General features: G+C 42.6%; 2 protein-coding genes and 3 long non-coding RNA genes across 6 annotated transcripts in view; 3 read left to right on the top strand and 2 right to left on the bottom strand.

Annotated features, from left to right (window-relative positions):
* Positions 1–649, top strand: part of LOC143121475 (uncharacterized) — an 824-nt gene extending 175 nt beyond the window's left edge. The window contains exons 1-3 of the long non-coding RNA XR_012986494.1: positions 1–315; positions 404–451; positions 545–649. The exon at positions 1–315 is cut by the window's left edge and continues 175 nt beyond it. This is a non-coding gene — a long non-coding RNA (uncharacterized LOC143121475). The remainder of the gene's footprint in view (positions 316–403; positions 452–544) is intronic.
* Positions 650–24,479: 23,830 nt separating this feature from the next.
* On the top strand, positions 24,480–26,720 carry LOC143121474 (uncharacterized). Its single transcript, XR_012986493.1, has 3 exons — positions 24,480–24,682; positions 26,082–26,235; positions 26,594–26,720. It is a non-coding gene; the product is annotated as an uncharacterized LOC143121474 (long non-coding RNA).
* Positions 26,721–27,538: 818 nt separating this feature from the next.
* On the top strand, positions 27,539–30,622 carry LOC143121473 (uncharacterized). Of its 2 annotated transcripts, XR_012986492.1 has the most exons (4): positions 27,539–29,618; positions 29,741–29,805; positions 30,050–30,093; positions 30,457–30,622. It is a non-coding gene; the product is annotated as an uncharacterized LOC143121473 (long non-coding RNA). The 2 variants fall into 2 exon arrangements; XR_012986491.1 differs by lacking the exon at positions 30,457–30,622 and having other exon boundaries at positions 30,050–30,358.
* A 3,450-nt stretch (positions 30,623–34,072) lies between these two features.
* On the bottom strand, positions 34,073–38,071 carry LOC143121472 (uncharacterized). Its single transcript, XM_076281840.1, has 7 exons — positions 37,964–38,071; positions 37,647–37,736; positions 37,133–37,309; positions 36,869–37,021; positions 36,410–36,620; positions 35,630–35,665; positions 34,073–35,236 (listed from the first exon to the last, which is right to left on the bottom strand). Exons 1-6 carry the CDS (start codon positions 38,064–38,066, stop codon positions 35,662–35,664), a joined length of 738 nt encoding a protein of 245 aa, XP_076137955.1. The 5' UTR covers positions 38,067–38,071; the 3' UTR covers positions 34,073–35,236; positions 35,630–35,661.
* A 7,652-nt stretch (positions 38,072–45,723) lies between these two features.
* Positions 45,724–53,403, bottom strand: LOC143122195 (uncharacterized). The gene is made up of 12 exons (XM_076283054.1): positions 51,448–53,403; positions 50,420–50,793; positions 50,127–50,244; positions 48,613–48,678; positions 48,124–48,328; positions 47,505–47,674; positions 47,311–47,358; positions 46,976–47,208; positions 46,754–46,895; positions 46,108–46,225; positions 45,911–46,002; positions 45,724–45,767 (listed from the first exon to the last, which is right to left on the bottom strand). The coding sequence occupies exons 2-12, from the start codon at positions 50,510–50,512 to the stop codon at positions 45,724–45,726; spliced, it is 1,329 nt and encodes a 442-aa protein (XP_076139169.1). The 5' UTR covers positions 50,513–50,793; positions 51,448–53,403.
* Between the last annotated feature and the right edge of the window lie 18,486 nt (positions 53,404–71,889).

Genomic DNA, 71,889 nt, shown 5'->3' with positions numbered 1-71,889 from the left:
ACAGGTCTAGCTCCTAACCGCTTCTAACCAGTCATATCCACATTGTATTCTAGAATATTCTTTTTAACCCCCTCCTCTATTTTTGTAAAATGTTTTACAGACCTGGACGAGGAAATGAGATCAGACGTTGAAGTGATTTCATGTAAGTCCGCAATGTGTGAGACTCGCTCCGCTACTCGCTCTCACACGCAAACTATAAGCATAGGCCTATCTTTTTCTACGATCTGTTTTCAGCACGCAACTCATAATTTCTATTATTTCCCATAGCTGACGAAGATGAGAATGCAAATGCTCCCTCGGATCGTCTGCGTGAAGGTAAGTCTGAATTAAGATAGAGTAAACAGCTTAATTACCCTTACATTATTAAAATAACTGAACTATGTTTATGTCATCTATTTTCTAGAACTAAGTTCAATCAAATTGTCAGTGATTGAAGCCAAGGATTTACAAAGTAAGTAAGCTACTCTATAAAGCTATTCAATTCATGAATAAGGATGCAATGTTAATTGTTTAATGTTACAAATATGTTTTATGTTTTTATTAGGATTTATCGAGCCTGACATTTTCGAGGGATTCCAAATAACACCTTCACAAGACTTTCATCTAACACCCTCGCAAGACCGGGATAACCTCTCTCCCCCATCTAGATGTAAGTACAGCCACCCCTCTGCTCACTTACTCAGCTGTAGCCGTAGTGGTAATTACCTCCACTGTACGCATGAACCGGTGGCGTTTACGATAGCTTGTCAGACCGGTATGGAGAAGCTCGCTGGTTCAAATCTCGCTCGGGGTGTGTTAAAGCAAGCGATCTAAACTCTTGTACAACTCAATTGATTTTGTATATAGGGTTGTTATATAGGAGATGTAGCCTAAGTAATGTGTGTGTGTGTTGTATGTTTTTTGTTCCGTCAGCTCCATCTCCCTCACTCAGCACGGCTAGCGGAAACAGAGGATCTCCTATCACCGCCATAGATTCAGCACAAGCACTTTCACGTGGGCAAAGGGAGGAGAGGGGAGGGGCAGAACAGGCGGGAAGCGAACCACGCCGGCCCTTACCAACTGCGATTGTAAACCCTCAAAGGGGAGAAGCGTCGGGTCAAAACATTAGTCCTCGAGCTACTTCACAAGTTTCACGTAAGTTTGTTTTTTCAGACACTTTAATGTTTAATTAAATGTTAAATGATTTTATAGGATTTTATAGCTTTAGGTTAATTGTGAACGTTTTGTTTCTATATATCTGTAACCTATGTGTATAACATATGTAGGTAATGCTTCTGGTGTTTTGTATATCTGTTTCAGCAGATGCAGGGCCCTCTTCCTGGACATCAAGCAGCGGTTCCCTGGAACATCTTGAACAAATGAGAAACGGATCACGTCCACCACCAAACACTCCTGTTCCAGCAGAGGTCGCTAACGAATCTGGGGTAGGAGCGGCTACATTTTCTTTAGGGCATACAGCTGGTGGTGAAGCTCACGGTACAGACGGTGATAGAATTGCAGGAGATAGGAGAACTGTAGGAGATAATTGGGCGCTCCATCAACAACCCATTCAGGATGCTGTGATGTATTATCTTCACAAACTCTCTGATCGAATGGTTTTTGAATTTAATTCAAAGTTTACCTTTTTATGGAATGAATTACAATTCTCTATTCATGATCCTCGCTTGTTTGCGCATCTAAATGCTCAGATGAATGAATTATCACTGGAACATGTTTCCAATCTAGAGAGACACGTAGAGGAATTAAGATTGATGTCTTTGAATGAACTATTAGCCCAATTTTGTCAGCAGGACCAGCGTTACCATTAGCCTGCTTCTTTAATCTTACAGGCTACTCTGCAGGCTACTCTGGCTTAGTGTTTTCATCTCTGGCTGCTTTTGACCAACTGTGTTTTTATACTGGCTTGTGGCTCTGATAGATTGATAGCTGTTTTTAAAGTGTGTGGTGTTTTATATTATACTCTGCCTATAGGGGTTAGTGTTTTCATGTCAGACTGCTTCTGACTAAAGTGTGTTTTTATACTGGCTTGTGGCTCTGATAGCTGTTTTATATTACTCTGTAGGCCTGTGTTTTCATGTCAGACTGCTTCTGACCAACTGTGTTTTTATACTAGCTTGTGGCTCTGATAGCTGTTTTATATTACTCTGTAGGGTTGTTTTTTTATGTCAGAGTGCTTCTGACCAACTGTGTTTTTATACTAGCTTGTGGCTCTGATAGCTGTTTTTTAAAGAGTGTGCTGGGGGTATATAAAATGGATAGCTCTAACGAATCTATTGAAGAAGAAAACAATGCCTTGATTGATTTTGATCACCTCCCCATGGAATACAGAGAGATAATACAACAAATTCAATCTTTAACAGCCCCTAATAATGATAATGTTATTGTCTCTCCATCGGCTAATGCCGATGTGATTGAAGCTATCGATATGTCTGATCAATATTCCAATTTAATTAATCAATTAAGAATGTTGTCGGATCCTTCTAATGTTTTAACAAACGATAATGAAGATACGATCCCATTTGAAAATAATGTATTTAATGTTGAAGACTCGCTAGAGGGCAGTACTGTCTCTGTTCAACCAGGAGGAGGTAATTCCATTATTGATCCACAAGAGGGTGCTAGCAGCTCTCTCTATATCCAATCGGGAAGAGGTAATGGTGAGGAGTCTGAGCTTTCTATTCATCATCGCCCCAGGTATAACAATATACAGTTCAGTCAAACCGTTAACTTTGAGCATTTGCAAAACGCTATTCCTGATTTCTACGATTTCTATATCAACGTCATTCAAACTGTGGATTCTCTAATTAGCAGAATATTACCCTACCACCAAGAAGGAAGTCTCATTCAAATTCAAATTGAAAATGAACGTTTAACTACACCCGTTTCAGTTATTTTACCCAGAGACTCTCGAGACTTGTCTGAATTCTATAATATTTTGGATCGTCTGGTGCAATCCAATAGTGTATTGATCGCCGGTGAAGGTATAAACATTGTTATCAATTTAATTCGACCGCTTCAGGGCGGTCATCGAAGGAAGTTAAATTCCTTACTCTTAAATGAAATTGTTAAGAAAAAGGGCAAACATCTTTTTAAACCCGCTAATACTCAATCTAATAATCTTTGCTTTAGTCTATCCATTTGCCACCTGTTACATCCCACTGAAACTGAATTGTATGTGTTAGAACAAGCCCGCTTGCTACATACCGGTATAGGATTGCCTCTTGGTAAATCTGTCTCTCTGCATGACATCCCATTGTTTGAGGATCATTTAAGATTTAACATTGTCATATTCTACTATGATGAAGGAACTTTGTCTCGCTACCGCTCCCATAATAATCTTAAATATGAAAAGAACATATATGTCTTTTTACATCAGAATCATTTCTTTGGCATTAAAAACATCAAAGGCTTCCTCGGATGTAGGTACTTCTGTGACTTCTGCTTAACAGAATACTCAGACCCGGCTCATCATTACTGTCCTAAGCACTGCTCCATCTGTCAACACGCTCACTGTATGGAAAATCAATTAAAATTCTGCAGCGGTTGTAATAGGACCTGTCGCTCTAATGATTGTTACGAACGTCATTTGGAAGCCACCTGGCATCAGACTGCTAAAAAGTACATTAGCAAGTGTGATCTGTTTAAAAAGTGTCCGGATTGCCACTTGGTATACAGCGTGGGGCTTACCAAACGAAAAAGGCACTCCTGTCCTGAGGCAAAGTGTCTCATTTGCGGAGAGGAGTTATCCGTCGAGATAGGTGATATTTCTACAGACGTGTCAACAAGACGTAGAATGAATGAAGCAGAATTAAAAAGTCACGAATGCTACATTCAACCGTTAGCTCCGCCGTTGGAATATTCTGATAAATACATATTTTATGATTTTGAGTGCAGTCAGAAAATGAATGACAACCATATGAGGACTCATACCCCCTTCTATCTCAGCTCAGTTAATGTTAAAGACGAGTGGTTCAGAGCTGAAGGACCCGATTGTGTAGCCAAGTTTTTCAATCATTACAGACGAAACAAATTTAGAAATTACACCTTTATTGCTCATAATGCAAAGGGCTACGACCATTACATTTTGTTGAATTATTTAATTTCTCAGTGTATTACTCCAGAAGTCATTCTGACCGGTGGCAAGGTATTATATATTTTTGACAAACACTTTAGCCAACGTTATATATGCTCGTTAGCATTTTTGACTATGAAGTTGTCGGCCCTTCCTAAGGCTTTATGTTTTGACGATGGCGAGACAATTAAATTGGCAAAGGGATATTTCCCACACAAGTTCAGCTGTCTAACTAAATTAAACTATGTGGGAAAGTATCCGCCTGTTGAAGATTATGGTTGTAATGAAATGAGTGTGTCTGACAGAGATAAGTTTTTGCATTGGTACGATGGTGTGAAAGATGGCGTATTTGATTTTAAACAACAAATTAGACTCTACTGTGACCAGGATTGTCGGATTTTACGTGAAGGCTGCTTGCGTTTTAGAGAGGAAATTATCACAGAGACCGGTATCGACCCATTCACTTGTATATCTCTACCTGGGCTTTGTATGACTGTGTTTCGCACCAACCACTTAGGAAAAAAACACTTTGAGTATCGTGACCCCTCGTAAGTATAGAGATAATTTTAAAGCTTATTCTCACGTGTCTATTCAATGGCTAGAATACGTCTCCCACTCTGAAGGCATTTTCATAAAGCACGCTCTGAATCACGGGGAAAAAAAGATCGGGTCTTACTTTATAGACGGATATGCAGACGTCAATGGTGTAAAGACATGTTTTGAGTTCATGGGGTGCACATTTCATGGTTGCTTGCAATGCACCAGACCCCAAGACATTTGCCCCTGGTCGAATGAGACTTTTGACTCATTATACCATAAAACTTTAACCCGAATTCAACAATTAGAAAGCGTGTATGATTGCCGTGTACATGTAATGTGGGAACATGAATGGAATGAGTTAAAGCGTTCTAACCCCCGAGTGAAAACATTCATGTCTTCCTTTGAACTTCCCCCCTCCTTTTCATTTCGGCAAGCCCTTTATGGGGGCCGTACATCCGCGATATGTTTAAGATACAGCGCTCGAGCCGACGAACGAATTAATTATGTGGATGTGAACTATCTCTACCCGTCAGTTATGTCCTCTAAAAGCTTTCCTACCGGTCACCCCGTCGTAATATATAGCGACTTTGAGGATCCTAAATCTTATTTTGGGCTCATACATGCTAAGGTGTTCCCTCCTAGAACATTGTATTTCCCTGTCTTACCTTACAAAACGCTCTCTGGAAAATTGCTCTTTACTCTCCGTAGAACCTGTAGCGAGATAAACAATCAAACTGAGTCTTGTAACCACTCTCATGAAGAGAGAGCGCTCGTCGGAGTCTGGGTCACTGAGGAGTTTAATAAAGCCTTGGAGTTAGGTTATAAAGTGGCAAAGATTTATCAGGTCTGGCATTACCCCAAACAAAGCTCAGATCTTTTTAAAGATTACATTCAAACTTTTTTAAAGGGAAAACAAGAGGCGTCGGGTTTTCCCTCCTGGGTGACGGACGAAACCTCTAAACAAAAATATTTGAGGGAATATTCTGAAATTGAAGGGGTATCTTTAGATTCTGACAAAATCTCTTCTAACCCCGCCAAGAGGCAGGTGTCAAAATCTTGTTTGAACACTCTGTACGGAAAGTTATGTCAGAAAAATAATTATACCAAAAGCGTTATAGTCAGTAAAGCGGAGGAGTTGTTTAATTTAGCATTCAACAAAACATATGACATTAAAGAGTTCCACTTTTTGAACGACGATGTAGCTTTGATTCAATGGAAATACTCTGAAGCTTTTACCGCACGCCCTGATAAAACAAACGCCGTAGTGGCCAGTTTCATTACAGCCTATGGCAGATTGGTTTTATTTGATTACTTGCACGCCTTACAACATAAAGTTTTTTATCACGACACTGACTTGTTACTTTATTTACAGCAAAACGGCGATCAAAGTTTACCGCTGAGTGCTTATTTGGGCGGATTAAGTAATGAATTATCTGATGACGAATACATTTGTGAATGGGTGGCGGCGGGTCCAAAAAGTTACGCTTTCCAAACTAATCGAGGAAAAGTTATTATGAAAGTTAAAGGCCTTACACAGTCATTTTTTAACTATGAGAAGGTGAATTTTGATTCTTTCAAAAAGTTGACGGAAGATTATCTGAAAAACCCTGGCGCCTCCTCATTCATTCAAACCTCTAGAGATAGTATAGTCAGAGATAAAAGCACGTTTTCATTACATACTAAACTAGTTGAAAAGAGGTTTTCGTTGGTGTATGACAAGCGCAGATTGTTGCCTGACGGCATGAGCTTACCATTCAGTTACTGATTTCTTTTTTTCTGTTCAAGACACATCTAAGGATGGAGTTTGAAGAGAACTCAGACATAAAATACGATCCCCGTCTCCAACTTCCTTTTAGCGCTATTTTATCAGGACCCAGCGGTTGTGGAAAGACTTATTTTGTTAAACAAATCTTGGAGAATTGCGAACATGTATTAAGTCAAAGACCGGACAATATTGTTTGGGTGTATTCATCCTGGCAGCCTTTATATGACGATTTGAAAAGGCGAATCAAGATTAGATTTATCAAGGGCATTCCGGCTTCTCTCGACGACGAGAGTATTTTTCCTCCAGGTTCACAAAATTTGCTTATTCTCGACGACGTGTTATCCACAGCCTCAGAACATCCGGAAGTAGTAAAAATCTTTACCGAATGGACTCATCATAGACAACTTTCAATATTTTATCTCACTCAAAATGTATTTCACCGGGGTAAAAATAGCCGCACCATTAGCCTCAATACTCATTACATGATTCTGTTCAAAAACCCGCGCGATAAGTTGCAAATTAGAATTCTAGCGGGGCAGATGTTTCCCTCGCATAGGGAGTTTTTTTTGCAAAGCTTTGAAGACGCTACTCGCGTGCCTCACGGGTATTTATTGGTGGATCTCCGTCCGACGTGCCCAGAAGAACTGAGACTGAGAAGTGGGATACTACCGGGAGAGTTTCCGGCTGTTTACGTGGCTAAAACATAAAACTACCCGTTTAAAACCATGTCTGTGAGAGTTAAAAGACAACTACCTTTTTTCAGAGCTCTACTGCTAGCCAAAGCTCCTCAGAGAAAACGTCTCTTGAAACAGTGTTCATTCGACGCTCTGAAGGCTCTATGCGAAGTAGCTCTGAATGCTTTAAAGGGTAACATCCCTCTCAGCAAACAACAATTTAAGAAACTTAAGAAACAAAGCAAATTCATTAAAGTTTTGGCTGCTAAAACCGTCGCTTTAAAAAAGAAGAAGAATCTTGTGATACAAAAGGGAAGAGGATTTTTACTGCCGCTGTTGGGGGCAGCTATTCCTCTTTTAACCAGTTTGATAACGGGAAAATAAAAAATATGAAAGGCGGCGAGAAATTGTTTTTAATTTCGGCTGATGAAATGAAGAGGCTGCGTCAGGGCAATGCCTCCGACGAGTCACGTATCAGAGTAAATGCTATTGATGATTTGGATGATAAAATGAGAGAGATTTTAAATCGTACCGATCTCCACCCTCGTCACAAAATAACACTTTACAACCAGTTATTACTGCGGTACCTCAATCTCATCAAACAAGGTTCCGAGGAGATGCAGGAAATCAAACTGACCCTACCGGAAGAACCAGCATCTCTTCCTCCCATCACCGCCCGCGAACAAGCGTCTGACTCGGTTGAAGATGATAGAATCATGACCGAGGTGTTAGAACATATCCCCGAACGTCAAAGTAAAAAGGCTAAGACCGTTTTAAAAAAATTGCAAGATTCGCAGACCTCGGCTCTCTGGACTGAAACGGGTGAATTTGTCTCGCAAGGAGTAACTGTCAGAGGTTCTCATATGGTAGATTTGATTAAAAACCTGTTGGCTCCTCAAAAAATTACTTTTCGAAATCGTCCTCCCGGCTGGGAGCAATTTCTTAGAGAGGTAGCGAGCCGTAACATCCCCCTCTCAATAGTCACAAACAACGATGCTAGACAAAAGATACAAAACATCAGACAACATCCTAGTTCTACTCCCGCTCCTCTTACAGGTTACAGGAGAAGCAGAAAACTAGATTTTACCTCGGAAAGTAACGCCTCCTCACCCATCTTGCCTCCCAAAAAGGTTTTACTCAAACAACAAGAGGATTTGGGCTCTCCTCCTCCTTTAGAATTTGACTATGACTTAAGGAATGAACCTCCTCCTTGGGACAGAACTCTGGACGGTATAGATTATTTCAGCACCCCTAGCACCTCTTCAACTCTGGGGAAAAAAAGATCTTGGTTGGCAGCTAATTTTACTACCCCTAGCACCTCTTCAACTCAGGGAAAAAAAAGAACTTGGCTGGTATCTTAAGTGCGGCGTTAACTCGTATTCTTTTTTGCTGTTGTTTTTTCATTACAGCTAATGTGTGTTTTTTATTTTGTTTTTATATTGTGTTTTATTATTCTGTTTTTCATTATTCTGTTTGATGAAATACTGTTTTGTAACTTGTAATGCCACTACAATGTGTAATAAAAGAAACATTTCATTTCAAAATGTCATTATTCACTTTGATGAAATACTGTTTTGTAAGTTGTAATGCAACTACATTGTGTAATAAAAAAGAAACATTTTGACACTTTGAATCATGAATAAAGTTTATTGATTTTGATTGATAACTTTTCTCCGTGTACATTTTTTTATGTATTGACATCATAACCATCTTTAAATATGAGTAAAGAACAGGCATTCTGAACACAATAGTTGGAGGAACACACTTTTAGACAGTTTTGATATTTCTGCACAAACTTTTTCACCATCAAATCATTTTTGTCAATTTTTGTTCCATGGATAACCCTCTGGACCGTTGGCAAAGGTAAAAGGCGCAATGTTGACCGCAGACTGATGAGGTTTCATCTTGTAACTGAATGGTATTGTAACTGATTTCTGTAGCCTGCGTCCTTAAAAATTGCAGTATATCGTCTGGATAGTGTTGATAGAAGGGGGGGAATCCGAAGGGGTCAAAAAACTCTGCCCGTTGTTCATTTTCTAAAAACAACGCTAGCCAGTGTTCACCTTTTTTTGTCATGCGGGTGAGTATTGACTATAAAGCCCACAGGTCTACGATGTGTTTGGGAAACGGGAAGCTGATCGCAAGACCACACGCCCCCAAAGGCCTCCCTCACCAAAGGTACGAGCAAAGATTGAAGTTGTATCGTGTTCATTTTTTCACAGAGATTAGTTGACTCTATGGTTTAATAATCCAACAGTACTTGTCTTCTGGAATTAATTTCTAAAATCGAATCGAAAGTGGCATAGACTAGGAGAGTGTAGGTGGTGGGTAGAGCTTGTCTGAATCTCATTTCCAATCTCAGACTTCCGTTGTTGTTAGGCGATAGGACTCCATCGTTCTCATCATCGCTTGATAGATTAAGGCAAAATAAAGAATATCCATTTGAAAATTCCTCTCGCCCGATGGGTAAACTCAAATCTTTCAAATGACGTCCTCCAGCTAGGTAGAGGTTATACATCTCCCTAACACAAGCTCCCCTTTCAAAGTGTGGCTGGAATGCTTTACTCGGTATTTGCCGACCATCCAACGACACTGCCATATATTCACAATTTGCATGTTCAAAATTAAATGGGTTAGCACTCAGATGTCCTGTATACGATTGGTGATTTATTAGACTTATGATTAAACATTTTGGCAAGTTGCCTAGAAAAAGATTTTCTTGATTGCACACTCGACTTCCTTGAGGTATGGTGAAGGACTTGATCACAGTTCTCGTTAGCGGGTAGATGGCGTTACTTCTTTGCAGAGCGGTAGAGTGCCCCAGGCGCACAGCCGGTGAAACTCCTACCTTTTTAACGAAAAGGGAAGCTCCCAGAATATTAATTTTAAGGTTTGTATCGTCTGCAGCCATCAGACAAAATTCGTTTTTGGCTCTAATGAGTTTAATTCGCAAATCTACACCGTTTAACATCAGCCTCTCGCAAAAGAACAGGTCCGAATGTATCGGCCCCAGCAATTCAAACTCTCTAGAACGTGCTGAAACGGCGGATCTTTTCCGAAGACCTAGGTTTTCTGTCGCTGCTCCAATAGACTGCATTTTTCCCGGGGTGTCGAGATAAAACAACCCGGCTGTAAACTGCGAAGCTAAAGAGGTCGGAGAATAGTTAACGAGACAATCGATGATGGCTCTGTAAGGGTGAGTAGCACTGGACTGACTGATTAGTCTATCTCCCAGGGTCACATCGCATTGGGAAAATAAGGTATTGAGCGGATAATTGATTAGCCCCACTTCATCGGCAGCCGCTAAGGCTGTTCCATCCTCCTTAGTGATAGTCAATCTTAGAAATAGCAGCGTGTTGTTAAGGTCCAAGTACCTCTCCCCATCTCCAGGGATGAAAAATTCCAAAGGCCCCGTCTCAGAGATGGCCGCCAGGGGTGATATTTCTACATAACTGCTATCTTCCACAGACAATTGAGTGTAAGGAACCGCGAATAAATCGAGTTCGGGTTTAGTACATTCCGATGATAAGTGATGTAGCAGAGCCATATTTTTCTCCTTGTTGAGTATTATTATTAATGTTTTTAAAATATATCAGACAGAGTATTTTTTCTCCCTCTTCTACGGGAGCTGCGACCTCTAGCCTTACTTTTTCGAACTGATCCCCTACGTCTCTTTACAACTCTCTTTTTAACTCTGGTAATGCGTCGCAGACCGGGAGGTCTCCTTCTATATCCTTTTGCGAGTGTCATTAATCCGTTTCCAGTTTGCTCTTCGTAACTCGGAGCGGTCATTCTTTTTATAGCCGAGGTAGCCACTTCAGAAGCGATATTCTTTGCAGCTTCTTTTAAATGAGGTCTGGCAATGTTGAAACCTTTTTTAGCCAAAGGGGTTACAAATCTTAGCATTCGTCTTAGTATGGATCCTATGCCCCGGCCATACAGGACTGAGGAACCGCTGAAGCCCGGGAGATTACCCCCTGCCTGGGAATGGTAATAGCTGACCAGACGATTGGGATCCTGGTGGAGTTGTGTAGTTCTCATCTTAGCTTATCTAGTTAGGTTATTTAGTCCCAGGGTATGATGTCTTCAGAGAGAAAGATAAGGTTTGCTGGGTCTAAAGTGCAGCTTCACAATGACCTTACCGTAGGAAAAGTTGACGTATTTATTCTGATCCGATTTAATCTCAATTCTAATGTTTTCTATATGAGACTGACTGAGCGGTATGTATTGAGGACGGTCGTATTGAATGTTAATAATATCGTTCTGCTTTCCTTTTATCTCTACGGTTCTGAGAAGAGGAACATAGGCATCACCAACTCTGTGATATTGTACAATGTCGGAATAAATATACAATTGATGCATCCCCGCTTTTATGTCCGCCGGGTATTCCCCCTCGTTGTCCCCTATATTAATTATTGTGGTTTTCATTCCTAGAATGTACTGCAGGGGTGGTAAGACGTGAAGGTAGAGCTCATCATTCCCCTGAAAATGGATTTTGTTCTTTATCGGGCAGTAGCTGAGAGTAATGTTTAATGACTGTTTTTTAAACGTCGAGTTAATTTCGTCCAATAGAGTATGGATGTCATCATAATACCCCGGTGTAATGTGAATCTTCTTGGCCACATGATCCACCTCAGGTAGACCTTCCTTTGGTTTAAAAATATAATACACCTCAAAGCTGCTTTCCCAACTTTCAATTAACCTCCAAGTTCTCGGATAAGAGATCTCGCATAAAGCCACCTCCCAACGCTCTGCTGCTAAGTCTATCGGTTGAGAGAGTTGCACCGTGTAGTTTGAACTTGTGTTCTCGGTGTAAGTGGATTGACTGCTGTTGGACGGCAAAGTGACAAAAAAACTCCCGTTCTCCATGTTATTTTTTGTGTCCTTTCAAGCGAATGTCTTGCAGTTGACGAGCGGGAATCCAGCTATTAAATTTATCAGGCCAGCCCTTCCATTTAACCAGAACTAATCTTTTCCCTTTTTGAGTCTTAGACTGTAGAACCTTTTCCACGTAGTATGTTTTCTCCTCAAACACTTTGACCTTCTGTAACTCTGCTTCATAGAAACTACCTTTAATATCTTCACCTAACATATCCTTCACTTTATACGTGGGAGGGTAGCGGGGGAGGAGTTGATCGACCGTAAATATCTCATCCGAAAAGCTTTGCGCATATCCTTTGTCAAAAACACCGCGGACTTTAGATAGTCGAACGCTGTCACCTTTTTGAAAATTAAATTTTACCCTCTTCTTCTTTTTACTAGACCCGCTACTTCCATACAGGTTATAAAATACCTCTAGAGCATTTTCTGCATTGACTTCTACGGGTTTCATGCGAATACTCTTATGATGGGTGTGATTGTAGCTGCGGAGCAAATCCTGCAGCACATCGACATAACGTCGAGTGTTTTGCGCTGTAAAATATCGCCACATACGTGTTTTCAAAGTTCTGTTAACCCTCTATACCCAGTAACGGCCGTCGACGGCCGTTCTGTATTCTCCTGTAACGGCCGCGGCCGGCCGCAATTCTTAAAGAGACACCTGCTACAGTATAACCTTCATACATGAAATAATACGGCGTTAGTGGGTACATAAACACCAGACTTTTATTTTGACACACTTAAATGGCTAGGTCGCTATTGACATTTCTCCTGTATTTTTGAGTTTAGCCTGTTGACTGACCGGCTGAGGACTTACGGTGCCTCTGGAGTTATGGCTTCTAACAAGCGTTCGCGTCTTTTCTCATTAGATGCATCCACCATGTTTTGATGTAAGTGACGATCATATTGATGTAAGAAAATGACAAAATAAAAACATGAAAGTGTAATATATTTAACGTTAGCATCCTCCCGTTTGTCATGACTGACTAGCTGCCTCTCTGGCATAAAAAAAATCGTATGGCTGTCACTGTGAAAGTTTGAGTTTGAGTTTAGCTAGCACCAGCAAAATATAGGCATAATTCAGTGATGGGTCATGGCCTAATTAACAATAAAGTTTATGATAAACCCATGCCAGGTTTATTTGCAGTTATATCTTAACACATAACATTAACATTACCCCTTTCTGGCATGTACAGTAAAGCTAACATTATCAAATCCCACTTACAGATAGTTATTGCAAACTAGGCTACTATTATGTATGTCTCTCTCAATGAGTTTTTATGTTGACTAATAACCAAAGCGGGAACCACCGTTGTGTTTTCTGCTTATGGATGTTAGGAAAATGTATTTGTATACAAGTAGGCCAATGTCTCGTCATCTTTGTGATTACAAAAAAGCCTGCTAATTTGCTACCTTCACTGATGTAACGTTAGTCTGAGACTCGTAATGTTAACGTTAGCACAGGATAGGTTGAAGGTTAGTGAACGAGTGCAACAGGTTCATTATCATCAACTGATCAAGTTTAGATAAATTATATAACATGATGTGCATGTAAAACAAAACGTAAATCCATGTCAGGTTTAACAGTCCCTGTTCTTGGTGACATGCTTATCAAATGAGTCACGATTTCATGCGCTATGCTTCTGGCCTACGTTAGTTCATATCCTCATCATTTTTTAGCTGTAGCCTAAGGCTTACTGTCCAGCTAAATCCCAAATAAGTGCAAGATATGCCAGTCTATTTCAATGAAATCAGTACTCATATAGTATCTTGTTTCCCAGCTTCTAATACATAAATATGTGAACCATATTTATAACTTTTTGTTAGTGAAAGACTTTGAGACTGTAAGTGAGTAGGCCTATGGCCGTCTATGGGAAACATGAATATATAATTCTTAATGGATCATATATCATTTGAAAGAGCCATTTCTAATCTTTAAACTGAAAGAAACTTACAATTGACACTTTTCATTAGATTTTTAGTTATTCTTGGTTATTTGAAATGTTTCTCAAATTGCCCTTTTCTCTTAGAATTCCCAGGAATCTGGGGCATTGTTATAGAATTCCACTGGGGTATAGAGGGTTAAATCTCTCTACGACCGAGGCTTTCAAATCTGAAGCGGTGGAGAAGTGGGTGATTCCATGTTTCTCAGTCAGCTGTGCAAAATGTTTATTGAAGAATTCTCCCCCGTCATCCGTCTGTAATTTCTCCGGTATTCCCGACTCTTTCAAAACCGAATCGAAAGCTTTAGCCACCTCAAGCCCTGTTTTAGTTTTTAAAACTCGAGCGTAAGCCTTTTTGGAAAACACATCAATGATCCTCAGCATGAATTTTACACCGTCATTATCATCTTTCAACATCTGCATATCACATAAATCGGCTTGAAATTGATACAAGGGCCGAGGGACAAATACTCTGTTTCTGAGGTAGTGAATACGTGCTGGTTTATGTAAGGTATAGGCATCCTGTTTTGCTAGCCAATCCTCAGCTTTTTCTTTATCTAATTTTTGACCCAATTTTTCTTCTACAACCTTCACTAATCGATCCTTCCCACCTAGAGAACCTGGATCCGCAGGGGTATAATACGTTTCGCTCATCACTCTTTCCCAACGGGGTAAAGGAGTTTTTTTCTTCCTTTTAACCATCTCGAAGACCGAGTAAAAATGAGGCGTACAAAAACAAAAGTTTGGTTTTATAATGCAGACATGCTTTATTATGGATACATGAATAAAATGATTATGCTTCACACTTTAAACAAATGAGTAATATAAATGTGTAGATCATTACTAAAGGTACAAAAAAGACCTCAATCGTACAAACATCAACGGAGTAAATTTGATGGATATGTACTCTTGTATGGGATTCAGCAAGTTATCCACATTCACAGATTCACCTTGATTGAATTGATAAACAATTACATCCAACAAAACTTTATAAATGCAAAGTATGCGTCCGATATTCATGGAGTCAAAAACATCCATTATCGCTTCCAAACTCCTCGACAACTCTAAACCTCTCTTGTTTTTCAAGTATTCCATTCTGTTTAACAATTCCAGATTTTTTCCTCTTTGCTCAATCTGACTAAACATTCTTTTCATCAGAGACACACTCTCACGATCATGATGCAAATAATCTATAGGGTGGTACACCGTAACATTATTGATTTTATCAGCTAACACAGTCTTAAACATAGAAGATATACGCTGCATAGCCAAAAGTGGGCAGAAATGATCCTCACAGTTTGAAGAGTTTAGAAAAGTCCCCATGATGAAGAATACTCAGAGCCAAAGTGGTGACGGCTTGGTGAATCAGTAGAAGAATATTTGTAAGGAAACTTTGTCGGACCTGTATTCTCTTTCTCCTCTTCTTGGTTCAGAGTGTCAGTATCAACATCAAGCGTGTTAGAACTAGCAAGGGTAGTAATGGCAGCAGCAGCAGCAGCCGGGGTAGAAGAGTCAATGGTGGGAGCAGTAACGTCGGCAACAGCAGGAGTAGCAGCGTCAGTAGACTCACTTGTATGAAGCTTGGGATGTTTCAGTTGAAACAAACAGGGGTTTTGAAAGTACAATTTACAGTCTGAAATGATGGTAATAATAGGATTATTCACATTGTCAAAAAAACCGACTCTTTCCAAATGCTCATTAAAAGTTTGCTCAATGTCAGCCTCCTCTTTAAAGTCATAGAGAAAAGCTTCGACGATTCCTTGAAGTCGATCTCGGTTAATGTTCATTCCATGGTTTTTCAGCAGTCTCTCCAATGTAGGGAAGAAGGTCCAAAAGTCTGTCAACAATTCTTGGTGGTAATTAAAGAAAAAGTTTTTAGGAGCGGGAAACAAGCACGGATGTCTTAACTGAGACGGATTATGAGCTTCGCATCCTTCACATCGAGTCTCAATATAACTTCTAATCAGTTTGTTCAATACAATTGAGAGTATGGCTTTCACAGTGTCCAGCAAACTTTCGTTAAACAGTTGATCCAACACCCCTTGAGTTAACAGCGGGGACTCGACTCCCTCAATACCGCTGGAAGAACCATAGTTGGCTGTCTGAGGAAAAGAGTCGGCAGCCTGCATTTTATTTCTTCAGAGCAGAGTAGAGTAGATGGAGGAGGAGTTACAAACAGAGTGATTTAACAGACCGGGGGGATCCTTCCATTTATATGGTTTAAGCAAACTAGAACTCCGCCTCCTTTCTCTCCAACTCCTCCTCGGAATGAAATATGCATCTTCTCACTTTGATCACCGAACGATGCATTTTGCTTTTTCTAAAGAGATGTTGAATCCTTCCGCTATGTTTTGTAACCAGTTGACACCAAAGCATCAGAGGGATGTAGAGTTCATTTTCTTTTGCCGTTGCCACATCCTCACCCACTTGACGAGAGAGTGTAATGAAAGACAAAGGGGGTTCATTCTTCAGGCAGCAAAAGAACCGTATGTGCACTTTGTCAAAATCGGTAGGCACCGTGCACCACATTGCAGAAATACTCTCATTCCCAGGCATTTTACTTTTGATGCAGTTACTGACGAGCTCTTGACACATTTTCCAATCGTAAGATCTCAAAGTCATGACGTTGTCGGGAGGAACGCCCGCCGTCAGTTCGGTCTCAGTATACAGACCCAGTTGCCCCAAATGAAAATAAAAGTCGTACCCTAAAATTAGATTACACCATCTCTCTTTTCCTCCTAACTCATTGGGGTGAGGCTCTTGACATCCGGCGGCAAATACGGGTGTTGATCTTTTTCTCCTAGGAGCCCACAGCAAACGCTCGTCAGGTTCAGAAACAGCATTTTGAGGAGTGACCATTCCTCCAGACGTTCCGGCAAACGCTTCTTCTTCTTCTTGTACTTCTTCCTGATCTTCGACAATAACGAGACTCTCTTCATCGCTGTCACTCATTATCTTAAAGTTTTTTTTCTCAGACATTATTGTTCTTTTTTCTTTAGGTAGAGATTCTGCTTGGTCTTTCTCTGTTCTTTTCTTGAGCCTACTTTCTATACTCTACAACTGTTCCTTTTATCCCCACCGTAACTAGCACTCCTCCTATTTCTTTTTTTACAAACCCCCTAAAACTTGGTGGTCCAGGATGTTCATGTTGTCCTATGAGTCCCTAGGGGATGCTCACACCTGATGGGGTGCAGGGGATGTTCACACGAGGGGTGGGTGGTCGAAAGTAACCTCACACCACATGAAATGGGTGAGTATGACCTCTCTCATGAACTTTAGGGTCAGTTAGGTCTACCCCCTACGGTTAGTAAAAACTTTCTTTGCTTTTAATGTCTTACAGATGACTCCCAGGGGATGCTCACACCTGGTGGGGTGCGGGGTTGTTCACATAGGGTGGGTGGGCGAAAGTAACCTCACACCCCTGGGTTGGGTGAGTATGACCTCTCTCATGAACTTTAGGGTCAGTTAGGTCTACCCCCTACGCTTAGTAAAAACTTTCTTTGCTTTTAATGTCTTACAGATGAGTCCCAGGGGATGCTCACACCTGGTGGGGTGCGGGTTGTTCACATAGGGTGGGTGGGCGAAAGTAACCTCACACCCCTGGGTTGGGGTGAGTATGACCTCTCTCATGAACTTTAGGGTTAGTTAGGTCTACCCCTACAGGTAGTAAAAAACTTTCTTTGATTTTAATGTCTTACAGATGAGTCTGCATGGGGGGTGCAGAGGGAGGGTGGGCCGGGGGGCTCAGGGAGGGTGGCTGGATGACCGAAAGTAACCCGGGGATGGGTGAACATGGCCCGAACATGACCGCTAGTTCAAGGAAGCTCATTGGTTAACAGGCTGGCCACACCCAATGATCCCATTGGTACGAGAAATACTAGTCTAAATCTGGGACAACCACGCCCTCCCACCTTCTCGTTTTCGACTCATTTCCAGTCATACGCTCGGAGGGAACGGTCGCAGTCTTCAGAATCTCCTCTGGACTCTGTCTCTCACGGACTCAGTCTCTCTCACGGACTCTGTCTCTCTCAGACCTTTTGCCTTCAGAATCTCCTCAGGACTCTGTCTCTCTCACGGACTCTGTCTCTCACAGGCCTTTGCCTACAGAATCTCCTCAGGACTCTGTCTCTCTCACGGACTCTGTCTCTCACAGGCCTTTGCCTACAGAATCTCCTCAGTACTTTGTGGTTTTTTACACCCCGAGGTATTTTTTAGCATTTTAGCACTCATTCTACCATTTTACTCTTGTGTATGTGTGCGTGCGCGCGTGTGTGTGTGTGCCCCCAGCCCTAGCTGTGAGAGGGCGGCCTGACTTTTGGGGAGCCTGATTTTTGTGAAATGTCAGCAAACACTCTCACCGTCTATCTCGACAAGCATGAACAAAGAATTCTATTGATTCTATACAATTAATTAATTAACCATTAAATTGTTAAATCACATCTCATCATCCGTAAAGTAACGCCTCCTCATGTGATGTCATCATCTGCAAAGTAACGCCTCCTCATGTGATGTCATAAGACACACCCACATCATGTGACCTTATTGGAATGTTCCAGAATCTTCTAGAATATACTAGACACGCCCACTGCTAGACACGCCCACTGACCCAAACATGAACCTGACCTTTTTGACCTTTGGGTCATCCATCATTTTTGACATAAGGTGTCCCTTTACACTCTCTCCCCCTTCCTCTGATAACTTCTGGCATTATTCTCCTTTCTCGCTGGTTTTTTAATAACTTTTGGAAGTCGATACCTAGACCAGATGTTTTTCTCAGTCTGACCTATTGGTACAACCTAAAACACGGCAATAATTAACCATTTTGCTTGACGATGTTAGGGATTTACTTCAGTGCCTAATGCTTTCTAATGAGGCGAGTATCTCCAATATGGCAACGTCCAGATCTGATGACACGCCGTGCAAACCCCTAATTAGTAATATCCCAGATAGCAAACATACACTGGGACGGAACTGGGCCACACCTACCACAACGTACGGCACGGATCTGCATAATGGACCTGATCCGGCGTCCAAAAGCACATCGGTCCAAAACTGGTCTGGATCCGTTTGACGGATCTGGTTCCAATAAGGGCTAAGACTGGCCCAGTTCCGTATAGAGTCTGTGTTACTGACGTGTTCCAGATCTGCTTATCATATGCAATACGGGTCCGCTTATTGTGTGTGGTACGGACCCGTTTATCAGATTAGCAGGCTTTATTTGACATGTGAAATGTGATTGGTAATTAGGCTAATTATCCTGAAAATCTGTTTGCTACACTACACATTTGCTAACAGGTTCGTTATAGGTTCACCCAGGCTAAAGTTCGTAACGTTTTCCCAACAGCTCAACTAATAAACATAAGCTAGGCTACAAACACAATAGGGGGTTAAAAAAAAACTTTACAAATAAGTGTCTTATTATTTTTTTTATTCAACAACCTGGCTGTAGAAGTGCAATCCCAGACAAAGTTTAAGTCGTGTTAATTCCACTGTTCCCATCGATATTCAGGCTGTCTTCCAGTCATCTCCATGGTCAATCTGAAACAACACAAAATAAACATTAGCCATTTATTCCTTTTTGAAAATAGGCTAAGTCACAATTACACTCGTTTTTTTATCATCAGTGATCCTGTTAGCGTTATCACTGTTTTTTCCAAAATAGGCTAGTTATTGTGAGTTATTTTGCTCAAGCTGCTAGTAGCCTATATTGCTGGAAAATAATAGTATAAACTTACAGTAGGCCTAAAGTAATCAATCGCTGCTTGTTGTTGTCTCTGAATAAACCAACAGAGATAAAAAGCAGATAGCTTACCTTGAAAAGTTGAGCTGTGTCCTAGTCCAACCCCAGGCTGGCAAATCATGTCAAAAGATTGATAGTGCGCAAACCAAAGATCCTTGATTAACGTTACTGCTTGGACTTCTGCATGCGTGGCAAGAATATGGGGTTGTCTCATAGCACTGTTTGATCTGACACAAACAGCAATTGACTACTTTTACCACTGCTAGGTAATAATAAAAATAATGAAACGAGCATATGATCAATATTGAGCCAACTATATCTTCTTTTCCAGCCTTACTGTAGAAATGAAGTGGCCAAGGGAACATAGTGCACCCCCATGGCTTCTAAATTTGTGCCATTCCAAAATACCTTTTTTTTTCTTTAGCAGCCAGTTGACAATGAAGTAGGGAAAGGACAGTCAATTTAGCAGAATCCGCACCTTAATTAATATCATTACCACCTGGGTCTGCTGTGAAAAAATGGTCCTTCGGCTCATATCCGTATCACAGGTTTGGGCCAAATCAGTGTTTTGTATTTTAAACGCATTTCCTGACTTCCAGTTGAGTTGCGGAAATCGGACCTGGGACAAATCTGTAAACCGGTGATAAAACAGCATTACTAGCAGAGCTGAAACCTCTATCAGGAGCAGATCTGGCCCACAGCCAGATACCGTATGTCCGCTACAGGCGGATCTAAAGGCTTTTATGCGGATCCGGCCCAAAGGAAATTGCTATCTGGGATTTGATTCATTTCTACAATAACATTCTTGTGTCAGTTGTAATGTAAGTCAGTGTTATGGAATATGACTCATCAAGGTTTAGTTCATAGCCGGGTGAACACCTGAACACCTAGCAAGTAGCCTAGCTAGCTGGCTACGATTTACATACAATAACAAAGATCCTTGCTCCTTTTCAACTCTCTGATTGCATTCACAAAATACAACCAATAGTACGATAATGTTAAATCTTACTTGTGAAAAGTAATCCCCTGAGCCCTGTTTGCGATGGTCCGCCGATTTGAGCAGGAATATGCTGCACATTGCTCTGGCATCTTGTTTCTTCTGCTGCAACAACTAACAACTATAGCGGCTCAACCCGGTCTCACGGTTTAACGTGATATCACCACGAAAGTAAATCTGTTCAGGGGTGCTGCCATCACGATTTCGGCCCTTTTTTCGTGATAGGACAACACTTCCCTACCCTATTCATTTTAATGCGCGAGGCATAAAGCCGCCGCTGTGAGCGCTATCTGGTGACTGGGGGACAGAAGGGGAGACATTTGCGCGTCGGGTTTTAAAATATTTTTCCACTGTCGTCTCCTCAAGTTCATGTGAAGTGGCAGTGTATTAAAATAGTTGAAATCATGCAGCGGTTTTAAAAGCAATTGGTCTGTTCTAAGCCATTTCTGTAGGCCTACATGCCAGCTCACTATGAACGTGTCTTAGTTGTCTTCTTTTGTATGAATGAACGCTTTATTCTGAAAATATGTGATACATTTCCCGCTAGACGCTAGAAATTTAATAATAAAAGGTTGATTCCTTATCGTTTGTTTGCAATAAACTCGTCAGTTTTAGGCCGAGCAGCCTGAATCGTGATCGCATCACGCTTTGGCCAGATCACAAGGGATTTGTTTTTTGTATGAATGAACATTTTATTCTGAAAATGTAATGCACATTTCCCGGTAGAACTATAATAATAAAATGTTGATTCTTTGTTGTTTGTTTGCAATAGGCCTACGCTCGTCAGTTTAAGGCCGAGCAGCCGTGAATCGTAATCGCAACACGTTTTGGCCAGATCACAACGTCTTGGTTGTCTTCTTTTGTATGGATAAAGTCTTTATTCTGAAAATATAATACACATTTCTTGCTAGAAATATAATAATAAAAGGTTGATTCCTTGTCGTTTGTTTGCAAAGCTGGTCAGATTAAAGTTGAAGGTTTTTCTTTCGTGATAGGACAACACTTCCCTACCCTATGGAGCTACGAGTGCAACTGGTGAGTGATGGACAGAAGGTTTTTAAAAGTTTTTTTTTTTTTCAACGTCTTCGCCTCAAGTTCATGCGAAGTGGAAGTTAATGAATTAACGCTTTATTGCGCAAGTAGGCCTTGCCTACTTCCCAGCTAGAAGGAGCTCTATAATGGGCTACAAATAAATCAATATTTATTGTAGGCTACGGTGCGGAGAGTGCCAAGGCACAATGTTTCATTGCTGTGGTATTCTGTACTAATATGCATGACAAATACACCTGAGCTGAAATGAACACATTAGGCCACCCGTCAGAACAGGCTAATGAGGGTTGACAGGTCGAAAAGCCGAGAAGCCTGGCGAGTGTCTTCAACACCCAGGATACGGTGTTTTTCGTGATCCTATAACGTGTGGTTTAGCTGTGACAAATTGCTTCTACTTCTATTGTATGATTGAGTGGATGCATATAATATTAGGCTATGCCTATTTCCCGCTAGAAGTGTAAAAATACCGGCTAATTTCTTCATCGTTTTGAGATGGGCATGTCATTCGTGACCCGTCACCCGCTTGTCTGTTTCAAAGTGTGCTGCAAGGCCTGCTTTCTGTTCACTCTTGTATGAATGAATATGCAATGCTGTGGAAATGCAGTATATATAATTTAAAAAAATGGACCATCCCCGTTGTTTAGGTTCGCCGAGCTGAGACCTTAAGTCAAGTCATTTATTTGTTAAGGGTTAGACTACGTTATTATGTCTGTTTTGTCATGAGTGGAACCTATGTTGTTCAGAGTAGAACTAACCTAGCTTAAATAAACTGAATTTGAATGCAAAGAGAGAGAGAGCCCTAGTAGTGGTGTGCTTATTAAGCCACTTCCACACTGCCCCAACAAACACCAACAAACTCCAACATTCTAAAGTTGAGAGATGTTGGTTGCAGTCTTTAGAATGTTCACAAAACCCTTAACAAATAAATGACTTAAATTAGGCCTATGAGAAGAAAAGGGGACTGAGTTACCTTAGGGAATTCGGCCCATGGCCACTGCTTGTGCATAGGGCCTAGAATTTGGTGTTGTGTCCCTAGTCTCAGGTATTGGCGGTAGGCTATCACCTTATTCATAATAACCAATGAAGTACAATGTTAGCGAAGTGATGGGGAGGGTGTGAGATCTCTCAACTTACTTCATGATATCCTGAGGGAATATGCTTTTAGAGAAGGTATGGTTTGGGGGGGGGTTCTTTTTTTCCTTCATGGCACAGGCCTGAGTGTAACAGCCTTCGTGGGTTTGAAGAAAGAGAAGGGTGGGACAGAAATGGTTGTAGGTCAAATACTTAGAGCACATACTTTCAGATGATATATGGTTTATGTGGTCTAGTTTTGTATACCTGAAATGTAACTTACCTGGTTATTTTCAGCCATACCCCAATTCACAAACACCCTATGTACTTATTTAGGGATGCACATTGCAAACCGGTTGTAAGCTTTCCAAAAATATATGGAATAATCAGTTTCCCCTTCATGATTTTGACCAAACTGTTCTGATTGTATACTTTTTCCTAAATCCAAATAATGGAGAAACAAAAAAGGAAAGTCAGCATCATTTTGAAATCAAAATGACAAATTGCATTAGCCAATACCTAACCCCCACTATAATGAATGCCTTGGTGTTGACAGAACAGCTGGCCAACCACATGCCGGGTTCAGCATCCCACAGCACAACACTACGGTCTACTTTTCTCTGCCTTTAGTTACCTGTGCACAACCTGCTTATCTGTTTCCCTTGTTGTTATACTCAGTCAAACGCTCGCCAAAAAACATTAAACAGACCAGGCAACCATTTCTGGTGGCACTGAGCAGCAAGCTTCAACGCTTCAAATGTGTGATGAGTAATTGGAGGGGAGAGTACATATGTAATCAGTCAAGGTTTGCAGGTGTCTTGTCTGTCCTGCAGAGTCAACCTTATTGTCATACTCCATGAAACTAAGCACCTATTTAATTAGAAAGTAGAAATATAGCCTCTGTTCATCATGCTATTCCAATCCTGGTTAACTTTGGACAGGGAACAAATCAAGACAAGACACCTATTATACCAAAGTACTGTAAGTGTCAGTGTTGACTTTTAACCATTCAGAAAGACAGTAACCAATTCACATATAATCCATTTAGTGTTAATGTCGTTTTCTTTGAGTTTTGGCAATTATTAGAGATGGCCCATTGCCACTTTTTCATGTCCCATACGATACAGATACTCTACATTTGAGAATCTGCTATTGCATTAATCCGATATCACCCTAACCCCCAAATTCTTAGTAGACTATGTGGAAATAATGTCGGTTGAGTTTAACATTCTCAAAACGTGTTGAAGTGCTAAAGAGTTTAGGTAAATCATGGAAAATGAAGCAGAAGGTTGTTTTTCTTCAAATATTTCCAATAGAACTGTATTTACAGTCAGTTTTAGAACTGAATTTATGAACATTCCAATTGAGCTGAACTTTCAGTGACATGACACAAGGAAGTAAAGTTGGTCCATTACAGCACTGGATAACAGAATAGTATTAGAGTTATTTCATTGACTAGTTTAACAACATAAATTTGGTCTTAGTCTTGCCACTATTATGTATGAGAACGCTATTGCTAATGTTTTCTGTCTTGGGCTGAATCATAACAGATGATACAATTTTCTTCCAATCTGACACTGATAACAGGATGGTGAACAATATAGGAGCCAAGATTAACACTGTCATTACCATACTCCATTTCCAGTTATTACTACTGTTATTGATTTATATTAATTCATTCTCTTCAGCTGACAACTGGAAAACATGAATCTATTTACATTCTATTATGTTCCATTTTTTTCTAGATGGGTTCTAACAAAAAAAAATGCCCCAACTGCCCCCAGGAGATGCCATGCGCAAAAAAGAGATGTCCAGCCTGTGGGGCAGTCCAGCCCCAGAAGCAGAGGCTTGCAAAACGCCTCCAGTTGCTTGATGGACGGAAGGAGCAGTGGCTTAAGAGGTTAAAAAAAAATCACAATGCCTCAGCTATGATAGATGAGGCATTGATAATGGTGTGTACAACTAACCATATCACCTGTTATAGGCTAAACCTCTTTGCATCCACCATGAATGATAGAGTCACTATATTGTTTCCCTGAAAACATATTTGGAAGTACAGTATCTCACCAAAATGAGTACACCCCTTCAATTTTTGAAATTAGTTCATTACTATGTTGATTTGCTATCCTCTGAAAATATCTTAACATACAGCCATTAATGTTCAAACATTTGGCAATACATATGTCCAGAGTGTCACGACTTTTTGAAGGTGTCTACATAAGCGTGACATGAGCCTGTCATTAGCATGATATGACATATATCATGAACATTAATAACACCTTGTGCTCCTCTGTCTTCCACTTGAGAATGTTCCACAGGTGCTAAATTGAGTCTAGGTATGGAGACATACTTAGTCAGTCCATTAGCTTTACCTTACCCTCAGATTCCTCAGAAAGGCCCTTTTCAGCTCGAAGGTATGTTTTTATCACAAATATCCCCAGACCATGATGCTGCCACCACCATACTTCACTTTAGACAGGAGACAGTTATTTTGTTGTCCACACATGTGGACATCATCTTGGCAAGTTTATCTTTGTTTCATCAGACTACAGGGCATGGTTCCTGTAATCCATGTCATCAGGAGACAAGTAAAAGATACATTTTATTGGATTAGATTGGTCAATGTATTTGATGGTACCCTGATAAGGAGCCCCAAGACAACTGTCCCTTGCCTACAGTCAAGTACCAGCATCAGGGTCCAGAGCAGCATGGGTCTACCAACTCTGGGGTGCAGCAGCTCATTGAGGGAAAAAATGAATCCCAAACAGACCGTGATTACCTTTCTTTGGTCAGTGCACGGCATTGTTTCCCAATACAATGATGCCTCCATCACACCTCTAAGCTGCGGGTGAAGCTGATGGACTGGCCAAATATGTCTTCAGACCTAAAGTCAACCGAGCACCTGTCGAGCAGAAGATGGAGAAACATAAGGTGCTCTAACATCCACTTAGTTATCAATGTGGGGATGACGGTTGAGTCCATTAACAACCTAAGCAGCTTGGGTGAATTACATGCCCAAAAGGGCTATGGCAGTGTCACACAAAATCCTTTGGCCACAGTTTGTACAAGTTCGCTGTAGGGTGCTAACACTTATGTTGCCAGCTGTTCAGATGTTGATGGCAGTGTGTTAAAGTGTCGTTGTCCCACACAAATACAATATCAGTAAAAATGTGAGAGATGTACTTGCTTTGTGAGAAGCTTTATATGTGAACATATGCAGCTCTAGTTTGACAGATTGACTGCCTAAATGGGGCAAAAATGACAGAAAATTTCAGGTCAAACAACCCATTCAGAAATTATGCATTTCTAATAAAATTATCTATTATTCTTAACTAAGCTATTTCTCTGCAGCTAGAGAAGCTGAGTGCCCTTGGATTTAAGCCACTGCTCCTTCTGTCCAAAGAAGGCAAAAAAACCCAGGCTCTCACCCCACGGTGTCATCTTAATACAGAGGCCTCTGCCAAGCTGGTTAAGATTACCGGTTTTTTTGAGATGATTTGCTCTGGTAAGACACCTTGTTTAATATATTATTAAAAACAATACATATGGGGTTAGTAAAGTATATACCCACATCCTAGATTTTTTTCTCAAATCTACCACAACATTAAACTTTAAGATAAGTTATGGCAAATAGGCTGTCTTGCCTTATTCCATCATTAACCTGGTGATGATGTTTAACTTGCAAAGAGCAGACTACTCAATTTCATCCAATACAAGAAATGGCATACAAAAAATACTCTTTGTTGACATGTCTTCATTGTCTGCTTGACTTTCCCATTTATTTTATTACTGCATTTATGGTTCAGCCACATGGTAAACTTTTTGTCTATCCCACAGGATGGAAGAATCAGGCAGAGGGCCAGGAGGAGGAGGCCTCTGCTGCGGTGGAGGAGGAGGAGGCCTCTGCTGCGGTGGAGGAGGAGGAGGCCTCTGCTGCCGTGGTGGAGGAGGAGGCCTCTGCTGTCGTGGAGGAGGAGGAGATGCAGGAGGAGGAGGAGGCCTCGTCTGCAGTGGAGGAGGAGGAGATGCAGGAGGAGGAGGAGGAGATCCAGGAGGAGGAGGAGGCCTCTGATGCGGTGGAGGAGGAAGAGATGCAGGAGGAGGAGGAGGCCTCTGCTGCGGTGGAGGAGGAGGAGGTCTCTGATGTGGTGGAGGAGGAGGAGATCCAGGAGGAGGAGGCCTCTGATGTGGTGGAGGAGGAGGAGATCCAGGAGGAGGAGGCCTCTGCTGCGGTGGTGGAGGAGGAGGCCTCTGCTGCGGTGGTGGAGGGGGAGGGAAGCCAGGGGGGGATGGTAACCCTTTTTTTGGAGGACATAACAGAGCAAGGTAACTCTTTCAGCTATCATAATCTCAAACTTGGTTGTATGACTTGCTGTAGACCTACAAGTATAAATTGCTGAATAATAATAATAAATAACAGCTTTGTTTTATATAACGCCTTTCGAGATACCCAAGGATGCTTTACAAGGAGGGTTTCGGGGGGGAAGGCGAATGGATAAGATGATTTTTGAAACACAACCTATGTATGTGGATGGAGAGGTAGGCATGTTCCAGAGAGTGGAGGGCGGCAGCTACACAGAAGGCTGTGTCCCCTACGTTGGTATAGGGTACGGCAAGCCTATCCTTGCCAGAGGACTGCAGGGACCTTGACTTGGGAGGGGGGTATGGGACTTTTGAGAGGTACTGGGGAGCAAGTGCATGGAGGGATTTATAAGTAAAGAGCATAATTTTGTATGTGCTGTGTGACTTGACTGGGAGCCAGTTAAGCTACTTGAGCGTAGGGGTAAAGTGAGGCCACCGTTTTGTATGTGTTAGAGCCCTGTCAGCTGAGGTCTGAACATACTGTACTCTGCCCAGGGCCTTGCTGCACAGACCATACAGGCGACCATTGCAGTAGTCCCAGATGGAGGTGGTGAATGCATGGAATAGTGTCTGATTCACTTATTTAGAGAGAGATGGCTAGGGTCTTGAGATGTTTTTGAGGTGGAAGAAGGCAAATTTGGCAATTCTTTTGATGAGCACTGGAATGATAGGAATGATAGTTTGGAGTCTAGGGTGACACCTCCATACCTCTGGGAATGGCATGATGATACAGCCATCCACATCAAGGTGAAGACCTGCAAAGATCTTTCTGATCTTTCCATATGCTGATGGGGCCGTTGGTGGAGGCTATGCAAAAGTCATTGAAGATTTAGATGAGGGCAGTCTCGGTGCTGTGGTAGGCTCTGAAACGATTTAAGAGGGTTCAAAGACATCATGGAGGGTCATGTGGTGCAGCCACTGCTTTTTCCATAATTTTAATAAGGAAAGGTAGATTGGAGATAGGGCGGTGGTTATTCATGTTTTTGTTGTTTTTTTATACATCAACACATTTAAAGTGTGGGTGTCACCACAGCTGTCTTGGAGCTGGTGCACACCACCCCTTAGCCAGATAGGTGTTGATCATAGTTGCCCTTGTAGGCCATAGTGTATGTATACATGCACTTGGTCCCTTGTCTGCAAATTTCCACACTGGTATACAACATTTTGGGGTCTACTTTGATTTTCCCTTAACTTTTAACAATCAAGTTAGCAGTGTGGTGAAAGGCAGCTTTTTTCAAATTGAAACCCCTTTTATCCCATAAGGACCTGGACACAGTCATTCATGTTTTTTCTCATGTAGGCTGGATTACTGTAACTCCCTATATTTTGGCCTGTCCCACTCCCCCTTAGCTAGGTTGTAAGTAGTTCAAAATGCAGCAGCCAGACTACGAACAGGTACTAGAAAGCGTGAGCACATCACTCTTGTGTTGTCTCAATTGCACTGGTACACTGTGAAGTTCTGAATTGACTGTGGTGCTAAATAGTCTAGCACCACAGCATATCTGTGACCTCCTACCATCTCACCCAGGTCAGTTAGATCTTCCACCCAGCAACTCCTTGCTCTCTTTCTGGTCTCAAAACCAAAGGTGACCGAGCCTTCTCTGTTGCTGCTCCCCGACTTTGGAATGACCTAAATATGAATTAGAGACCCATCTTTTTCCCCTAGCTTTAAATATACCCTAATCCCCTCCCTTCTCACCCACCACCCCCTTTTTTCTTGTATTATTATTATTTTCTTCTTATTTTTTGTATTTATAATTTGTAATTATTGCTGTTATTATTATTGTTGTTGTTATCATAGCCTATTGGAATTTTCTATTAGAGCACTTTGGGTCTACACAGTTGCGTTAAATGTGCGATATAAATAAAATTGACTTGACTTGACTTGACATGCCTTTACCAGGGCAGTATGCATTCGGTCCAGTTTGCTACTGGAGGTCTTGGCTTTTGACACAAACTCCATGACCTGGTTGACATTCAGGTGGGAGAAAAAGGAGAGTCAGCACTGCGGTGGGCTGGCTGCAGGGGTTAAAATGGCCTTGTTCTGGCATGCAGTGATAGAGCTGCAGTCCTTCTGGTGTAATGCAGGTGGAGATGGAGTGCCTGTCTAGTGCAGCTGCTGGTGGATGGTGTCCACTTTTGGCTGAGAAAAGCTGCAGAGCCAAGGCCAGCATCAGCAGGGCAGAGGAGGTGGTTGATAGTTGAGAAGAGAAACTTGTGGTTATTCTGTTGTTTATTGATAAGAGTTGTATGTTGTTGCCCTGGAAATAACCTTTTTGTAGCCCCTTACAGGTTTTCTTAAAGGCCTCATGATGGACAACACCAGTTTCTTTACAACCTTTCAAGCCAAGAGCCAGCACAATTATCTTTACTTATCCTGATGTAATGATGATTTTATGCTGCTTAGACGAGATTCTAAGATAAGACTTTTTTATTGTTTTAAATACACAGTGACTTCAGGAACTAAAAGAAAATTTAAAGAGGGACGTTCAAAGAGGGACGTAACAAAGAAAAAAATGCAGAAAAGTAAGTAGGATCCCCTAGGTGTGCCTGTGTTTGAAAGAACACTTCCATGTCTTTGTCATTAAGCATTAATAATACTGTCTCTTTTGCTTGTTTGTTTTACTGATTTTTTTTATTGTGTCCAGCTTGCCAGTACCACCTTAAAAATCTGTACCCTTTTAAAAGTGTACTGAGGGAGAGATTGAGAAAGGTAAGGCATGCATGACATACTTCAACACCTCTCAGAAGTAGAGTTGATGTAGATTAATCTAGGCTAATGTTGAAATACACACCATTTCCAGAAATTAAGTTGTGAATTACTAATCTCATGTACAAAAATGAAATACATATTAAAATACAGATGTATGTACAGAAAATTGAAGGTATTATCAAAGTGTATTGTATTGTGTTGTATCAAAGTGAACATGAAATCATTTCATGTTCTTTCCTCATAGGGCAAAAGGGAACGCCTCCTGGATTGGGAGCCTTGCCCAGAATGGTAGTTGTTGTACGACAAATTATCTAGCCACCATCCCCACCCCCATCACCCACCCAAACACACACTCTTATTGAGCAGGGGGTGAAGCTTTTGGTATAAAAGGAAGCAATCATGGCCCCAGCTGTGGCGCAACTGGCTGGGGCACCTGCACCGTACGCCGGCGACCCGGGTTTGATTCCCGCCCCGTGGTCCTTTCCGGATCCCACCCCTTCTCTCTCCCATTCACTTCCTGTCAATCTCCACTGTCCTATAATTAAAGGCATAAAAAGCCCAAAAAATATACTTTAAAAAAAAGGAAGCAATCAAAACCTGTCAATACTTTTCAAAAATGTTTTAACGGAAATGTGTCTTTTCTGTTTTCAGTGGCAAAGAATTTCCACCATCCTGGCAGCCCCTTTAACTGCCAACTTTCTTTGGGGTAATTGTGTTATATGTGTCATTGTGCATCACTACAGGCACTGGCTAAGTCTGGAACTTGCATATGTATGTTAATTCAAATTAGGGTCCATTAACCCTGTTTTGTGTCTATCCCAAGAAAACAACTGCCTTGCCATAAGCTGCTTGGAGTAACAAAGTAGTGTAACTTTTTGCAAATTTACACAGATGGTTACACCGTTTATGCACTTTTACTTACTCACTTTTATTTTCACTTTTACTTTTACGAACTTCACTTAGTTTCAGCCAACACTACATACATCACTAACCACAGTGTCATAGACTTAAACCAGCAGGAAAACATTACACCCAAATAAGGTTCCTAGGGAAAACAGCCCTTTTATTATAGTTATTCACTATGGCCAGTATTCTCCCATGTGCTTAAGTCAAAAAAGTGCTTAGCTCCATGCAGCCAGCACTAAACACTTTTTTGGACTTAAACACTTGGGAGAATCATGCCCTATGCGACTGTACAGTATCACATTTTTGTCCTTTCTGTACAGTCTGTATTTCCATGTACCACTGCTAGGTGTTGTACTAATGTTTATTGACAGGACTGTGTGCAAATCATATAGGACTGAGGGCTTTTGTCAAAACATGTTGTGTTGCCAGCTAAATATTGTTTGTTTATATTTAGTTGCTGTGTCTAATGTTTCTCTTTATGTTCCCCAGGAAACGGATGAAAACAGACTGTGTGTCTGTGTGTGTGTGTGTGTGTTTGTGGATGGATGGATGGATGGATGGATAATAAACAGCAATAATAAATTAAATTGGTTGACATTCTTCTTGTTGTTTAATTTCTTCAGAGAGGCTATAGAGGAGGACGGGATACCGTCCAATAATTTGTCCTGAAATAATGATAACAACATATCTGTATTAAATCTGACATTGAAATGTGTTACACTTACACAAAACAGTTTTGATACATACACGCACAGTCTGTGGTGAATTTTGTCTCAATCATCTTGATGGCATATGCTGGGGCACTGGCTGGTATGCTCAACAACTCAGTGATTTGGAATTCACTGGAAAAAAAAATCATCCAGACTACCAACCACTTTCGACACTTTTTAGTTAGATTTCATGTAGGTAGCATACTTATGGTAAAGAGGGACACAGGTAAGCCAATTTTTGATGTAATGGTTATAAAATAAGAATTATGAAGACTAGATATGTACGCATGTGTTACACTTTTGATCAATTGTGTAAATCACACAGTGTTTGGTGAGGTATCATGAAAGGAATATCCTTATGAGACGTTGTTTGGACATATTTTTGTGAACTACTGGTTATGATATGAAAAACAGTCATGTAACTCAGATAAATAATGATATTGGCTTTAATTTGCCTATAACCCCATCATGAATTAGTGACATACACTTTAACACGTTAACACAGTGCAGTTGGCTGCCTGTTACAGCAACGTCTGGTATGCATTGAGATGTTAGGTGCCTTGCTCAAGGGGTCCACAGTTCAGGAATCAAATCGGTTAAGGGCTTCTGTTCCTAACCATTAGGACACGGCTGCCCATGTGCCTTAGCATCAATGTAACATCATGTCACTACCATCCAGACAGTGTCATGTAAGACTGATTTGAATGAACATATGGAGAGACAGACACTTGAGATTTATCACACAACACATTTTTTATCAACAAATATCGAGCTATATAAGGGTATTGAAAAGAAGATCAGGATGACAATGTCCGTCTTCACTACACTAAGTGTTTGGAGCCCAAACCACCACTGCGTGACAGTCAAATCACTTCTTAGTTCTTGTTGTCTTTATTGCTCATTAAATCTTCAAATGACAGCAGCTCTGAATGAGTGTGTGTGTGTGGTTTCTGCAACACAAATGGACAAATACAGAATGTAATGTCATGTACAATACAAGGCAATTCTATCAACACTGCTTGGTTGAACAGTTAAATGTGCAGCTTGATACTACCATCTGTCCATTAGGCTGCACTCATGCAGTTAACCATAACTAGTGCTGGGCTAACACCAATGGCCATGAGCAACATGCATGATATAGTGGAGCAATCCACAACACATATCCTAAACATAACTTAATAGGTCATGATAAAACATATCTAGAGTTTAAAGTGCACTAGCATTTCTGCAAGCCCATGTTAGCTTATATATGCTCATACGACACATTTGATCTGTTAAGTGTGAATCACCTAGACTGGCCATGCTCATTTGCTTCCTGTGTCCATATTCACCATTATCATCTCTGATGACTATCACCCCTGTCTTGTGCTGGTTGACTACCTTCTCATCAATTCCTCCTGAATAGATTACCAACTTCACGGGAGGCCCATTTCAGGACTGACTGTCTTTTGAGGCCTTGCCACCATCCCCTTCTCACAAAGCACCCAAGGTTACCCCCATGACTTAGCTCCTTGACTTTGTCTGGCTGTTCCCATGCTGTACAACCAGAACTTAAGACAACTACATATTGCTGTACTACAGTAAGATGTTGTGGGTTGTGGAACAATACTCTCAGCCAAAACTATGGACAAATTGTAGTATAACACTTACAAGGCAACTACCAACTACAGACTACTTTTCCAGCATGACCACTGGCATTTTGGTTAGCCCCTTTAGCTGTGTATCTACCCATAGTGTCCACCTTGAATAACTATTGCCCTTGTTGCTTGTGGGTGCTCCTTGTTAAGATGAAGCGGCACAAAACCATGTTATTGTACATGATGTAGTATAAAACAATTGAATAGAATTATCCAGGCACTGGAATGTCACCGGCCAAACACCCTTGCTGAAAGGACCATCTACACAGTGGCATGTGTTAAGACTCAGGGGTGACAACTTTCTACTTTGCTTTATCCAAACACATACATGAGCTTTGTAATCTAATATCAAATAACATCAAGGTCAATCATCCTGCATCATGACACTAGGATGTGAGCTACCAAAACCCCTTGCTAATATGGACAAAGAGGTGGACATACCACTGCACTCACATAAAGCACACTAGGATGTGAGCTACCAAAACCCCTTGCTTAACAAGGTTAGGCTATCCTGACAGGACCTTGGGCATTTATGAGGACAGATGAATCATGTCTTTCCTTTTACCTGAACATTCTTTATATAATATTTTAAAGATTATTATGCCAGCATCCTTGCACGGATGTTACTGAACATATGGGTTGACTGACAATTCAGATTAATCTTGTTTGGTGTTATTGTAGTAAACACGTTTTATTATTAAATATCAAAGAACTTCATGCCATTTTCCTAGCACATAATACCATCGACCAAAACCATTGTTTGGCGACAAACTGGCAGTGTCTTTTAGTGTCCACACACCAAGACGACTGACTACAAAACGACTGTCTATTGATGTGATAAACATAATATGAGTATTGTTTTGAGGACTATTGAAAGACATATGCCTACATGTGCTTTAACAGTAAATATCAGTATAGTGGCATTTGCAAGGAAGCCTTACAACCGTGCAAAGTTTGGAGAAAGATTATGATGTGCAAGCATGCAGTCGCCACAAAGTGACAGGTAATATGAGGTGCAATGAAAAATATTTTTATTCACATTGACAAGGAAAACATATCAGATATTCATTCAGAGATCCCCTACCCCCTTACATGATCAGAAATACTTATGTACAGGAGCTGTGGTGCCCCATATGTTCCAGACAAAATGATGACATTTCAGCTTTGTTTTTCAATATATATCAGTACTGACATTCAAGAGTTCAGATAAATTCACTTCACAGAAATATGTGTCATTTACTTATACTATACAGTTATTGTAGGTATTAACAAATTTCCCCTTACCTCCCATAACTTTTTCCAAAACATCATACACACGTCTGAAATGATCAAACTACATTCACAAAAGCCTACATTACTCTTGTGAAATTAAACAAGAACCTTAAAACAGTGTAAACAGTTGAAAATTGTGCTCTAAAGTAAACATTTTCTGCTATTTTACCAAAGTCCTTTTAGGCAAGTCGCTCCACTCGGCGGCCATATAACAACGTTTTATGGGCACTCATCGGGCACAGTCTTTGGGGCGAACTGCGCGTGTGCAAGGCTTCACGACACCAATCTTGCTCCAGCGGCGAGATCACAACACATGATTGACACAATGTCTTCACAACACACCATATGATTGGCTCAATGTATTCACATGTCGACGTTTTGCCGAGGAAGGGGTGGGATATGTGTAGACAACGGCCATATTGGCGTGACAAACTAGCCCCATGCATTTCTATGGAGTATTTTTTGAGTGCTGTGTCTCCTCATTAGAAAGTCTCTGATTTTACATATAGGCCACTAAGAAATTATGACACTACATAGCAGTAATTAGGCACATAATCAAAAAATGTATAACACAGCATTCACAATATGTAGCTCCTGTGTACATGTCTGTTTGCCATCTCTAATGCAGAGTTCAACATGTTTCTTAACAAACGGAAAATACAGTCTATATAAATATAGGCCATAGTACAAACACAAAGGGGCAGCCGTGAGTGGCAGCCGTGGCCTACTGGTTAGCGCTTCAGACTTGTTAACGGAGGGTTGCTGGTTCGAACCCCGACCAGTAGGCACGGCTGAAGTGCCCTTGAGCAAGGCACCTCACTGATCCCCGAGCGCCACTGTTGCAGGCAGCTAACTGCGCCAGGATTAGTGTGTGCTTCACAGTGGGGCTGCCTGTTGAAAGTGTACCTTAAAAAAAGAGACAGAAATACACAGCACAATGGTCACTTGGTGTTTGAGGTGAGTCAACACTAACAAGTTATGAATTACATGAAAATAAGATGAAATCTATATGCAGGTACTTCAAAAATGATTACTTTAATGAAAAAGCCTCTATTGTGTCAGGGGTAATGAAATTAAAAAGTGATTTCAATTGCCATGGTCACCGTGAACTCATCAATTGCACCCCCCCCCCCCTTGTCATCACCATTCTTGGTCTTGTTTTGCATAGAATACATCTACTACTTTCCATTTTTCAAAGATCACCAAACACTGGGGGCTACACCAAGTACAAGAGCAGTATCAGCCACCTTGAATAATCATCAGGATGGTCAGAACAGTGAAAGCCTATGTAAGACTTACCATGGTACAACCCATGACAATCCATTGTGAGGTCAGCTGAAAAAGGGAGAAAAATGACATTACAGTTTTTTGACTGGCACACAGACATTTACATGAAAACACATTACAAAAATACTTGGCGAAATACAGTAACATGTATAGTTATCCCCATCAGAGCTGTGGTCTGTGTACAAATTCACCCCTGGGGAAAATAAACATCAGGTTGTTCATATTGTATATCCAATATGACTATGCTAAGATAATGCACAAAGCAACATCCTATGCAATGCCAGCCTAGGCATGGCAGGTGTGTAGACTGGACATTGTTTGATTAATATGAGCTGTTAATATGAACTTTAAACACTTGCCAATTACGCCATGCCAGTGTCTGGATACAAAGTCAAAGTAGCAAAGTCTGGTATTACCAGGCTTTATCACCCGGTGGAGTGGAATACTGATTTCTGATTGGCTGAAAGGGTGTGCGTTATTTCTGAATAACCTATGAAGTAGATCTGTCAAAAAAGTCTTATCTTTGTTCTATACTGATAGTCTTTGAATGGTGACCCTAGCGACCATAGTAAACGACAGTTAAACCTAGTAACATTTGAATCAGCTGATACTAGCGATAACCACCGCTAAAGTTAAAGTAGTACAGCAACTGAACATATTTATTTAACAGAGCTGCACATTTTATTATTTTGAAATTGGCATCTCTTCTGTTCACGTGTGAGTTGCAACCAGGTGATAAGCGGAGGCAACGTCGGCCGTTATGCCTTAAATAGTTTAACACCTACACCTTACCAACACACCCCCTCTTCCTCCTCATCCTCACTGGTCTCTGGATCCTCGCTTGTGTCAGGATCTTCAGCCTCTTCAAGATCCTCTGCAGACAACAGGAAGGATCCCTGAGGCCCTAAAACAGCCCTGTAATTGTGGATGCTGTTTCTTAGGATCTCAGCAATTTCACTGTGGCGTCCACGGCAAAGACCAGAGAGGCCCTCATTTTGAGTGTCTGCAAGTGGGTGAATAAGAATAACAAAATGTACATCAAATAAAAAGCTATTTTGCTACTTTAGAAATAAACACAAAGAAGGATAAATACCCTTGTAATATCCTATGAGCTTCCATCCCTTAAAAATATTACATACACTTAATAATATTACAACCTAAGTAAAATCTTTTTGAAAGATTTAGAAAAAGACCATCAAAATATTGTCATTTGTTAAGGTTGTGTCTGTAGATCATAACATTCAAACCTACCTTCTGCTGAAATTATACTTTGCAGAGATCCCATCAATTTCTGCATCCAGGAGCAGTGTTGGGCCATCTCTTTTACCAGGATGGTCTTCTCCTCCTCCAACCTCATCCTCCGCATTATTGACTGGAAAACCCGGATTTTGTCTTCAATTCTGGCTAAAAGACATACAACTCCCAAGTTACAAGCGTGAAGTATAGCACCAACCAATAATCAGCCTAGAGCCTACTTTTGTACTACAAACCCAAAAACAGGTTGCACTCCCTTACCACTTCCATGAACCTCCCATGGCCACGCGAGACACTCTCCAGATAGGGACAGCTCAACCTCATTGAGGTTAATTTCCACAACGGGCTCTTTCGAGTTATATTCTGTTATGTCCCTTAAAAGCAGTTTTTTGCTCTCAGCAATTTTCTGTCTGATCCGTTGACGGAGCTTTCCACTGTCTGAGAAATTAAAAGAATGAGGGCAAGTTGTGACAGCCTGGCCATGACGCACTTCCGCTCAATTATCATTTCCATACAGCGATGATCTATATTTAATCCCAATGAGTTCTATGCTGACTAATCATCAAAGGGGGATTTATGAATGCAGAGAGAATGCTATCATTTAAGGCCAGCTATGAGTGAAGGAGTCATTCTATGTTTTTAAAGTGAAACATCAAGTAATAACAGCAAGTAGTACCCTATGTCCAGACACTCTGTATGAACCTTGTAGAACAAAGCTCTGGTCTATTCCCAGGCCAAAGTTTTACACAACTACACCTAATCATCATAGACATACCATTCTGTCGGTAGAGAGTGAGTTTCTTTTGCCTCAAGTTCAGGTAACGCCCCTCTATGGTTTGCTCTAGCTGTGATGTACCCATTCGATCTGTGAATATGAAATATTTATAGTGTTGTGCAGGCAAATTTCACAATGCCACTTCATTGAGAAAATATGAAAGGATTTAGGTGCGATTTTAAGGGTTAAAACATCTTCATAGCAAGATTATCAGATTCTCCTGTGCATCATTACTATTAATAAATCCAATGATCCAATCTAGAAAGACTTTACATTGGGAGAACAAAAGGGAAGGCTGTTTTCTGTTCCACGCTTACCACTGGCTGCCCATTCCCTCACATCAGCAACCAACGCTGTTTCATCTGTGCACCCCAAGGATTGCTTCTCCTCTTCCTGTTTTTCTATAGCCGCCAGAAGCATCTTGCAAGTCTGATAATAGTAACACAACAAAATCGCAAAAAGGGTTCTATTGGGGAGGCTACAGGGATGGCTGGTTTGTTTAGGTATTAGGAGTTATCCAAGATGGGGCATCGGTTAGAATGCCAGGTAGAGGAATGATGAGGAGACGATGGGGTGTGATCATTGACTTGTATTCTTAAAGGTTCTCAAATAGCTCAGGTCCAAATTCACATATATTCGTAAATACATAAATCCAGACACAGTCTGAAAAGGAAAGGGAAACAAGAAAAATAGAAATAAGAAATAAGGCACTATAAAATACAAATAAGGATCTGCAGTTACTTTAACAGATAAGTGCCTGAGTCACGCCACCAATACAACATAAAACACTGATGATTTCTCATAGGAAAGACAGCTCAGTCAAGGAGCAGACATTATACAGTCTTTGGAGCCTCCTAGTGGCCAAAGAGGTAGCGCAGTTAGAACGAGTACACGTGAATCTCACGAGGACGAAGGAAAACTTTTACCCGAAGTATTCTCAAGCAACAACGAGGCAAATAGTGCTAAAACGCTAATAACAGGCAACTTAGATACGTGTAGACATTATACTCAACACATTTAGGCACATTAGGAAATGTAGGAAATGCAGGCTACACAATAGGTTCAGAGAATATCCTGACTAACTTAGAATACATACGGATTTACAGACAAGCAAACAGAAACGGAAATACACACAAATTCAACAGCATGACTTACGTTTCATCATTGACTGTGAGGGAATATGAAGACTTGGAAACTAAAGGCAACTTCACTTAAGGTAATTCTAAACTTTAACTCGGAGCCTGCCAAGCGTGGACAGCTCCGTTTCTAGAACAGGTAGGTGTATTAGGAAACACAATGACGAAATCAGGATATTTCACCGGAAGTATAACGAACATATACAATAAAAGTCCCGGCCTTTATACAGCCGCCCCCAAATGTGCAGAGCACATTTGCTACCAATAAAGGGATACTCAGTCAGGAGGCAGAGGGGTCAGTGGTCGGCGAAGCATCGTCCTCCCCAGACGGGAGGGCTGGCAGCATCACCAACCGGGCCACTGGTCGGGTATAGGAGTGTCCATTGATGAGAACATCAGCGGACCTGATGTAGCCGTCATCGCTGCGATGAACCTGGGTCACGCGGCCAATGGGCCACAAGGCCCGGGGAAGCTGCGGGTCGACCATCATGACCACAGCATTGTCCTGGAGCTCGGGAGGAGAGGAGTGCCATTTCTGTCTGGTCTGCAGGCTGGGGAGGTAGTCTCTAATGAATCGGGACCAGAAATGGTCCGCCAGGATCTGTGAGTGACGCCATCTCCGACGACTCAGGATCTCGGACTCGGGGTAGACCACTTGGGGAAGTGATCCATCAGGCCGCCCCATGAGGAGGCTGTTTGGGGTCACCGGATCGACATCTGCAATGTCGGCCGATACGTAGCCCAATGGCTTAGTGTTGAGGATGGCCTCAACCTCCAGGAGCACAGTGAGGAGCACCTCTTCAGGGACGGGTTGGGACCCTATGCAGGTGTAGAGTGCAGACTTGACTGAACGCACTTCTCTTTCCCACACACCCCCAAAGTGTGGGGCTGCAGGTGGGTTAAAGTGGAACTTGATCTTTTGGCGAGCTAGCTGCCTCTGCAGGGTGGGCGCCATGCTGGCAAAGGCTTCCTTCAGCTCCCTATCACCTCCTTTGAAATTAGTCCCTTGGTCGGACCACAGCTCAACTGGTGTGCCTCTCCGCGCAATGAAGCGCCTCAAGGCCATGAGGTAGGCGTCAGCGTCCATAGTGTTCAGGAGATCCAAGTGTACCGCTCTGGTTGTTAAGCACTTGAAGATTATCCCCCAGCGTTTCTCGTGGCGTCTGCCCACCTTCACAGTCATGGGGCCAAAGCAATCCACGCCCGTGGAATGAAACGCCGGCTTGTGTAGTCGTAGGCGGGCAGCGGGGAGATCAGCCATTTTCGGGACAGCTGGCTGAGCTCTCCAGCGCTGACACTCTACACAGGTTCGCTGGTGTCTTCGGATCGCCTCTCTTCCATGTATCACCCAGTATGACCGCCGCAGCTCCGCAAAGACACGCTCGGGACCAGGATGATGCAGGTCTCCATCGTACTTCTGGATGAGCAGGCGTGTGATTGGGTGAGAGGCGTCCAGGACAACAGGGTGCAGGGTCATGTCGCTTTGCTCTTCCAGTCTCCTGAGTCGTCCACCAACTCTAATGAGGGCTGTGGACTTGTCCATCTCAGGAGCCAGGGTAATGAGGCGACTACCAGACAGGACAGGTTTCCCGGCTGAGAGTAGTCGGTAGTCATCAGGGAATGACTGCTGCTGAGCTCGCTGAAGAATGATCACCTCGGCCTGGCGATACTCCTCAGCAGTAAGAGTGGAGCTGCTGGGGTTCTGTTGGAGTTCTCGTGCAGTATCATCTATGAGCTCTTGCCAGGTACTGTATGCTTTTTCAGGTTCTTGAGCCAGGGGTGAGGTGGCTGCCACTCCACAGAACGCAGACTTACGCAGCTCTGTCTTGTCATCAGGTGGCTCTACACTAGGCCGCTCTGGCCAGGTGTCTGGGCTCTGAAGCAAGAACGGAGGTCCTTGGGACCAACGGTTGGGTTCCACGAGGGCTTCTAGGGGCTTGCCCCTAGTCAGGTCATCGGCAGGGTTATTCACCGAGTCAACGTAGCGCCATGTGCAGTTCTCCGTTAATTCTTGAATTTCGGCTACTCTTGCCCCTACAAAGACTTTATAACGACAAGACTCGGAGTGTAGCCAGGTGAGTACGGTAGTGGAGTCGGACCATAATACAGTACGGGACACTTGCATGGTGAGCTCTCGCTTGAGGACGCAGGCTAGCTGTGCTGCAACCAAAGCAGCACACAGCTCCAGGCGAGGGATGGACTGCATGCGTTTTGGCGCTACTCGAGAGCGGGCAAGGATGAAGGACAGGTTCAGATGGCCATCAGCATCCTCAGTCCTCATGTAGGCCACTGCACCATAGGCTTGCTCTGAGGCGTCCGCGAAGATGTGCAGTTCTCGTGCAGCACCCTCTAGGCTGGCTTCAGCAGGCGCATAAGGACGAGGAAAGGCGATGTGGGGTAGGTACTTCAGTTCACCTTCCCAGGTGGACCACAAATGCAGCAGTTCAGCTGGCAGGTTGGAGTCATCCCAGCCACGCTGCTTATCCCACAGCTTACGGATGATGAGCTTCGCCCGAGTAGAGTAGGGCAGCAGGTATCCCAGGGGATCGTACTGTGTGGCGACGACTTTGTATATGTTGCGCAGCGTTGGAGCATCATATACGACTGGCCTGTGTTTGTAGCCGAAGGTGTCGGTCTGCCAGTTCCAGCTGAGGCCGAGAGTGGACTCCAGTGGGTTGGACTTATCCTCGGCTAGCCACAGGTCGAGGCTTTCCGATCTGGCTTCTTGAGGTAGGTGGATCAGGACGCTGGGGTCATTGCAGGCCCACTGGCGGAGCTGGAAGCCTGCGGAAGCCAGCAGCTCTCGGAGTCGGTCCACCAGCAGCTTGGCTTCCCCTGTTGAACGCACACTCTGCAGGCAATTGTCCACGTAAAAACAGTTCTCCACAGAGAACCTCAGGCTGTCATCAGGCTTGGTGTGGTCAACTACGTGGCGTTGGAGTGCGTAGGTTGCGCAGCAGGGGCTGCAGGTAGTACCGAACGGTAGGACTTGCCACTCGAAGGTTTTGGGAGGCTCACTGACCTTCAGGTCACGCCACAGGAACCTTAGGAGGGGACGATCATCAGGGAGGAGGCAGACCTGATGAAACATCCCCTTGATGTCTCCACTGACTGCCACAGGGTGTTCACGGAATCTCACAAGGACGCCGAGCAGGGAGGCACCAAGGGTGGGGCCAGGCAGGAGGTACTGGTTCAGCGTCTGTCCTTGGTATTGGTGTGAACAGTTGAAGACCAGGCGATTCTTCCCATTGTGACTCACAAGGTGATGAGGGATATACCAGCTTTCCTTCGAGGAACTCTCCTCGCTGACTTCCTTCACCACACCGGCTTCCATGAGCTTGTTCATTTCGATCTTGTACGCCTCTGCTTGCTGAGGGTCTCTGAGGAGGCGCCTCTCCGAGCTACGCAGCAAGGGCATCACTGACTCTTTAGGCGCAAGCAGCGGGGGCATACTTGCATAGCGCAGCAGTGGAGTAGCGTACCGATGAACTCCTTCCACTTCAACGCGGACCGTCTCAGCTTCGAGCAGAGCGACTGCCTGCCTGTCCTGCTTGGACCTGGTTACTTCCCTCTCTCGCTGGTGAGGTAGCGTGTCCACTTGCCAGAGCCGTTGGACATGCTTGAAGAGCTCTTCCGGCGGTGGGGTGGCAGAGATGAAGAGACACTCTGTGGAGTATGATGGCCGCCCCATGAGCTGGATAGGGCCTTGAAGAGTCCATCCCAGGCGAGTGTGGACGGCTGCCGGGCTACCAGGAGGGCCAAGTCGTACAGGTTCGACAGGGGTTATTAGGTGAGGCTGGTCAGAGCCGATCAGGAGGCATGGCTTAGCTCCCTGGAAGGCAGGTAGGGGGATGCCACGCAGGTGTCTGAACTTGCTCTGAAGGTGCTCAATAGGGTAGGAGTATTGAGCTAAGGTGAGACGGCTTGCTGTGAAGGCACCATCTATCTTGTAGCTGACCTGAGGTGTGGCAGCAGGAGAGACACGGAACGAAACCGTATGCCCGTGGAGTACCTGGATGTCCTGACGGACTGTGCGTAGTGGTAGGACTTCAGGAGTTCCCCGTATGGCGAGGGACTTTGCTGCGGAGGGTAACAGCATTGTCCTCTCAGACCCGTCGTCGAGGATCGCAAAGGTGTCGAAGGTCCTTCCACCGCAGTGCACGAGCACAGGCACAACCTTCAGCAGGGCACGGTTGCTTGCTCCAGGTCTGTCGAGGTAGAGCGTGTCAGAGGCAGGACTGTTTACGGCGCTATCTTTAGCTGACACGTTTCTCTGAGCCTTGTCCGTCCTCACATTTATCTCGTGGAGGGCGAGGAGATGCTTCCCTTGACAGAGATTGCAGGGTTTCGTGAGCGTACACTGTGCTGCCTGGTGTGCTCGTGCGCAGCGCCAGCAGCGCTTGTTGACTTGGATCCACTCTCTTAACTGATCCTTGGAGAGCTTGGCAACGTCAGTGCACTGACTGAGGTAGTGCTCAGTGCTCTCACAGTAGGCACAGTAGGCTTTGTTCTTTGCTTTCTTCTTCAGAGGTGACTGGGAGGCGGACTGTGGAACCTCACCAGCACCGTGCAGGACTGACACTATCTTCTTTGCCTGACGGCCGTCACTCTTTGTGTTCTGCTTCTCCTTACTGCATTTCTCATGGGCCAGCTCGTCGGTGCCTTGACACCATGATTCGTGGCGGAGCCACTCTGACAGGTTGTACAACGTGTGTACGGCTCTGGAGTGCTTTAACTGATATCGGCGAAAGTTAGCTCGTAATTCAGGAGGGAGCTTGCTGAGGAGGTTGGCTACATGTGAGCCGCAGTGGAGTTCAATCTCCCCTTCGGGTCCTACTGTCTGCAATAGGCCCACGAGTGACTGGATCTGGAGTGAGAACGCCTCGAAGGCGGCTAGGTCACCGCGCTTGACTTCAGGGGACCCCAGCACACTCCTTATTCTTCTCAGGGCGAGCTGATGAGGTTGGCCGAATTTGTCATGTAAAGCAGCCATTGTGTCAGAGTAAGGCGTTGGTGAATTCAGGTAGGCATCAGCAATGAGCTTAGCTTCATCTAGCTTCAGGTGGTCTACAAGTATTTGATACTTAAAGAGCTCTGTAGCATTAGATGGGAGCAGGTTCCCCAGGGCTATACGTAGCCGAGCAAAGTCACTAGGGTCTGGGCGAGCAAACTTGGGGATAGTGGGCTTTGGACCCCTATAATGTTCTTCAGGCACTGAGGAAGGCAGAGGTAGGTAAGGTGTAGGCGCAGCAGGTCCCACTCTGTGGGCTGATGCTGGAGGGTAGGCTGAGCTGGGCACTGCAAGCCATGGCCTGGCATAGGCTGGAGCAGGATGAGCGAGTGGCTGTGAGAATGACACAGGAGGTTGAGGTTGGGGGTACTGTGCATGAGTATAGTAGGCTGGTACCCTTCTACGAGGTGCAGACGTGAGAGGTGGGGGGTGAGACTGCATTGGAGGTGCAGGCGTGTACGCAGGTTCTAATGAGGCATAGGAGGGTTGGCCGTAGCCTGGCTTTGGTGCCTCAAACTTTAGGTTGTACATCCTTTCATGCAGTTCCTCCTCATGCTTGCACCGTACTGGAGGGTCGGGCCACACTTCCTCTTCCTCCTCCTCAGGCTGTACAGCAAAGGAACGGCTTGTGTCTGCAGTTCTGCGTGGAGGAGGTTGGTGCGTAGGGTAGTTCGATGCGGGGGCACTGGACTGCCCAATGTCTGTTCTCAGTGAGCGTGCCACCTCTATAAGCTCTTTGATCTCGCTTCGTGCCTTGTTGAGCTCTGCTATGCCTGACTCGAAGTGATGCCTTGTTTGGAGCAGCTTAGCGTTCTCCTCTCGGATAGCTCTCAACTCTGGTGTGAAGTGGGGGGCTAGGTATGAGCGTTGCAGGTGGGGGTATTCAGGTAGGATGTCATTGCTGGTCAGATCTCTCCCCTGGGGGCAGCTGAGGGCTAGCTGAGGACTCTCAGTGTGAGCAGCATCTCTCTGGCGGCTACCGGGACAAGTCTGTGAGGTTAGGGGACTTGAATGACATGAATACATCCCTGCTGCAGGAGGTGATGAGCCTATATAGTCCACTTCATAGTCATCGAGCCGGGGAGGTCGGCGTACTTGTCGTTTGGGACGTGCGTCAGACATTGTCTCTTCACCAAACTCCATCTTGAATGCTCCGTCCGGCTCGGAAGGACCAATATTGGGGAGGCTACAGGGATGGCTGGTTTGTTTAGGTATTAGGAGTTATCCAAGATGGGGCATCGGTTAGAATGCCAGGTAGAGGAATGATGAGGAGACGATGGGGTGTGATCATTGACTTGTATTCTTAAAGGTTCTCAAATAGCTCAGGTCCAAATTCACATATATTCGTAAATACATAAATCCAGACACAGTCTGAAAAGGAAAGGGAAACAAGAAAAATAGAAATAAGAAATAAGGCACTATAAAATACAAATAAGGATCTGCAGTTACTTTAACAGATAAGTGCCTGAGTCACGCCACCAATACAACATAAAACACTGATGATTTCTCATAGGAAAGACAGCTCAGTCAAGGAGCAGACATTATACAGTCTTTGGAGCCTCCTAGTGGCCAAAGAGGTAGCGCAGTTAGAACGAGTACACGTGAATCTCACGAGGACGAAGGAAAACTTTTACCCGAAGTATTCTCAAGCAACAACGAGGCAAATAGTGCTAAAACGCTAATAACAGGCAACTTAGATACGTGTAGACATTATACTCAACACATTTAGGCACATTAGGAAATGTAGGAAATGCAGGCTACACAATAGGTTCAGAGAATATCCTGACTAACTTAGAATACATACGGATTTACAGACAAGCAAACAGAAACGGAAATACACACAAATTCAACAGCATGACTTACGTTTCATCATTGACTGTGAGGGAATATGAAGACTTGGAAACTAAAGGCAACTTCACTTAAGGTAATTCTAAACTTTAACTCGGAGCCTGCCAAGCGTGGACAGCTCCGTTTCTAGAACAGGTAGGTGTATTAGGAAACACAATGACGAAATCAGGATATTTCACCGGAAGTATAACGAACATATACAATAAAAGTCCCGGCCTTTATACAGGTTCCAAAAAAGATAACAACAGCTTGTTAAATGATAGACTCACCTTCACATATCTGGCACACAATGTGTGGTGTAAGCCCAGGGTTTTCTTTTTGTTCCATGCTATGGCATGGACCGTCAGCATGTCCACACGTACTGTTGAGAGAAAATGTATAAAGCCACAGTTATACAACAATTGCCCAAGAAAACCAACAATTGCCCCCAAAAAAACAAAAAACATTGAGGGTAAGTAACAGTCACCTCCTTTCGTCATGTACTTCGTAGTTAGGGCACAGCGGGAGAGGTAGCTGTTGACTTGCTCTACCTCTTCTCCCACTGTTGCACCAGCTCCTTCTAAGTTCTTTCCACTCCATGTCACCTACATACATCAATGGAACCATACAACACTTCCTTTGACACAAGCTGAAATTAATTAATATTTCTGTACATTTTACCTCCTAGACTTACTTTGACAAAATCAATTTGGCCAAGAGCTACTCCACTACTACTATCCATTGGAATTACAGATAGTCCTAGAGATAAATGTTGCATCTCTAACCATGTAACTCACTTACAGTGCAATGCAAACAGTCATCTAAAGTGTGATGTACCTTTATTTTCCATAGATATATTCCATAGTACTTGGTGTTGTGACTTGTCTTCTTAAATATGTTTATATTTACTTTGAGTTGTTGAATAGATACTACTAACCAGGTGGCGAGCTACCTGTTGGAGACCCCAGATATAGACAATATTAAGAAAAGGAAGCGATGAACCTACCTCACACTTGGTGGAGTGTGCTTGTGCATGCATGACACTCAAGAACGGCCTTACAGTGGTAAGAGGTTTCAGGTGTGGGAGGCTGTTGGCAGCTTTATTTAAGTACGGCCAGTATTTGCACTATTACCATCCACTGACACAGCAAGCATCTCGGGTGAACAGGCAGGGCAGCTTAAAGGCGTTCCACAGGACAGCTGATACTCTTCGAAGCGGCAATAGCTGTACTCCAGAAAGCTTCGCTGAAGAGTGTCCCCACACACAGGTCCTGACTGAAAGAGGTATTCAATTAATAGCTTTTCACATGTCTGCAAATGTGAAGACAAATATATGAAATATGGTAAACACATACCCTTCCACCACATCTTGTTCGATGTTCAAGGAGCTTGACAAAAGCCTGTCTAGACAGGGTTGGGGCTATAACTTTAAGCTCCTGGAACGTACTAAAAACATCGAAAGTGTACAATGTGTCGGAGCTGATGGAGGCAGGCCAATATCCACTGGCAAGGATGTCTTTAAATTCAGGAGACCACTGCTGGTTGCAATTTTTGCAAGCAAACAGGGGCTCGTGCAAATCATAACGTCCTTTACAAAACCAAACAAAGATGAATTTCGAAGAGTTAGTACTTTAAATACTTTACCAACAGACATGACAAGAATAGTAATTTGAAGTGTAAATACATTTACCATTGATGGAAATGAGAATGACTGCCTTTCCCGGGGACACACACACGTCTGGAAGGTCACAGGGGCATTTTTGCACATTAAGTACCGGCAAAACACATTCTACACACACAAAAAAAATATAGTATAAAGTACTTACACAATTTACTTACAAAAGTACCAACAAACAGTGCACAACTACTCTTGTATGTACTTACGTTGCTCCTGTATACGATGGGCAACATCTTCCTTGACAATTATGGTGCTGGGGGAGATGGGTTTGAAGAAGCCCTCATGGATGGCCTCTCTATTGTGCAGGACTAATTGCTGGTGCCCTTGCACGTCACAGCTTCCACAAAACCACTGCAGTGGAAGGCAGTCTCTGCATCTAGTAGGGTATCAGAGAGAAAAGACAACTTGGCTAAATTTTAAGACCGTCATTCATCATATGGCATACATATTTACTGTATGCAAGATCGGTATTCATTGAGCACATTTACAACTACAGATCAACTGGGTGAATTCTCATCAACACTACTAATAGATATCACTGATAGAGAGAGGTGTTGAGGGTCTGACAAGGTTAAGTGAGTTGACGTCAACATGAAAAATTCTGATCCACTCTATTCTAATAATAGCTTTTTACCTAAGAATGGAAAAAAAAATAATCTGGTTCATCTGTTACCACCAGAATACGCAAGACAACTGAGTGCCAAGAACAGGCATGTCTCACATACTAGCCAGTTAAATGGACCAAGGCTACACCACTAACAAACAATAACTACCATGTAGCATTTTCTAAGAAACAACATGAACCAGACATGAATGACTTCCCACCTAATAACAGCAGCCTCATTGCAATGGCTGCACAAAGGATGGCCCACATTATGGGTCTGCAGGAGACACTGCAGATGGAAAGGCCTTGCCTCTTTCCACCTTTGTGCAGCCTTTTGCTGCCTAAGAGTCCAGGAAGTGGAAGTGGAAGATGAAGCCGTGTTCATCCCAGGCACATCCAAAGCCTCCAAGAGTTCCATGTTTCTTTCTGCAAAGACAATATGAATTTAGATCAACAGCATAATGTCATGATTTCTCCAAAACCGTAGACTGATATGCTGGGAAGCCACTTCTTCAAATCTAAGAATAATAATTCTACCCTGTCAGAGCGATTGATGTGATGCGTTTGGATGGACTTCAAGGTTTCCACCTCATAATTCAAGTATGATAAGTAGCCTAGTAACCAAGTCAAATTTCATCCAATAGGCCTATGCATGACTTATAACTCATCACATATCCACAAATCATCCATATAAAGAAAGTATATTGTACCAAATTCCACTTGAGGGTCCACAGACTGAGGCTCTTCAGCAATATGGTCAGTCTCTAAGGGAACCACTATAAGACAGACCAAAGATTGCACACAGTAAGTCAATGACACTGCAGAATACATTTACTTCCTTTTGGATAAAAAAGCATGCATCTGTCTGTCTATCTTAGTAAATACCTGTATAGGCTATGATTCAAACTATATTGGGGAGACAGCAATGACAGATTTACCTACTTGTACAATCTTAATAATCAACAACAATTAGGGCTGAGCTACACCAGGCACGTAACTGAAGCGTTCCGTTCGCGTTGCGTCTGCTGCAACAATTAGCTTCCACTATTATCAATGGAAGTAGCTACACCAGAAGTGATAGCGGCACGTACGTTCGAAAAAAATAGACCATTCTTCTAAAATGGATTCTACGCGTCGTGAACGGAACGTTTGGTGCTTCGCGCCTGGTGTAGTTTCGCTGTTACATGTCAACACCCAACCAGGCAACAACTGACTTTTCTCTTGGTGATGAATAAATTATCTATGTATCTCTGGCAGTGTCTTAAAGCAACACCAAAGAACTTTCCCTCTGTCGCACGCACACTATTTGTTTATCCAGCACCGGCTTTGCAAATAACAATGTCCACAGTGAAGGTAGAATATTTTGCATGACTTATAAAAGTACGATGTATTGCGACATCAGAAGCAAGTCAAATTTGTAGTTTCTTATGTCTCATTCCATCGAACTACAGATCTGCTACCCGATCTGGCAAACTTACATAGTGCGGTTATAGCCGATAGAAGGCCGCAAAGCGAATGCAGAATTGCCGTTGACCCTGTTACGAGTTGATGAACCACTGAAACGATTTTGGAAACATTATTTTAAGGTACAAAAAACTCTTTGGTGTTGCTTTAACATAGTTTAAGTAAGTAAAATTCCTGCCACATGTTCATTCTGATTATTGGTCCAGGGCTGTATTCAGTGCGGAGGCTTCATATAAATTATACAGATAGGCCAAAACCTTGGACACACACAGGCGAAATCTAACTCAAGCATGTTTCACAATGTTACCACCTAGAACGGATTTTAATTAAGGTAAAACATACAGAACATTAATGTCACACTGCTGAATATGTATTTGTATGTCAGTACAACAGCCAAGGGAATCAGCTATTAAGTGGACAGATAAGGGCAGTCATCCTATTGCAACATTTTCCTTTAATGGGCAGAAGGGTTTGGAGAGCATGATACTGTAATCTGAAATGAACATTCATTGATCAGAAAAACAAGGCTTTTAAATATTCTCAATGTTACAGAGCATGCCTCTGGACCCTGCCCTCCCCCACCATGTGATCGTGGTTCCAGGATGTACATATCTTGCACCGACCATCTACAATCTTTGTGTTTTAGATATGAACAAATTCAAATTTATGTTTCTTAACTAACAAGGGTGTAAGTTGATATTTGACAATAAGAATAACTCTTGAAAACACAAATAATGATGAGTAACTGAATTGATTATACCTGCAGCTGAGCCTTTGGGGCGCCCTCCACGCCTACCCCTTGGCTTGCCTGCCCCCTTGCCTTGCCTACCCCTTTTAGGTGCTGGTGGGGCAGCACTTCTGCGCTCCTCCAATTCCCTCTAGAAAAGTTAAACATGAAGTTGCAGTCAAAATTGTGTGAAGTTTCAGAATTTCTGTTCACCCATTTCAAGAGAATTATTCATAGCTATTGGAGGCTCTCACAAGCATAAAGAATTCTTACAAACTTTACAGAACATGCAAATTTACAATTAAACAACAAATTGTACAACTTACACGGTAATCTTCAAAGCAAGTATCGAGGTCCATCTCGAGAGCCATCTGTTTGCCCTCTTCAAAATTGGCATCAGGATTGATAACGCGTCTCATGGTGATGACAGCGCTCGAGAGAGAAAGAGAAAGGGAAAAAAAGAGAGATGGATGTATAGGGAGAGATAGAGACAGCAAGTGAGAGATATAGGTAGAGATGTTTTTTATAGGGAGGGAGAGGTGGATGTATAGGGAGAGAGAGAGAAAGTGAACAATTGAGAGAGATAGAGAGAGTGAGTGAGTGAGTGAGAGATGTATATAATGAGAGAGAGAGAGAGTTTGGCTCTTAAAAGGGCCTTTGATAAAGTTTGCAAAATCTGGGGAAGTATCCAACAACAAATCTGCAAAAAATAAATAAATAAATAAATAAAGACGACTGACATTGGTTTCAGCTATCTAACATGATTTAAAAACACAAAACAAGCTGAAACATGTTGATGCGCCTTGACTGGACCTTGATTAGATGCCAGCTTACGAGTGAAAGGAATCTGTAAACTTTTAAGAAAACCAAATGCATTTTGAGTGTGTTTAAATCATGTTTATGTGGCTGACGACTAAGTCAATCTTATAAGGCAAACATGTCTTAGAAGCCAGCCTTTAAGAAATAGGCCTAAGGCAGCCTAGGTCAAAGTAGCAATTCAACTGTAAATCCAGCACCATGAGATATTTATAAGAAATTTAGGTAACTTAGCCTACTTTAATATCTAAACATAAGACAGAGTATGTTAGCCTATGCCTGCACTCTATATTTAGTGAGGGCAACTTTCAGGACAGTGATACTAACATAGGCTATGACCATGCAGGTTTTAGCCTTGCATGGGTTAAGGAGAGGCTGGGTTGAAAACAAAGCCTATCATTCACTTTTTTAAGGTCTTGGCTTCAAGACAAGTTAATCAATACTTATCAAACTCTTACACAATTTTATGTCACAAAATCAATAACAATCTGTCATATTTTAATCAAAATGCAGAGCACCATGTGAAGTCATGGCCTACCTGCTTCGCGAGACGGTGGTCGGTGGCGCGAAGAGAGACACGTGACCAATTAGGCCTAGGGTTGGGTGGGGGTGATCACATCACGAAAAATACCTACGACTTCCCGTAGTTGCGGATGAGATGCCTTGTTTTGCAAACTGAATCGAAGGAGGAATCAACTCAATGTTATTTCTTCTTCTTTAGCTCTATATTATTTCACATCTAGTGGGAAATGTGTAGTAGGCCTAGGCCTACTGTAGCCTACATTTCCACAATGCATAGTCTACAGTCAGTCACAATTGATAACTGAGCATTATTTGGCATGGTTGCGGCACATTATCGTTATCAGATCACGATAAAACACCATAGCATCCTGGATGTTGTAAGACTTTAGCCCTATCATGTTTTTCGACCTGTTTCAGCCCTAAGCCCTAAGATTTTACAATGCCACTCGCATGAGGCGAAGACAGTGGAAAAACTCAAAACCCAATTTCTTCTGTCATCTAATGTGAGGTCATCATGGAGATATGCAGGCGTGCTGCGATCACGATTCACGACTTTTCGACCTTAAGCTGGCTTTGCAATTAAAGACGACTTCTAAGATAGGCCTACATTCATTGTGAGCTGACATGTAGGCTAAAGTAGGCCTAGACCTAAAGAAATGGCGTAGAACAGGCCAATTGCATTTGAAACCGCATGGTTTCATCTTTTGCTAAAAATGATAGAACTCGAGGTGAAGGCGAATTTCTCCAGTTAGCGCTCATAGCGGCGGCGTTATGCACCGCGCATTAAAATATGCCTAGGCTACATAGGGTAGGGAACTGTTGTCCTATCACGAAAAATAACGTTTTCTCAACTTTAAGCTTTGCAAACATTATGTGTAGCGGCAAATGCGCAGTAGTTTTGCAATCAAGCCTTCATTAATTCAAAAGAAGACAACTGGCCAAGGTGGTCTCACAGCTTGATTTAGGCCATCATGGGAAAAAGTAGCGTGTTGCGATCACGGTTTATGACTGCTTATCCTTAAACTGACCTTATTGCAAACACATAACAAGTAATTGACCTTTTATTATTATACTTCTAGAAGGAAATAGCCTATGTAGCCTGATATATTTTCCGAATAAAGCGTTCGTTCATACAACGCATTGTGATCTTGGGCCATCAGGCTACTCGGCCGTAAACTGAAAAGCTTATTGCAAACAAACGACAAGGAATTAACATTTTATTGTTATATTTCTAGCGGGAATCATATGTTTTCAGAATAAAGCGTTCATTTATACAAAAGGAAACAACTAAGACGCATTCGTTGATCTTGGGCCATCATGACAAAATGTGTTGGGATCACGATTCACGGCTGCTTAGTCTTAAACTGGCGAGGTTATTGCAAACAAACGACAAGGAATTAAACTTTTATTATTATGAACTAGCGGGAATTGTTTCATATATTTTGAAATGGTAAAATCTTTTAAAACCCGACGCGCAAATGTCTCTCCTCCTGTCCCCCAGTCACCGGTTAGCGCTCGCAGCGGCGGCTTTATGCCTCGCGCATTAAAATGAATAGGGTAGGGAAGTGTTGTTCTATCACGAAAAAAGGGCCGAAATCGTGATGGCAGCACCCCTGAACAGATTTACTTTCGTGGTGATATCACGTTAAACCGTGAGACCGGGTTGAGCGGCTGCATTTCCTGTTTCCAGCAGCCAATGCTGTGTCTACTCTGGCACAAAGGCTCTGGCATTGCAGCCATGGAGGTATTATATATAACTGGAGAGAGTGACTAAGTCCCGCCCTCCATACAAATGAATGGTGGAGGCTAGGCTAGTAAATCCGGCCAATTCATAGTCAACGCCATCTTGAACACTGGGGTTCGGATCCAGCGCCAGTCGGCTCTGACCATGCGCCAAGTTACAAAGCTGGAAATGACGCATGGACCAACGTCAATTTTTATTGGATATTCTGTAAAAAGAGAGTCGTCCTCCAGTAAGAGGGTGGCGATAATGCACATAAAGTCCTTGCCTCATAACAAGAAGAAGAAAAAGTTGCTCGGGAACGCGCATGGAGTCCGAGTGGAGTCGCCCTGTAGCGCAACTTAATTTCATTGGATAACAGCGGCTCTAACTAAGAGCAGTCTGCCTGCTGTCCTGCTGCAAATATGCATTCGAACATGACGTGAAATATCCATAGTCGAACTATAAATAAACTATTCTGTTTTTAGTGCCAAGTGTAGCGCATTTTTACAGTCTATGATTAGTTTGTTTTTTATTTTATTGTTTGCCATCTCATAGCGGGTGCTCTAAACGTATTCTAGCGCCCATGACCAAATCAAGCCAGAGCCCTTAATAGCCACCCTGTTTTGAAAATAATATTGAAGATATTCAATATTATTGAAGATAACGCACAGAACGGTCAGCCTGAGCGGACAATTACGTCCCCAACTCATCTAAAATGTGGTATCTTACTTTGAGTTGTACACCGCAGATGGTAAAGTAACCGTTAAAGAGAATGTTGTCTGCGGACTCAGCAAAAAACAGTTTACTTACGCATCCACGACATCCAATCTTCGCGCTCACCTGTGGAGTTACCATCCAAATGAGGCAGCGGTGTCAGAGGCACAGTAGACGGCCAGAGCATTGCCAGGCGTCCAACATCGTATGATTGCATACTTTCCGTAAATCCTAAATTATGTCCGGGGTCTGCTATTTACTTAGGCTGCGCAAAGCACAGGTATTTTTTTGAGGTAGGCTTATTCGAGGCAGACCTTTATTTCTTACATTGTACGTTATTGTGAGACATACGTTTTGTTTGGAGCGGCATACCAGGCTATCAAACGCGGACGATTTTCGGTTTTGGTATGGGATTTAATTGACTTTTTGACTTTTATTATATAGTTAAATGTTGAGACTGATGGGCATTTAAATCTAGAGGGTATTTGATGATCACTGTAAAGTTTCGTGTAGTTGAAAAAGTGTTGGAATTTCCAGCTGTTTATTGCGAGACAAGGCCTTTCCTTCATTCATTGAACGTGCGCTGTGCTCTAATGGAAACCTTATTGCATAGCGAAGTAGCCTAAATTGATTTTTTGTTTTTTTAATTATGCATGGTTTACTTTTTATTAAATTCGTAGGCTGGAATGCCTCGCGGCAATAATTGTGTTTAAATGTAGTAGCCTAGTGCTTCAGCCTCTGGCAAGGTCTTTATGCCACTGTTGTGTAATTTATTGTCTTCATCATGTTTAGGCTATGTTTGTTCGGGACAAACAACAACGAAACAAGATCAATAAAATTTTCTTTATTTGTCATATGATGGATAAACAACCATAATATGCACGTCTTCTCATAGGCTCCTCAAGAAATACGCACTGAATAATGTTTGGCTGTAGCCGCCGGATAGGTACCCACCCACCAACATGTACGCGCATGAGAGCTCGTGCCCAACACGGATTTTCGTGCACGAAGCTGGTTTCAAATGCTCCATGCAGCGCCATATTTGAAAATGCTGTATGCTAACATGCCGAAGCTAATCTGCACGCTCTTGACCCCCTGATTGCAGCAAATCACCCAGACGTCATTTTTTAACTTCTGACGTCAGACGCAAAGTTTTTGCGCGTGGCACACATAAAAATTTGACGTCTGACGCTCAGACGTCTATTTTTTACTCCTGAAGAAGTAAAAAATCTACACGTGGAGGCGTCCTTTTGACAGACGTTATGTCATGAACGGCTTGCCATAAATTTCCCCTCTTAAAGACAAGCTGGTGTTGCCTACTATTAAAATGCACCGACAGGTAAAGTAGGCTATCGCATGACTTCATGCACGTAAGTGAAAAGGCCCCGCACCCGTCGAGTTGCCATGGCCCTGCAGCTCGAGACAGCGGGAAATAAAGTTCAAATATGTGATAAACCCGGAAAAAGTTGTCAGGTAGCCTTCAGGTAGCGGTTCCAGTGATTATTTGTGAAATTGTGCAAACGACAGCCTTTTCAAGGCATTTCAAGGAAGGAGTGGTAGCATGCAAGCTCCCAAATTGACCCAGTACAAAATGCATCAATAAATTATTGGGGAGGGTCATGTGTTTTTTCTCAATCACTTTGGAGGGTCATAGAAAAATGTCTTGCTGGCGAGGGAGGGTCACGTCTTTTGTAGCCTATCAATGAAAACAGCAAAAAATCAAAGTGGCTTGTTTGATTGTTGATTTCTGTCGCCATATAACGTTCTCTTTCGTTCCATAGCTGTCAACATTGAACAATGAAGGGTGATTTCCCGGGTTTCTCACGCAAAATACGGAAAATGTCAACATTCGTCCCTATTAACGTTGGAAGGGTTGGAGCAACAAATAGCCTACTTTATTCACGCCTAACAGCCTATATCCATTTGGTCAACTATATCCAGCCCTAAAAAAAGCTAAATTTAACTTTGGTTTACTTGTAGTTTATCGTGTAGCCTAACTTTAAACAATGTGCATGCTTAAAAAGCATATTGTGCTTCATTCATCCACACATCCAGCTCCTAATGTTTTGACAAGCATTTCTACCAATTGACCCTGTTCCTGCCCATCTCTAGCTTTGCTGTCTCCATCCTTTCTGTTTTTGTTGTTTGCAAAAAAATATATAGTATTTATTGGTAACCAGCAACAAGTGCAAATAGGGTTAACATCACTCTGAGTTCGCATTCAAGCAAGCAAAACGATGATTTGAATACATCTGTTTCACTGGAAGGGCAAGGGGTGACAACACAGAGACAGGCCAGAATGCAGGACTAATGTTATGAGAGTATTACAGTAATATGAGATATTCTACGGGAAAATATTAAAATGGCAAGACAGTGGGGAAAAGTTAAAATGATAGGCCTAAACCCGGAAAAAGTTGGCATGTTAGGTATTTTTCGGTCCCTTTTTAAGTCATTTGAGAAGGAAGGAGTGTAGCAATCTCCCAAATTGACGCTCGTCTGAGAAATTGAGTTTTGGATAATGTTCAGCTTCGGCAGCTTTACAATGACTGAGGAAGCCTAGAGACGAGTCCATAGCAACAAGTTCATGTGTTGAATTTGTTATTACCCAGTGTGCTTTGTTGAATGGTCTCAATGTTTTATTGTTTTATTTCATGTGAATACTTACTAGAGGAGTAACTTATTTCAAGTAGGCTAATGTAGTTGCAGGAAGTGTGCATTTAGTTTCCATGCTTATTGTGTTTCCACAACAATGTTAGTGAGTAAATCTACTGAAATGGCCACCATCTTGGTGAAGTGTGATGTGTAAGATCAGAAAGCAGAGGGTGGGTTTAGAACGGTAGCTTAAGTCGATGTGTTTTCATGGTGCTTAAAAGTGTGGACAGAAGGTATCGACAATTGGCTGGGGAGGGTCATGTCTTTTTTGAAAAGACTGTTGGAGGGTCGTTGAAAATTTTCTTGCAGGCAGGGGAGGGTCATGCAACTTTTGATTGAAGCACTCAAAATCCCTCCGGAAGCAGTCCCTTACCTAGGTCTTACTTCCACACCACGTAGGGCCAGTGTGTAAGGTAACGTTTTGGGGTTTTGCCGTTAACGTTGAGCGGTGGTCCGAGGCTTCAGCTAAGAAGAATATAATATACCCTAGACAACGAAGCTTAGCTTAGTTTGGATGCTGTGCCTCGGCCTGCCCATAACACACTGCTCAGGTTGCTCTGATAGTGGCTCTTCTGCCACTAGCTCTTCTGCATTGTTGGGTCTGGTGTATCGCATCTTCCTCTTCACAATACCTCATAGATTTTCTATGGGGTTAAGGTCACTCCAGCAGCAGGAAGCATTGACTGTGCATTGACATTGACAGCAGGAATCACTGACTGTGGAAACTGGACACTGGACTTCAAGCAATGTGGATTATGTGCCTCTCCTTTCCTCCTCCAGACTCTGGGACCTTGATTTCCAAAGGAAATGCAAAATTGACTTTCATCAGAGAACATAACTTTGGACCACTCAGCAGCAGTCCAGTCCTTTTTGTCTTTAGGCAAGGCGAGACGATTCTGATGCGGTCTCTTGTTCAAGAGTGACTTGACACAAGGAATGCGACAGCTGAAACCCATGTCTTGCATACGTCTGTGCGTGGTGGTTCTTGAACCACTGACTCCAGCTGCAGTCCGCTCTTTGTGAATCTCCCCCACATTTTTGAATGGGTTTTGTTTCACAATCCTCTCCAGGGTGCTTGGACACAGAGCTTTGTGAACAGCCAGCCTCTTTAGTAATGACCTTTTGTGTCTTGCCCTCCTTGTGCAAGGTGTCAATGGTCGTCTTTTGGACAGCTGTCAAGTCAGCAGTCTTCCCCATGATTGTGTAGCCTACAGAACTAGACTGATACTACAGTGGGCATTGCTTTCAAATGGCCACTTCAGTCGCGCATTACGAGGCGTGAAGCTGCGTGAAGCTTTAGTACCACTTTCAGCCACTGTGCGTCGCTCTGCCACTGTACATTGCTCTGCCTGCCGCCCCTTCTGAAAAAGCTCGATTTACCTCGATTTAGGCTACTTGGGTATGGCTTAAGGCTTGACTACTGGTAACGAAAATCGAAATTTGCTGTCTACATTATTATCAGTGTTGGGGTAAAGCAACTACGCAAATCAAAACAGTGGTGTGATAATTGAGCCAGTAGAGAAATAACTAAGTAATGAATCTGTAGCCTTGGGTAGGCTTCTGCGACATTTTTAACAGGCTACGCTATAGAGGCTTAGACAACTATGACCCACGTTTTGGTTTCGTAAATTAATTTGCCCTGTTTCTTGACTGCAATGTAGTCAATTGACTGCTTGACATGTCATTTTTATTTTTCTGTACAATAAACAAATACATCTGTTTTATGCCGCAGAATTACATTCATATTTGGAACTTACATAGGCCTAGTCCAATGCATCGTTACACTACGTTAGTGTTTCCCAAAACCATAGTAGCAACGAACGTTCGCAACCACTATCGTAAAGTTGTGTAGTTAGTCTAGTAGAAGCATAGTTCCAGGGATCTTCATGTCAAAGACGTCACTGACGCCAGTTATTTGTTTGCAAATTAATAATTATAAATATATTTAGGTTTCTAATTTATATTTACACTTCTAACCACCATACATCCATATTTTAAAATGCCCAAGGCAGAAAATACATAAATTAAAAGTCAATTTGCAGCCATGTGCACGTAAAATTGAAAAGTAAAAGTCACACACCTGCAGATAATAATAAGGTGGTGCGCACCTTTTGACGAGTCAGCTGAGAATATGTAGCCTAGCCTTTGATTTTCATGGAGGGGGGGGGGGGTCCTTGTTAGTTTACACAAACCAAGCAAAGAAGGCGGATTCTGATTTTGATAATATGATCTGCACAAAAGATAAACTTAGGTAAACAACGATGTCAATATTGTTGTCAAAATCTTAACCCAGATTCGAACTCTTGGACAGGGGACTGGTAACTGCTGTGCAACGGCGGCTGTCATATGCCACATTCTCACTTTCAATAGACAGATGCAATAGCCATTGGTCAAGTATTGAGTATAATGCAATTAAGATAGTACCCTATACAAAAAGTACTTCATACTATCATAAAAAATCGTTAAAACGAATAGCATTTTGCAACTTGACAAAACACTGGATTAAATATCGTAGGCACAGGAGAAAACTTTTACATCCATTGGCCCGTGGGGAGATCACATGCCAGTTGCCTCTCCCTTCAGTGCTATGACTCGTTCGGCTGTGAGCTTGTTTCGCCAAAAAAAACTCTATTGCAGATATCAATGCGTCTTTGTTCATGGGTTTGGCCTCACAGCAGAGGCTTAGACAACTATGACCCACGTTTTGGTTTCGTAATTTGCCCTACTTATTGACTGCAACAGCAGTCCTGCCTCGAATGCAGGCTTGACCAAAAAAAAGGCCTGTGGTTTGCGCAACCTACAGTAAGTAGGTCTTAGTGAGTTAGGAGTCCTCTAGACTTCTTTTAAGCTGTCTCAGAGGTGGAAAACTGCATTCGTTGGGGGCAGGGCCGGATTAACAATTCATAGACCCTTGGGAACAAATGTCTGATGGCCCCCCCTGCCCCCCAGCCAACGTGAATCGGGCGGTCAGTTAATAACTTAGGCCTATCGTGAAGATTTGTATTGCCATTTAAGGCACGAGCGCATCTGTGAGGCCAAGCCTCACCAAGTAGCCCGTTTGTTTACATCTAACATTACATTTAATTAAACTGCTTATAGGCTATGCTGAAATAGTTATATCAGTAATAATAATAATATCAGTGTCGGGTGAATTAGGAAATGCCATGGCTGAAAGCTGCTTGGGATCCCCCCTGTCAAGCAATAACCATACAAAAAGTTAAAAACAGATGACATGATGCACGTCACTGACATAATGCGCAAATAATATAGCCTAGATATTCCAATATATTCGAATACATGTGTTTATTTTAGAGGGGTTATTCAAACGTCATTTTTGAGCAATTTTGACAGCCCTAGTCCACTGTAGGCTACGCCAATCGTCTATTAACACCTTCCACCTAAACCCGGTGAGTGGGGGTCGCTATAATGCGTGTGAAATAGCACCTTTGAGTAGCTGTAAAGGAATTATTATTATCATTGTATAAAACACCTGTGTAAGCAGATATATAAATCACCTCTGTAAGCAAAAATATTATGCTGAGTTTCAAGGACACACAATTCGAGTTGGGACGCACAGGAAAAGGCCCCCCACCTCTGTGCGTCTGTGCGTGGGTTTTGAGGAAATCAAGCTGAAGGAGATAGATGTCTGGCATCCTGTTTTTCTGTGTGCATCTGTACAATAAAAGATAGCTTTTTGGGCTGCAGGTTCAGAGACTGATGGTGAGGGGTTTCAAACCTTTCACTAGCACTCTCTCCTCGTGGCGCCAAGAGTCTGTGAGCAAACCAATACTACGTGTTGTGGTTCTTGTGTCTAATATGTTGAGGTAAATTCCATGACATTACTTGGTCCTTCGAGCCGGATCCCAAGACACCCAAGCTCCTGGGACTGATCGAAGTTGAAGACTGTGCACAGCCCGCGGTCCGGGACCGTGGAAAGCCCAGTACGGTGAATTCCGTGCTGGCCAACCGACGGCGACCAGGCCCTGGACTGGATTGACGGGATCCGAATAGCAACAGAGCAGAACCATAACAGCGTGAGTAAAAACTAGTCTGGGACTATGTTTGAAAGGGAAAGATCGCATTAAGTTGCTCTTTTCTATATACAGCTGTTTAAAAGTAAGGATAAACAAAGTAGCTACCAGGGGGGTTCGAGTCCCACCTGAGTTTATCAGGAGAGTACTACAGGGGGTTCGAGTCCCACCTAAAAGTCTCCAAGAAAGGGAAAGTTTTGAATGTGTTTGAATGTGAGTGAATGAGGGGATTATCTGTAAGTTAAAACGAACAACAGAATCTGTGTGATCACCCAGAGAAGGCCGGGTATAGGTTAACACCTGTATCTAAAAGCTTGCCTTCTAGATTTGTTGTTTGCCCATTTGAGGACGATACAGTATAACCCCCTATTTGTAAAAATGGGTAATACCCAAGACAAAGAAAATGCTTTGAAAGGCGATGCCAAATTTATGTCCAAAATTCACCCAGGAATTGAAAATTGGCTAACACGATGGAAAGATAAGTTCGAATTTGAAGGCAAAGTAACAGTTCCTGGCTGTTCGAAATTGTTACGCGACATAATGATGCACCACTCGAAAAAGAAAAATGGTATAAAAACACAGCACCAAAAAGAAATTGATGCAGCTAAATTATGGTTGGAGGAGGCAAGAAAGCGCGAAAATAAAATAAAAGAACGGAAAAAATGTACCGTAGCGTATGTAAAAGAAGAAGACAATATGCCTTGCACCTCACCACCTCCTTACAACGGACCACAACCACAAGCAGCTGTGGGTAATGCCTCCGTGGCCGCACCGTCGCCCGTGGTGGCTCCACAGCCCCTGTATCCCTCGCTGAGACGAGGACGGTCTCTAGATAGAGAAGCCCCCAAAATACGGTCACAGCGCACTAAAGACAACACGATGTGGGATTGGTCCCCTAGGATGGACGGAGGGGTGGGAAAAGTATTAAGTGAAGAAAAAACACCAGCCGCTGCACATACATATCTGTATGACGTCGATGATTTTGATTATGATGACAAAACGCCAAGCTGGCCTCCACAGCCGCCTAAAATAAACGCGTTCCCAATGGTAGAATTACCTAATCCAACATTTAGGCCAGGCGAACAAGAAAGTGCTGACAACCGTCGAATAATGCATGTCTAAAGGACATGGACCCAAGAGGACGTGAAGAAGGCAATTGAGGGAGTAGCCTCTCACAAAGCACAGATCGACGAATTCTGCGACGAAATGAAAAATATAATACTTGTGTACCACCTGAATGGTTTCGAGGTCGAAAGGATGTTCCGCTGTAAAATGGGCTCCGATTGGAGCCGCGTGAAAGACAGTTTTGTAGCCCATACAGGTGGTACAGCATATGCCCCCAACTCCACTGAACTAAATCAACAAGTTCATTACATTAATACACAGGATTAGATGTTAAAATCCCTTGTGCCAAAATCCAAGGTAAAAACACATTCAGAAGCCCCTGCTCAAGTTTAACTTTAAAAAGCACACTACCCACAAATCCGCCAACAAATGGTCACAAGCACAATGCAAATGGCCTATCCAACAGCAGTAGCCTATATAGTATGCGGCATGTCATTGGGGTTATCAAGTGGGCACCCTCATTCACCGATGTTTCGTTAAGTTAGGCCCACGACACCTCATGAAGGCTTAACAGTGAAACCAGCGTCCTGGAGACACTCCCCTCCATGCTACCACCATATTACCACATTGAAATATCCAATACTCAAAATACTCTTAACCAGCCCAGGCATGGTCTAAGTTGGCTAGGTCGGTCCGTCCCGTTGATGTGGACTGAACCATAAACCATAAAGAACCTTTGCCAAGTACCATCACCCTAGGCACAGCCCATCACAAACACAAAACAAATTAGCCAGTTAGCTTAGCCCATTATCTTAGGCCCCATCCCAAACACAAAACAAATTAGCCAGTAGTTAGCAGTTAGCTTACGCCCCATGCTGCCCCATATTACCACAACAAGCATCCAAATACCCTTAACCAACCTAGGCATGGTTTAAGTTGGCTAGGTCGGTCCGTCCCGTTGATGTGGACTGAACCATAAACCATAAAGAACCTTAGCCAAGTACCATCAACCTAGGCACAAAACAAAACAAATGAGCCAGTTAGCCAGTTAGCTTACCTTAGCTTGCGCCCCAGGAAGGGTAACTTCTCCTTACCCACCACCAAAACAAATGAGCCAGTTAGCTTACCTTAGCTTGCGCCCCAGGAAGGGTAACTTCTCCTTACCCACGACCAAAACAAATGAGCCAGTTAGCCTACCTTAGCTTGCGCCCCAGGAAGGGTAACTTCTCCTTACCCACAACCATTCGCTTGCCCGTTCTGCTGCTAAGGACATGTTACTAACCACCTGCCTTAGACTTCGACCACAAATGCCCAATTCAGACAGCAAGCCAATAGCAGATCTGGCCACAAACCCACGTGCACCGATTTCAATAGGCCTTAATCGTGCACTCCAACCTCGCTTAGCTGCCTCCTCTGCTATTTCAGTATATTTAGCTCTCTTCAGCTCATTGGCCACTTCCACTCTGTCTTCCCAAGGAACAGTGAGTTCAATGAAGTAAACTATCTTCTCTGAATCCGACCATAGAATTACGTCAGGACGTAGCTTAGCACTCACTATATGTGGAGGTACCGCCATCTGCTGGCCAAGATCAACCTTCATTTCCCAGCCCGCCCCATTTTTCAACTGGCCGGTTTTGCACCTGGCCTTCGCGGAACAAGGTTTATCCCCCTGACGTACAAAGTTAATTTGCCTTACCCCTTTACTAGCTGCTAATGAATTGACTTCTCTTCTTTTATCCTCTATTGCCGCTGCCACACATTTCAATACCTGGTTATGACGCCACGTATACCGCCCCTGGGTGAGACTTACCTTGCATCCTGATAGGATATGGTGGAGACTGCCCACACACGAGCAAAGTATGCATTTATCATCCTCACCAAACCATTGACTTAAATTCTTGGGAGATGGGAGCACATCATATGTAGCACCTAACATAAATCTGATCTTACTAGCTTCCATGCCCCATAGATCTTTCCATTTAATCTGTCTTTTTTCCACCCCTTCCCAGTTCACCCACTGCCCTTGTTTTGCCTGCGACACTGCCTTAGTACATCTTACAGCCTCCTCCTGTCTATGCATTTCCTCCACTACCATTTTCCTCTTTTCTCCTGCAGAAGCCTTACTCCACAAGGGTTTACTTGCACCCACCCCTAGACCCCCCCGCCCGTGCTGAACATGGCCCATTATATCTCTATGCTTCAATGCTGATTGAGCTTGCTTAACTGCCTGCTCTGGGTTCCACTTCCTCCCTGCATTAACTGAGGGTGCAACTTTCCTCACCACTGGGTCCTTGGACTGAGTAAGAGTCAATTCCAATCTAGCCTTAGCACACTTAAATTCCTCTGTCAGACTAGATATTGGCAACTCTACAATACCCTTCCCATACAAGGCTACACTGCTTAAGCAGCGTGGGACTCCGAGCCATTTTCTGACAAAGGAGTTGATCATTTTTTCCAACCTCTCTACCTTTGACAGAGGAACTTCATAAACTGTCAATGGCCACATTAGCCGAGGCAACAAACCAAACTGCAAACACCACAGCTTGAGCTTACCTGGCAGCCCCGACTTGTCAATTTTTGCAATACCTTGCCTAGTGACCTGTCTCAAGTCTTCAACCTGTGATTTATCACTAAGGCTTGCATCATACCACCTTCCCAGGCTCTTCACTGGTTTCTCCAGAACTGTGGGAATCACCTCCTTATTTATAGCAAACTTCTTATCTGTTACCTTCCCTTTAATAATTGAGAGACTCCTAGACTTACTTGGTTTCACCTTCATTCTGGCCCATTGTAGATTACTATTTAACTTACCCAGCAACCTGTTGGTGCATGGAACGGTTGTCGTCAAGGTTGTCATGTCGTCCATGAAAGCCCGAATCGGGGGGAGGCGTGGCCCTCCCTGCAACTTCTCCCCGCCCACTACCCATTTTGAGGCCCTAATAATGACCTCCATTGCCATTGTAAAAGCAAGTGGGGAGATGGTACATCCGGCCATGATTCCTATCTCAAGTTGTTGCCAACCTGTGGTGTAATCAGCTGTAGTAAAACATAATTGACTATCCAGAAAGTATGCTTTTACTAGGCTTTTAATGCTACCTGGGATTCTGAAATAATCAAAGGCCTCCCACAACAGACTATGCGGCACAGACCCAAAAGCATTAGCCAAATCCAAGAACACAACGTGCAAGTCTCTCTTCTCACGCTTTGCTAATTGAATTTGGTGCCAAATCATGCTGGTATGCTCTAAGCACCCGGAGAAGCCAGGAATTCCAGCTTTTTGCACCGTGGTATCAATTAGTTTATTCCTTTCAAGGTAATTTGTCAGTCTCCGTGCCACCACACTAAAGAAAACCTTCCCTTCAACATTCAGTAGACTAATTGGCCTAAATTGATTAATCTCCACTGCGTCCTTTTCTTTGGGAATAAATATTCCCCCAGCCCTCCGCCAAGCCTTGGGAATACTCTGCTTTTTCCAAACTATCTTCATTAATTGCCATAAAAATCTTAAAACATCTGGTGCACTCTTATACAACCGGTAGGGCACTCCATTAGGTCCCGGGGCTGAAGAGGCCCTTGCACGTTTTATTACTTCTTGCACCTCTTTCCACCTTGGTGGACTATCGTCGCATTGGCTACTTAATTCACCAATAGGTGGGATATCAGCAGGAAGTACCATCTCCCTGAACCTCTCCCTATCTTTGTGCACTCCCTCTAAATACTCCTCAAGCTTCTGCTTAGGTTCCAAAAGACTACCACTCTTCTGCATTACGAATAAAGACTTAACAAACTTAAATGGGTCTTTATAGAATGCTAGTCGGGCTCGTGATTTCTTCTTCCTATTTTTCCTTCAGAACTTAGAGGATAAATGTAGACTAATGTTCAAAAAACATTGCGATTACACCAAAATACATGCCACAATACAAAAAGATAATGAGGATGTTTGGGAGTTTAGAGACAGATTTGAAAAAGTGTTTAAAGCCTATAGTGGTTTAAAAACAGATACTGAAGACAATAAGAAAATCTATGAACAACAATTAAAACAAGCATTGCTCCAGAGTTTCAGGCCAGAGATAAAAGGTTGGATAGAAAAACATTTTGTCTCCTTTAGGACAGCAGCTATGCCGAGTTTATGGAACAAGCTAAACACGCAGAGAAGACAGCACAAAACAAGAAGAAAGAGAAGGGAAAAAAAGAATCAGGGAAATTGGTAGAAGCATTTGTAACGGCAGTGCAAGGAACAGGAGGACAAACAGGCAGAGGCCGAGGTCGTGGCCGAGGCAGAGGCCGAGGCAATAGCAGAAGAAGAGGAGGACAGGGTGAAAATAAGCCAGGACGTAGAGATTATGAGAATGAGGGTGATGATAGTAACAAGTGTGGGGGTCGAGGGCATTGGGCCCGAGACTGCCCCAGTGAGGATAAGAAAGAACAAAAATATGATCAGGATCGATATGACAATTGACTAGGAAATGGAGAAGGGGAAGAGCTAGAAATATGTGAAGAATTTCTAGACTTAGCTGATGTGTGTTTAACCCTTACGAGCCCGACCGTTCTAATTTCGTTACAAAAGTAACGATGGCCAATCGTCTAATATCTCAGCTGTCCAATGCCTGATTTTATTTCTGAAATCTTCCCCGTAATGCTGACAACATAAGCTTCAATTTGATATGATTGGTTAAGGGGTTTATGGCGCGAAATGTTTTGGATACATGAAGATGAGTCTTGAAAAAATATTTTCACTTCAGTCCGTGCATTTGACGTGGACAGCCGGATGCCACCTGCACTTAAGTTGGAGTTTACCTCGACTGGAAACCACACAGCTGGATAAACTGAGGTAATATTGTTTTTACATTGGTTCTAGTTATGGTTTATCTTCATTTGAAGTCCTTAAATCATGTTATTTGACAGTAATATGCTTTCTCATCAGCGTCAACATTATGGCTTAGCGGGGGGCTAGTGCATCGTCACGTAACTTTAGCTAACTGTATAATTCTGAACTGCTTGCAATATTATCGTTTGCTTTTGATGTCAGTTATTTTCATTTGACAGTTTCATTTAAAAACCTGTTAGTATATAACCTGTAGGTAAGTTTGTTTTCTAGTACCAATTTGCTTGTTAGGTAAGCATTATATTGGCAAGACAGTATAGCAAACCAAAGCTGAATAAATCAATGGGCGCCGCGTTTCAAGTTGCGTTACGTTCTGACATGACATAAGTTGAGCGATATTTTTACTCCTCTCAATATGTAGTTGTAGAAAATAAGATGTGAAATCACATATTCTGTTAGAAATGTCATTATTGCATTTCAGCAGTTTGTTACTAGGTGAAATGTAATCTGTCTTTATCTTGATGCCAGACAGGCAATCAGATTTAGGGTAGCTAAACCCATGTGTAATACAATGACTTTTCATAGGCCTACTTAGAAATATTTCGAGTATATTCTGAGGATGCTTCAATAGTTTAGGCTACCTCTTCTTTTGTGTGCATACATGCACAAATCTGTAGTTTTGTGATTTTATTGTTTACATTAATAAAGGTATTTGTATGATTTCGCTCTTGTTTCAGATGGATGACAAGACCTACACAGACCTTCTCGCAAGCCTGAAGAGGTAGCTGACTGCTCATGAGCTTGCGCTCACAATGCTGAAGACCATGAGGGGATGGAGGAAGAAGGTATAGATTTATGTGCCGTGCGTAGGATGGTGCAGACTAAAACACTGTGTGAAATAGACTTGTTATGTTCTTTTTTACTCACATTGTTGTACCAGGCATATGTGGTTTTACCAACCGGAAGGAATGGGAGCTTGTGCTTAGTAGGCCGTCGTATGCAAACAGTGCAGGGGCATGGGACAAAGACCCCAGAAGAGTTTCACAGGTTTCTGGGATTGATCATTTACATGGGGTTCACTTCCCTCCCTAATATCCATTGCTACTGGGGAACCAAGTCTTGGCAGGGATCAGGGGACATTGACCAAATGATGAATACATATTGTGTACTCCAACAAACGCAGAATACCAGAAAGCACTTTTTCTCCATTGACATTGCCATTGTCAGTAGCTTCTTGTTATTTCAAGTTTGACAATGCAATGCAGAATCTGGTGTTGAACCTAGGTTTGGTAGCTACAACCAGAAAAAATTTGGAGGAAATCTATCACAACAGCTGGTAGGCATTTCCGTTGAAATTTCAGCCTCACCTTCAGCTGCTCCAACTACTACTTGGTCGTCTTTCCATCAAGTACATATTCCTGTATAGCAGGAGCTTGTTATAAAAAACGTACATAATAAAACTAAAGTAGCTTGTATGGCCCTGGAGTGTAACGGTAGGCGAATTTGTTTTATTGATAAACAAATTGCTGTCAGATTTGGCATTCTGCAAAAGGGGATGCGTTTAGTAATGAGTCATAGCTCTTCTGTGTTCAACCTTCAGGTTCCCCACCCCACCTTTCCCTATCCTCCTCTGTAAGTGTGTGTGTGTGGGTATGAGTTTGTGTGTATATGTGTGTATGTGTTTATTCTCCACAGGCACAAGTATGTAATCCACTTTCAAATGTTTAGAACACATTGAGTTTTGAGTGATGTTGATTGTATTCCTAGCTTTTCATGAATAATAATACATTTTATATATGTATATAATTTTCATATTATACTGATTTATATAAGGAAGTTGTATTTGTTGAATCAAATGTATTTTATGTCTCTTTTCCGAAATGGTCAATGAATACAGTATACTTACTTCCTGTATTACTGGTAAGGTACAGTATGTTTTTTTTTTAATGTCATTCTTATTGACTGTAGCATTTGCTTATATACAAATAAATGGTTTATTCTTATAGACCATATACATCTAAACCATTGTTTCTGACTTGATTGTTTTTATGCATACTTTTATGTTGTTGGTGAGAAAGTGAATGTGAATTCTGTTAACATTCTAAATCCCGTTTCCTGCATTTTTTTACACTGATCACTAAAATTATCATAACTTTTGAAAGGTTAATGATATTCCAATACAGTCTTTTTTGTTAAATAGCCCACAACTTGCTGAACATTTCATACACTCTATATTTTTCTCTATCTTGTAGAGAAATATGATGAAAATTAATTTTTATGTGAATGAAATTAAATTTTGACAAATTCCGGATATACATTTGGAGAGGATTTTCAAATACTGTTCATTACTATATCAACATTACCATATGTATTTTACATCATTTCATAGAACTGATCCTTCTGATTACAATGGTATATATATCCCATTGATGGTATGTATTATACTCAAGAAATAAGGTTTTTTGTGTGAGGAGGTCATCCAGCACCAAAAATGGAATGTTCGGCACGGGCACGAAAGGGTTAAATGAAAAACCAGAGAAAGTGATACATATTAATGGCAAACCTGTAATCTTTTTATGTGATACTGGAGCATGCAGAACTGTAATGAAAGACATAGATGGCCTGCAAAAAACAGATCAAGCTATTCTCGTAAAATCAGCCAACAGTCATGTGCAAAAACAATATTTTAGTGAGCCTGTGGCTGTCAAGCTGACAGAAACAGGAAGCACTGTTTTCGCCCCTGTAGTCATGGCCCCTGGCTGTCCCTACAACCTGTTAGGACGAGATTTAATGGTAAAATTAAAATTAGCCATCTATCCAAATCTACAGGGGGGTATGGAGGCTAGGACATGTGATAAAATTGACATACACTTAGTCGAGGGGAAAGGTACGCCATATTACGTCTGGGCCCTAGAGCCTTCGCACCAGGACCCAGGAAAAACAATAGAGACGATAGTGCAAAAGGTTAAGGAAAGAATTAACCCACTGGCTAGCCTGGTACCCCCTGACGAATTAAGAATTGACCTGAGACGCAAACCTACACCTGGGCCAGACCCAGAGTATGACAAACTAGTGCATAAACTAGGACCTACTAGGGTGACTTTGACTTATTTGTGTTGGTTGGACAGAGAATCTTTTTGTCAAGCAGTTCTGCCACCGCCCGCGCAGAAGCTGATGAGTTGGGAACTGAAACCCCACATGCAGCTGTCCACTAGCCCAAATGAAAAACAGTCACGTCTAGACAAACATGTGAACTTTGTAACACAAATACAAGATTGGGGAACTGAAACTCAAGATGTTGAAAAAAGCCCCACCACTGGTTGGAGGCGCACCAGTCTAAATTATGTGGTGACTTTTACACCAACAATAATACTACATGACAAAATAGAGACATGATTGATGGTTTTGACAGAGGCTGAGGATCAAGCGCTAAAAATAATTCCGTCAAGCTTATGGTCAAAAGGACCTACGGACGTGGGTCTGATTAAAGACATAGAGCCCGTGCGAATTAGAGCAAAAACAGGTTATTATCCATGCCAAAAACAATATCCCCTTAAACCTGACGCAGAAGCGGGGATAAAACCTGTGATAGCAGAAATGATTAAAGCTGGGGTTATTGTGCCATGCCCTAAGTCACCGTGTAATACGCCGATATTTCCTGTCAAGAAAGCGGCCCCATCTACTGGTTGGCGCATGGTACAAGACCTCCGAGCCGTAAACAACGCAGTGATAGCCCGAGCTCCAAATGTGCCTGATCCCCATACTCTGTTGAACCAATTAAATCCAGAAGCTAAAGTATTTTCAGTATTAGATCTTTCAAACGCGTTTTACTCTATCCCCGTCCATAAAGACAGTCAACATTGGTTCGCATTCACATTTGAAGGGAAACGTTACACATTCACACGCCTAAGCCAAGGGTATTGTGAGTCGCCTACAATATTTTCCGAAGCAATACATAACTGCTTGGCAAAGTTTATCCCGCCCTGCGGAAGTCAAATTTTGGCTTATGTTGATGATTTGCTCATAGCTGGAATTAACGAAGAAAAATGCAAAATTGATACACTGGCACTTCTAAAATATTTGCACAAAACCGGACATAAAGTGAGCAAAGACAAATTGCAATTGTGGCGATCTGAAGTAAAGTATTTGGGACACACACTGACAAAGGATGGCAGACATGTGCATTCTAGCCGTAAAAAAGCAATATTAGAAGCACCAAAACCGATGACAAAGAAACAAATGATGTCATTTTTAGGGCTCTGCAACTATTGTCGAATGTGGGTCCCAAGCTATGCCGAAAAGACGCGCCCCTTACAAGCATTAATCTTTGACGAGCCTATGGCTGCGCACGATAAACTAAAATGGACTAAAGAGGCTGAAACTGCGTTTGAAAACATAAAACAATTAATTGCTGGATCCACTGTTTTAGCGCTGCCTGATTACACTAAGCCGTTCACACAAATGGTCGATACAAAAAATGGTTTCATGACCTCTGTTTTGACACAGCAGTGGGGAGCAAAAAATAGACCAGTGGCATTTTACAGTTCACGATTGGATCCGGTGGCGAGAGCAACTCCCGTGTGTGTGCAGGCTGTACTCGCCACAGCAATGGCAGTACAAGTGTCAGCTGAAGTCGTGCTTTTTCACCCACTGACTGTGAAAGTTCCACATGCTGTCTCTCTACTGCTGTTACAAACCAACATGACATTCTTATCTCCCGCAAGACACCTCTCGTGCATGACAGTGTTGTTATCGCAACCACACATCACTATCGAGCGCTGCACTGTGCTAAACCCATCCACTCTGTTGCCAACAGCTGAGGACGGGGTGGAGCATAAGTGTTTGGAGATAACACAAACGAACATGAAACCTAGAGCTGATTTAACTGATCAACCGCTGAAAAAAGGTGAAATAATTTTCGTCGACGGATCAGCCGTAAAAGATAAATGTGGTGTAAATAAAGCAGCCTATGCAGTGACTACCCTAACTACAAAAATAGAGGCAAAACGTTTGCCCACTTCATACTCTGCACAAGCAGCTGAATTGACGGCCCTAACCAGAGCATGTGAGCTTTTTGCAAAAAAGGAAGTAACAATTTACACAGACAGTCAATATGCTTTTGCTGCGTCTCACATTTTTTGTGTACATTGGAAAAGACGTGGCTACAAAACCTCTACTGGAAAACCAGTAAAACATAAAGACTTACTTCTGAAATTATATGACGCTCTTCAATTACCAAAAAAGCTTGCCATTTGTAAATGTGAAGCGCATACTAACAAAACTGATACTGTTTCAAGAGGAAATGCCCTGGCAGATGAATGTGCAAAGGAAGCCACAGGCGTGTTCCTCTTGCAAACAGAAACTGACGAAATCCTACAGACACGACAGCAACAAGCGTCTGTTAAAGAGAGAGACCTATGGAAGAAACATGGGTGCTACCTAAAAGAC

Source organism: Alosa pseudoharengus, unplaced genomic scaffold (assembly GCF_046254945.1).
Source record: "Alosa pseudoharengus isolate Yale_2024_CS ecotype anadromous, Long Island Sound unplaced genomic scaffold, YU_APseudo_1.1 YU_APseudo_1.1_scf_13, whole genome shotgun sequence".
Lineage (NCBI taxonomy): Eukaryota > Metazoa > Chordata > Actinopteri > Clupeiformes > Clupeidae > Alosa > Alosa pseudoharengus.
The sequence above is the reverse complement of the archived record's forward strand: the minus strand, read 5'-3'. Positions and strand labels throughout refer to the sequence as shown.

What these genes read in the sequence shown, in the direction of transcription:
- LOC143121472 (XM_076281840.1), bottom strand. Translation starts at nt 38,066, where the DNA reads ATGCTTCTGGCGGCTATAGAAAAACAGGAAGAGGAGAAGCAATCCTTG. An exon ending in CACTCTCTACCGACAGAATG is followed by an intron (nt 37,310 to 37,646) that starts GTATGTCTATGA and finishes TTAATTTCTCAG; the next exon opens with ACAGTGGAAAGCTCCGTCAA. An exon ending in ATGGGAGGTTCATGGAAGTG is followed by an intron (nt 37,022 to 37,132) that starts GTAAGGGAGTGC and finishes TATGTCTTTTAG; the next exon opens with CCAGAATTGAAGACAAAATC.
- LOC143122195 (XM_076283054.1), bottom strand. Translation starts at nt 50,512, where the DNA reads ATGAGACGCGTTATCAATCCTGATGCCAATTTTGAAGAGGGCAAACAG. An exon ending in CCCCAAAGGCTCAGCTGCAG is followed by an intron (nt 48,679 to 50,126) that starts GTATAATCAATT and finishes TCTGTCTTATAG; the next exon opens with TGGTTCCCTTAGAGACTGAC. An exon ending in AATGAGGCTGCTGTTATTAG is followed by an intron (nt 47,675 to 48,123) that starts GTGGGAAGTCAT and finishes ATACCCTACTAG; the next exon opens with ATGCAGAGACTGCCTTCCAC.